Source organism: Trichosurus vulpecula, chromosome 5 (assembly GCF_011100635.1).
Source record: "Trichosurus vulpecula isolate mTriVul1 chromosome 5, mTriVul1.pri, whole genome shotgun sequence".
Lineage (NCBI taxonomy): Eukaryota > Metazoa > Chordata > Mammalia > Diprotodontia > Phalangeridae > Trichosurus > Trichosurus vulpecula.
The window spans coordinates 264,280,362-264,352,450 of record NC_050577.1 but is presented as its reverse complement, the minus strand read 5'-3'; the positions used below and the strand labels follow the sequence as shown (position 1 = coordinate 264,352,450).

At 40.6% G+C, this 72,089-nt stretch overlaps 1 protein-coding gene across 2 annotated transcripts; it reads left to right on the top strand.

The window, feature by feature from the left end:
- Positions 1-25,197: 25,197 nt before the first annotated feature.
- ATP23 (ATP23 metallopeptidase and ATP synthase assembly factor homolog) lies at positions 25,198-53,320 on the top strand. 2 transcript variants are annotated; one of them, XM_036761902.1, is made up of 6 exons: positions 25,198-25,447; positions 30,835-30,880; positions 31,639-31,720; positions 37,037-37,174; positions 41,772-41,855; positions 52,829-53,320. In XM_036761902.1, the coding sequence occupies exons 1-6, from the start codon at positions 25,255-25,257 to the stop codon at positions 53,030-53,032; spliced, it is 747 nt and encodes a 248-aa protein (XP_036617797.1). In that variant the 5' UTR covers positions 25,198-25,254; the 3' UTR covers positions 53,033-53,320. The 2 variants fall into 2 exon arrangements, with proteins under 2 accessions (XP_036617797.1, XP_036617798.1); XM_036761903.1 differs by lacking the exon at positions 25,198-25,447 and adding an exon at positions 30,272-30,524.
- Positions 53,321-72,089: the final 18,769 nt, after the last annotated feature.

Below are 72,089 nucleotides of genomic sequence, written 5' to 3'. Positions count from 1 at the left end.
AGGAACCTATTTTGATCCTGCCTGCTCTTGTTTACTGGTGTTCATTCTCCTGTCAATATCACTAGCCTCAAAGAACACAACTATTGGCTCCTTCCAAACCGATTCCATTAAAGAACAGAAAGGTGGGGCAATTTACTACATTCTCCTGGGGTCCGTTACCAGATTTCTTTTAGGAATGTATATGCACGCATTCTTATTTGCGTGACTAGGAATATCGTCCATTGTGAAGTACAGATAATAAGAGTAGTGACCAGAAAATCGTACAACTTGGAATCCTGAGAGCCTTTTAGTGAAAGATTGGCTTGCCTATGAATGGTGCTTTATGCGTGTCAAAGCACTTTCATCTATTAATTCATTCAATCCTTACAGAAATCTTGTGAAGTCAGGAGGAGAGACAAATGTGTTTTAAATGTATAGAGCGTGACCCCAGAATCTAAATGAATGTTTCATTGATGCTTTTAAAAAACATCCTTGTCACTTCCCAATGACTTTCCCCTGCCTTGCAATAGAACCTTCCCTTGGAAGAAAGAAGTACCAGTTAAGCACAAAAAATTGACACACTGGCCATGTCTGACAGGTCATGCCTCATTCTGCACCTGCAATCCACCACCTCTCTGCTGAGAGGTGAGAGATTAACTTCACTGTCAGTCCTCTGAAGCTCTGATTAGCAGGATAGATATTACTACATCCATTTTAAAGTTGAAGACAGTGATACATGGAGGGGTTCTATGCAAAGAATGCTGTTGATATGTCTCAAAACCACCTGGGAATGGGCATCATTCCCATCATCCCCCAGTTTAGAATGCTTAACTAGGGCATGAAAAAGCAAAGTAATTTCTTTCAAAAGATCAGCTAAAGACTTTTTCTATGCTGCCTACTCAAACCATCTGTCCCAGCATACAGCTCCCTTGGTCTTGCTATGGGCTCATTAAAAACTGTTGTGGCCAGAGGATGTTAGCTTATTTTAGGGAAATATCCAAAATAGGAATTTAGTTCTGGCCAGACTTGGACTGTCTTCCAGTATAGCCATTTCTGTACACTTATATCATACCTGTGATCACCTGTATCTTTGCCTATTCGCTTCTTTTTTCTTTTCTACTTGCAAAGTCCTTAAAAGCAGCAAACACATATAATAGAAACATTGCAATTCCCTTAGTTTGCATTTAATACTGTGCTGTGAAATGGATGCATGCCATGTTTTGGTTGTTGGTGACAACAGGCTCAGCACTACCTTGCCTCAGCTGGATTATTCGATGAATGAGACTAGCAAGACAAGGCACTTGGTTTGTTCGTTTGTTTTTCACCTACATGATTTTGACCAAGCGCAGAATCTTAAGGATGAATGATGGATGACGTTCTCTATGACTAATAAGGGCCAATCAGGTCAAGTTCAAATTGAACCAGATTTGCCACTGTTCTTTGTTTTCCTGTTTCCTATTTGAACATGTTTATGTTGCTTGTTGATTTTCACATTGCTCCTTGAGGTAAGGAAAAGTTAATTATCTGTTTGAAAATTAATTTTGTTGTTTTTCAGTTGTGTCTGACTTTTTGTGACCCGTTTGGGGTTTTCTTGGCAAAGATACTGCAGTGGTTTGCCATTTCCTTCTCCAACTCATTTTACAGATGAGGAAACTGAAGCAAATGGGATTAAGGGACTTGCCCAGGGTCATACAGCTAGCAAATGTGTGGGGCCAGGTTTGAACTCAGGTCTTCCTGACTCCAGGCCTGGCGCTCTATCTACTGTACTACCTAGCTGCCTGCAAAAATTGATTGGTAAATTGCTTTGCAAATAGTTCCTTATGTGATATTGCCATAATAAATACACCTGTTCCAATTGTGGTATATAATGCTTATCCATTTGCAAAACTCTGATTTCAAGATTTATCCCTTCCTTCTCTCTCCCTCTCCCCCTAGAATGTTATCAGTAGCTGCAATGAGACAAATATATTTTGATTCACTTGTGGTCACACTCATGTGGATATTCCTTCCACTGATACAGATTGTAATCCATCCATGCCTTCTCCGACCCTTTTGTTCTTCTTCTGTCCTTGTCCTCCCATGAATCCTCCGTATAGTGTCTGCCTAATTTCGTGGGGGGATTTCCTCTAATGGAGGATAATACCAGAACCTATCTCACAGGTTAGCTGTGAGGATCTGCTGAATATATGTGTGTGTGTGTATGTATGTATGTGTGTATGCATGTATATGTGTATATACATGCATACAAATACATATGTAGTTTGTAAAGTGATATATATGTCTATGCATCACTTTGCAAAACTTAAAGTGATATATACCTATTGCTATTACTCTATTACTGCACCCATGATGAGTATTGAAGCTAATATGGGCAGTATTGATTTTGCATTTCTAGAATATTGGTGCCTAGGCAGTTCACCTAGAATAGCAAGCTTTGGGAGCTCATCCATGTTCCTTTTTTTCTTTTAAACTTTTAAACCAATCTGCTTATCCTTCCATAATATTAGTCCAGACAGATTGTCTGAGATTCTAATGAACAGGTTCATAGGATGGAATTTACCTGATGACTTAGAAAACCAAGTGGTTAGTCCTTTTTGGGGAGTTCCAGCAGTTTTCTTTGGGGGCTTTTCTGAGTTTGTTTTGTTTTTAAGAATAATAGTTCTGCCCCACAAAGTTTGGGCAGTTCCTTGAAGTATAGCCCTGTGATGCTGTTCATAACCCCATAAACCTATACATTTAGGGAGACATGACTTCTGACTAGCTGAAAAACTTTTGAGCCCATGATATTGCCTATGGTGTATGTAAGAGAGATTTTGGAAAGAAAAGATTGAGAGACAAGTGGAGTTGAAGAAAGAGGTAGCAAGGGAGACAAAATGAAAATTTTGAAGGGTTAGCAGGAGTGTCCAGAGCCACCAATGTGGGAAGACTCAGTCCTTCAACATTATCCTCTGATTTTCCTGCAACCCCAGAGACTTCTAAGAGCAGACTTCTTTGTTGAAAGTTTTGTTGAGATTTTATCTTGCTCATGAGTCCAAGAACCCACTTTCTCTTGTGTATTGCATTGTCTATGCTAATCTGTATAACTTCCCAAATTTCTGTTTTACTGATTACTTATATTAGGAGTTGACAATCTATGGCTTATGGGCCAAATCTGGCCTGTCAATTATTTTTGTGTAATTTTGTATTTAAAAACGTGAACACCATTCTTAGTTCCTGGGCTGTACCAAAACAGGAGGAAGGCCAGATTTGTCTTGAGTGCCATGGTTTGCTAAATCTCGGCTTAGATAAAGATTTTCTCACTGTCTGTGATTATCTTTATTATTTGGTGGAAGGAACTCATTTGGCTGAGTGTAAACTGTTACCTTCCCTTAAATTTAGAGAGACCAGGGAAAGTGGATTTTGTTTTGAACTCTAAAAGAGAGCATCATAATGCACAAATCTGATGTGCAATAGATGTAATTACAACCCAATACTGTTCTTGGGGAATAGAAGAGCGAATGCCTGGCCACAGCCCTCCTCCTGCTCTACGCAAAGGTGGAAATTTCAACCTCCTCTGGAGTTTTGGAGTGGGGTATAACAGAACCCATTTTCTATCTAACCCAAGTACATCCATGCTACTTTGTCTTCTCTCAGTCACTATGGCTCACGTTTCAACTATTACACATGGAACATCACTCCATTATATGATTTACATACACTCCATTACATAAGTTAGCTTGCTTTCCTATTGAGGGGTCAGGATGGACATCTAGTTTATTCCCTATGTATAGCAGGGATTCCTGGAGAGATTTCATCCCCTCAAGATTAAACTCAGTCTGTACACATGGGCTCAGAGAAGAGGAGTCCATTAATGGGAGAGGGTGAGAGGGTGATCACCCAAGCATCCCCTGAGTTCAGCACTGTTTGTTATAGCATTTGGTATGTAACCGAATCCAGAGTAGAGGGGCCTCTCAGAGTGAGAAAGGGAGGAGTGGAGTGCCATACTCCTTTCCCCGACCAGTGTCAGTGGGTCTTGTTACATAAGCACCAAGACAAAGCAGTTTGATTTTTCATTTGAAATATGAGAGGGCGACTCCCAGTTAACCTTGGGTTCCTAATCCCTGTCAAGAGAGCCCCACATATTTTGGAAACTCTGTAGAGACAAGGCATTCCCATCGAGAGGGAAATTTGATTTTGTTTTCCTTTTTCCTCATTGTCTTTGGGTTGGAAAAGGCCCTTGCAAGCACTTGAGACAGGCCTGTTGAGAATTTTGTAAGGTAATTTTTTTGCTAAATTGTATTTGGAAGTCAGCGCAATCCTCAATTAGCTAGGGTATCTATCCTTGTGTAAGACTGTTAATTTCTAAAGGGAGCAACCTCTTTGGACAAGCAATATTATGTATGCTTTATTGAAAAAGAGTTAGATATACCCTAAGGGAGCAAAAGATAGACACAATACCAATAAATATTGATGTTCCAAAATATTCACAAAATACTGTTTCACTGGGTGCCCATCAATTGGGGAATGGCGAAACAAAACAAACCTATGCTATGCAAACGCACAGTGTCTGGCATATAGAAGGTACTTAATAAATGCTAGTTGATGAGTATAATCATTCTTAGTACAATAAGAAATTATGAATATGAGGAATTCAGAGAAACATGGGAAGATTAGCATTAATTTGGTACAGAGCAAACAACAATAAATATATAGGCTATTTCAGTGTAAATGGAAAGATCACTAAAAGGAAGCTGAATAATGGAAAAACCAATGAGGGTCCTGAAGAATATATCATGAAACATAATATACCTCTTCCCTCATGGCAGAAAGTAACTGTTGGGAGATGATTCTTAGTACAGGTTATTATATACATTGTTAATCATGTGGCCTCTGTACTATGTGGCTTTTTTGTTGCTGTTGCGGAATTGGTTTTCTCTCTCATAAGGGAAGGTTCAGGGGGTAAAATATGAGATAGACAAAAGGTATCAACAAAATGTAAAAATAAACTAAGGAGGATTTGGAATAAAAAAAAGATGACAAATCAAAGCCCTAGAAACATTGCCATTAAGTGTTCTATATGTGTATAGCAGATTTTTAAACAGAAAACCAGTTATTAGCCCTCCTCCCCTTTCTTTTCTTCCCCATGTGATGAGATTTTTAGAAAGTAATACATTTTCTCTTTAATCAGATGAACCTCTTTGGTATATATTTAGTCGCTAGTATTTACTTTTTGTTGACAAAATCTCCCCATATGATTCAGCCTAGCCTTCCTCTGGTAGGGGAGAAAATGAGCTCCAGTCCACATGAAATGATTTCCTTAGTGAGCCTGGATTCTAGATCTGGCTCTGCCAGTAATGTCATTTACCCCTCTGGGCCTGAATTTCCTCACCTATAAAATGAAAGGGTTGGTCTAGCTGATTCTAGCTTCTAATATTTTGTGATTGTAACCTTTTGTTCAGTTAACTCTGGCAGTAGTCCCCAGTCCAAGTGTCCTAATGACCTCTGTCCTTAAAGATGCCAAATCCCGTTAGTGTGGGCACATCAGTCATACTCACAATTAATACTTAGCATGGTATGTATGATTTCAGTAGAAAAAATATACAGGGCACTAACAAGGGTTCTTAATTTGGGGCCTATATGCTGATTTTACAAAATATTTCGGTAATTTTTTTCAGTATAATCCTCTGTAATCCTGCATATTTATGCAATTAAAAACATTATTCTGAGGAGGGGTCTATAGGCTTTGCCAGATTTCCAGCGGGGGCCATGACATAAAAAAGGCTAAGACCCTCTTCAAAGGTTTCAGCAGTGAGAGACAGTACTGGACTGAAATGTCAACCCTTGGAACCTACCGCTTAGTTGCCTAAGGCAAAGTAGGCTGGGAAAATTCCTAAGATGCAGAACTATTAGTTTATAGGAGTCATTTCTATTCCAGCTTACTCCCCCCGAAATGCAGGTCACTAGAGAAGGCCTGTGGGCAAATGATTACCCTCCAGATTACTCACAGTGGGCTGAGAATCTGTTTGTACTCAAAGTTTAAGTGTGAGACTAAACTCACACTAAGTTTCCGATTTCTTAGATTGTCTCTCCTGGTTCCTTTTTCTTATGGTGGTTACCAGTGGTTGTGGTGATGGGGTGTTCTCTCTTTCACAAATATCACCCTTTAGTTTTTCTTATTTTTCCTCCTATGCCATCATATCTTGGTTCAAATCTAGCGTGAGCCATGACTGCCTGGGAGTTCCACAGGCTTCTTCCTGAGGAGATCCGGGGATTTAGTAAAATATTTTGATGAAAGTGATTTTGGTCCTTTTCACACTAATGCTTCCCTTCCCTCCTTTCCTCAGGGTGTTAGGGATACTATTTATCCTCTCTCATGATCCCTTCTCTAATCCAGGTTGGATAAGAACAGAAGCAATCAGGTAATTGGCCAGAGTGGCTTTGTCTGAGTAACCCGTGCTTTTTCTAGAGAAAATGGGCAACAGAAAACTTCCTTGGGTAGTTCTGGGATGTTTGTGGAGCTGATAAAAACAAATTAGCATTCCAAGTGGTAGACTGATCCTTGCATTCACTGTTTGTACCTGTGGCCAGCTAGCCATTTTAGCAGGGTCTTGGTTCCCTCTGGTGGGCTGAGGGAATATGACAGCTTCAGTATTCTTTCCTTGCCATATGACATGACCCCATTTCTACTCTCTTGACTGCCATCAGGTGGCCTTTGAGGATATGACATCCTTTTGGCACTCTTCTCCCATCTGGTGGCTAAAGCGGGATATGATGACTTCTTGGTAAGAAATTTTTGGGGGAGAATTAAATATATAGAGTAGGAACAAAGTTTTAGTCGTCTGTGCCTACCATGTGGCAGTCACGCTGTAAGTTTTGATTAAACAACAAAATCCCAAATGGTAAGCAAAGACCATCAGCTGGTATCGTATAAATGTTAGAGCTGATAGCATCTCCCTTTCCAGACCCTCTGGAGTCACCTCATTATCAGGATGTGTGGAATAAGGTGGTCCATCCTCTCCCAGACAAATGTATAAGAAACTAGGATACCACAGAGTGACTGAAATCCGGTTCAGGACTATTCTGTGCTAGGCCTAACTCAGGTTAGTTCAGCGATTCAAGCAGAGAGCTAGAATTCAATGAGAAACTCATGGACTATAAAATGCTATAAAGATGACTTTACTAAACAAAGGATAAAAAGATAATTCCTAAGATTAAAAAGATAATAAAAACAAAATGGCTTACACTTCTTCATGTCTGCATTCATCCTGGTATCTAAATGGTCATGCTAAATCAAGAAAGGCATTTTCTGCCAAGTATTGCAAATTCTGCTAAAACCACCACCAACAAATCCTCACAGGCTGGGCCTTTTATGTTTCATGGGGCAAGGAAGCCAAACTAATGATGATCCAGAGAATGTCCTTTCCACTCCCTTAAGGAGAAATTAGCCCCGGCCTACATAAAACAAGTGTCCCTCCTACATATATCCTGCCTCTTAGTTGGCAAGGCCTCAACAATTTTCTAGGAGACCTTCTACCGCTAAAATATCATAAGCAGAGTTGGAGGAAGAGCTTATTACGAATAATAATAAGATGAATACATGAAGCAAAGCAATCTTCTTAAAAGTACAATTCATACAATGGGAGCAGTCATAGTAGGTCTCCTGGTATAAAAAAGCTATCATGATTGTCATGAGCAGTACGAGGAAAATTATCAGGTCCACAACATAGATGAAAATACCTTCAATGTCGTCCTAGTTATAAGTCTGGGTCATCTCTATGAAGGCAGTTAAGAGGTCATAGACTTCTTGCAAGCAACTTGTCCTAGGGCCTGAGTTGATACAGGGACTCCTCCATTACCATCACCCACTCAGTGTTCCTCAGTAGAAAAGTCAAAACCTCCCTCTTCCTCAGAGTCCCATCAAGGATTGGATGATACCAAATTTTGGTAATTTTAGAGACCTCTACTGAGGGGCTACCCCCTTTCTGTAGGGGTTGGATTGACATCCCCTCACCTGTATCCAGGGACTCAAGATTACCACCAAATCAGATAAAGGATCCCCTTTCTTCCAGGTGAATTCATTTTCAAAAGACAATTTCACTTCCCTTATAACATTCAAAAGCAAAGAGCCTTCTAGGATTATACCTCTTGGTCTCCCCAGGTCCTTTCTAGGAAGGAGTTGTCTGAAGCAAACTAGAGGAAAGGGAACCTGCCAATTAGGGAGGACCTGAATTGTCTCCTCAGATTGTAGAAAGCCTAAAAGCAGAAACCTAGAGGCCCCAGTGACCCTGCAGAGAGGATGTGATAAGGAGGGTTCACTGGGACTATGTCTAAAAGTAATCCATCCTTACTTAGGTGAGTCTTCCTGAAGGCTGGATCCAAGCTCTGGAGTAGCAATCTCACAACCTGTTTGTGAAGGGCACTAACACACAAAGGATTGGAGAAGGCTTCCAGTAAAAAGATGGGTTTTAGTCGGAATTTAAAGGAAGCCAGCAGGTGAAGTTGAGGGAGAGTGTTCCAGACATGGGAGACAGCCAGAGAAAATGCTTAGAGCTGAGAAATGGAGTGTCTTGTTTGTGGAACAGCTAGGAGGCCAGTGTCACTAAACCGAAGAGAATACATAGGGGTTAAGTCAGAAGATCTTATATTTGATCCTGGAGGTAATAGGAAGCCACTGGAGTTTACTGAGTGGGGTGAGGGGTGGTCATGACATGATCAGACCTGTACTCCAGGGAAACCATTTTGTGGTTGAATTGGGGATGGTTTGGAGTGAGGAGAGAGGAGAGAGCCACCAGCAGGCTATCATAATAGTCCAGGCACGAGATGATAAAGGCCTGTAGCAGAATGGTGGCAGTGTCAGAGAGAAGGGGGTGTTGTCAAGAGATGTTGCAAAAGTGAAATTGATAGGCCTTGGCAACCAATTGGATATGGCGAGTTAGAGATGGTGAGGAGGGGAGGGTGACTTCTTGGTTGTGAGTGTCAGGGACTAGAAGAATGGTGTTGAGGAAGTAGAAGTAGGGGAGGATTCAGGGGGAAACATAATGAAGTCTGTTTTAGACATATTTAGTTTAAGATGTCTATTGGACATCCAGTATGTCCCATCCAACTCTCTGAATGGTAGTTAAAGATATGAGGTTGGACATCAGCTGAAAGTTTGGGGCAGGATAGGGAGATCTGAGAATTGTCACCCAGAGGTGGTAATTAAATGCATGGGAGCTGATGAGACTACCAAGGGAAATAGCATAGAGGGAGAAGAGAAGGGGCCTCAGGATAGAAAAACCCTGAGGGACACCTATGGTTTCCTATCACTCACTGCCCAAAGATACTGCAGTCTTATTTTTGACCTCGTCACTCAACTGAAACTGCTTTCTGCAAAGTTCCCAGTGATCTCTTAATCTCCAGATCTTACAGATTTTTCTCAGTCTTCTTCCTTGTCAACCTATCTGCTCTTGGGCATCCTCTCCTCCTCTCTGGGCTGTCATGGACCCTCACTGCTCTTCCCTGGTTCTCCTTCTACCTGTCTGGCTTACTCCTCAGATTCCTCTTCTCTTTAATGATCCAGTTTATCCCTAACTCTTGTTGTTCTCCAAGGTTCTCTCCTAGGTCCCCAGTTCTTCTATCTAAACATTCTTTCTTGGCAATCACCATAGCTCCCATGGGTTTAACCAGCATCTCTGTGCCAATGACTCCCAAACCTATATATCCAGCCCTAGTCTCTCCCCATATCTTTAATCCCTTATCACAAGTTGCTTACTGGACATTTAAAACTAAATGTCCTGGAGATATCTGAAAGTCAACATATCCAAACAGAACCTGCCCCCTTTACTCCCCTATTTCTTTTGAAGACACCATCATTCTTCCATTTTCCCAGGTTTGTAATCTTGGCATTATTCTTGACTCCTTATTCTTCCTCACCCCCACATATCCACTTAATTGCCAAATCTTGACATTCCTATATTCACATCTCTTGCATCTGACTCCTCTTCTCTGCTTAGACAGCTATCACCTTAATTCAGGTCCTCATCACCTCTAGCTTGGTTTACTCTAATGGCCTTGAGATGGGCTTTGACCCTCTCCTGCTACAACCTCCCCTGAGATATGTACTCTAAGGGCAGTGGGTATAGTAAAAATTTAACTAGGTGGGAAGAAAAAAAAACAAGGTTGTAAAAGAGAGAAAGGGGAGAGAAGGGAGCAGAAAACAACTGTAAAAGGTAATACAGATATGCCTCAAGTCACGTACACCCTGTCTTAACTATTGCTCAAGCAGCTCATAGGCTGACACAACATCCAGCATTTGGGAATAAAAACAGTCATAGAGAGAGAGGAATCATTGCTCCTCTGAGGGAAACTCTCACTTTGTGCTATCTACTACAGGATCAAAATGAGTGTAACTGTGGGGCAACAGGGGGAAACACAGAGGGTCAGTCCACTGACTGCAACTGTTATTGGATCCAATCTTGGCTCAATTCAGGGATTCTTAAAAAAAATCAAACTTGTGATTTCATTGAAGTTCCCCCTACCAATACAGATCCATGCATTTTCTGTAATTTATCATCTTAGGGAGTTGCCTTACTCGGAGTGACTCATACTCAGAGTGACTTATTCGGAGTAACGCAGCCAGTATGTGTTAGAGACAGGGTACAAGTCCAGCTCTATCCACTATCCCACACTACCTTTTCCAGAGACTGTTTAAACAATAATGATTCCAGGTATTGCATCGCCTCTCCCATCTCTCAATCACCTGGGGAAAGACACACTGGGAGGAATATCAGAAAGGACTTAATAGACTCAATAATGAATCTCGTGTCCAGATTCAATCATTTAGATTAAAAGGACTTTTCTGGGATATCTTTACCCAAACTCAGCTTAACAAAAAAGGTGGCAGTCACCTGGGAAGCTCCTCCCAGATCTCCAAATCTAAGTATTGCAGAGGCTACTAGAAGACCTCTGCACTGGGTGAGAGCAAGGGGAAAAAAAAAACTAATTTACTTATTTCTTCCAGTGATATACTCTTACCTCAACCCACTGTATCTGAGCTCTTGTAAAGAGCTGCCCCTGAACATTATGCAGCATCTTTAATCCTCTTCTTTTGGAAAGCATTGTTGTATGGTACAAAGAGTCAAAAGAGGTGAGGATTCAGAAGACATGAGCTCTCACCTCCACCACTCACCTTCAGCATTTAATAATCTCTCCGAGCCTCAGTTTCCTCATTTGTTAAATGGGGGTAATATCTATTGTGTTTACTCATAGTGTTGACATACGAGAATAATAGTAAGATAAGGCATGTAAAAATGTAAAATGTTATAAAGATAGTTTATTGTTATTGCTATTTTTAAAAATATGATTACGCAGTTAATGCATAGATGTTTAGAGTTGTTAAGGGAACTCAGAGATCACTTAATCTCACTCCTTTGTGGTAGGAACACTACCTAACAGAGTCTGTAGGCTGTGCTGGTTTTTTCCTCCCTCTAAAAGGTAAGGAAACTATTACCTAATGGCATAAAATTGGGCCCTGGAGGAGTCAGTCCCCTGATGACTTCACCACAGTCACCACAGTCACCACACTGTGCCCTGCTGACCCATTTCTGGAGACATGAGGGCCTCATCTGCCAGAGCCAAGTGTAGTATCCTTTACCTGGTGTAGCTAAGACTCTCCTTTACATGCTGTAGTCAAGTCATCTTTTGTTAACTGTTAAAATGTTCCACGTGAATCTCATCCAATTTCAATTTCAAGCTTGAACTACCAGACGGGTCTGCATCAGTCCTGGACTAGAATGCTCTTGTGTTTCACAAATGAGTAAACAGAATCCCAGGGAAGTTAAATGATTTGCCCAAGCTGACCTATCTAGTACCAGCTGCAGAGCCAGAGACTAGATTAGATTTATAATGTAAATCAATAAGAAATTATGATTCAAATTTATTCATTTTGCATAGACTTTTTCAGGAACATGTGTATTATGTAACATGAAATATATCAGTTATGGCCTAGATTTCTAAGACTCAGTGTGCAGTTAGACTGTGAGCTGCATTTTGTTCAAATCTACCTTATATGGCAGTTATACATCTAACCCCCATGGACCAGGGATCCCCCCCTCTGCTTCTCCCCCACTTTCCTCCCTAACCCTGTCTTCCACCCCCTAAGACTCTAGCCTTACACAGACTGATTTGATCCTGGGGTTTGATGTCAAGAGGGTCGTTTTCTCTCTTTTGGCTTTCTTCCTGGGGCTTATACTGTCCTGCTTAACGAGTGTGGTGAGAGCTGTCCCCTATATATAACATAGAGGTGCTGTTTTGTGGCCCAAAGGGAGGCAGAATAGGCATCTTTAGATTCTTCTCCCCTAATCCTTCTCCAAGGGAGACTTTAATTCATGCTAGGGGAATCAGGAGGTTAGGGTCAGATGCTAGGTCACTCTGTTCTCCTCAGTGAGTTGGGATATTGGGCTAGAATTTTATCTATCTGCTCCCTTAAATATTGTTAGTCTAGGGCAAGGGTAGGGAACCTGCAGTCTTGAGGCTATATGAGGCCTTCTAGGTTCTTGGGTGTAGCCTTTTGACTGAGTCAGAACAAATCCTTTTATTAAGTGGATTTTCTCTGTGAAGTTTGGATTTAGTCAAAGGACTGAATTTGAGAACCCAGAGGGCCACATGTGGCCTCGAGGGCGCAGATTTCCCACCCCTAGTAGGGGATGTAGTCTTCAGGTTCAAGAAAACTTCTGGCCACTGTTCATTAATGGGAGAAGTAGAACCCCAAGCTTTATATCCAAACCTTTGCTCCCTTTCCACGAAACACCACAATGAACACATATAGCAATTAGCCAAGAAACCTATTCATCTAAATAAGGAGACGGAAATCAGAGAGCAAATACATAGGAGAATACATGTCAGACAATAGAGTGAAGGAGCTCTCTCATTGGGAGTGAGGTGACAGCTCACTCGAGAGGAAGAGTTCTAGACATCATCCAAGAGGAAGTGTCCTGAAGTCTTTAGTGTAGCAAGCTGGTAATAGGATCACGATGGAGAGACTGCCAGCTCCTTTCATGTCTTCTAGAGTCTTTTCCTTCAGCACCCTGGAGTGGGGTTCGCCTCTTCCATCTTCCCCCTTGAAGCTGGAGGCCAGGAGTGCCTGAAGTGACTGCAAGCTTGAAGACAGCTTGAAGAAATCTGAAAATAATGAATCATGTTGTTACAATACTAAAACATCTCTGGGTTATTACAGTGGGATGCAGGTAGAAAGGAATTTTGGTCAACTTCCTAACCTAGGTAACTAGGTAAATGAATTCTTAGGCTTGCCATCCATCCCCTTGTTAATGATTATGCATTCATATGTAGCACTAGGTCTGCACAGTACCACTTCCTTTCTAGATAATGTGATGATAAAAACACACACACATATATGTATATATACATATATTTATATATCTATCAAACTATATACATATTTATCTATATCCCAAAGGGGAGTAGGACAAAAACATGATGTAAAAGATACAAGTTTTAAGATGCAAAGATGACAAAATGTAAATGTTTTAAGTTTTAAATTTTATGTGAAAGTTTGGAATTTGAATGGAGTTGTAAACTTCACTCTGAGAAAAATAAGATCATACTGTTTTCACACACACCCACACACACGCAACTGGCTTTCAAATGTTTGTATTAAGAAAAATGACAAAAGGACAAGTAAACAAGATGTTCCTGGATGATATAGTTAAAAAACATTTTTTCTTTTCATCCTGAAAGTAATTAAGAGCAAGACTGAAAATGTAGAGCAAAGTATTCGATATCTTTCGGGTTCAATTGAATATATACAGATGAATTTTTTTGTGTAAAAATTTTTTTCTTCTTTCTATTTTCCTAGTAAATACAGACTTTGATTATGTTTTAGTAATAAATTCTCAAAACTGGATTAAGGATTTTATGTATAAAATTGCATGAATAATTATAAATTTTTAATCATTTATTTTTCCTGTTTTGAAGTCTCTGACAATATTAAGAGACAGAAGGACTAATTTTATAAATTAGCCCCTCATGGATTGCTTGTAAGATTTTTCCCTTCAGTCTGTAGATATCATTATCCATATGTATAGAGTTCAGGTAAAGATAGAAAGAACAAATGCTATATAAAAACTGAAATTCTCTGAACTTTCAGGTGAATTATGGGTTCCTAATTTGATGTTCTTTTTATAGCTCTATTGTTTATAAGGATAAGCTCTATAAGGTTTGAACATAGTTACTGGAAGATCAAATTTAAGAGATTGTGTTAGGCCTTACTAAATTGTATTGTCCTATCGTTAGCAGGTTTTAGCAGCATTAGCAGAGATGCTCTAGAATCTCTGTAAAAGATTTGGGACCAGGGAAGGTGGATCTACTTGGAAGAACATCTCTGAGAACCACCCTGGAAGGTCTATTCCAGAACTGCCCTGGGAATGAGGCTTATTCCAGAATTTTCAAGGGAAAATGTTTCTCAGGATTACATAGCTACATGAGAAAGCTAAGACACAAGAAAGAAACAAACTCACCAAATGAACACATTTGAAGTAGGTTACCAGGAACAAGCTGGATCAAGGAGGCCTCATATTATTTAATACTGGTGATCATTATTGTATTACTCTTGCTTTAATGGTTTTGGTGTTTATGTTTGTCTGCAAAGACATATGCTAAAATTCTAATGTGTACACACCTGGTTGTCGCTTCTCTGGCTGATACAGTCAGAGGGTCCCCTGGAGTTGTCCTGGCTCTGGGGGCCTGTTGGCTTGTGGGGGGCTTTGATGAGCTGTAGTGATTGTGTTGCTTCTAAATATGGTGCCTTGGTATAGTGAGGTAGAGTGCTGGAGGGTGGTCTTTCCTCTTGTCCTAATTTGGGGCTTGGTGAGTGGGCCTTGTTTGGGACCCTGGTGACACACCATCCCTCAGAGGTCTGCCTGTTTTCCTTGATCCTCCCACCCAAGTGGACAAGGAATTGTTCCCATCCCCTGCAAAATACAGCGTGCTTTTCCTAGTTCTTGGCTTGTCCCTTGATTACCACCAACATGTGCCTCTGGCTTTCTATGGGTGCTTGCAGGGTCTGCAGCATGTGGTTGTCAAGAATCTCCACTCCTCTTTCCCCTTTGTGGTGTTTCTTCCCCATTATCACTTTGGGACCCTTATGCTGTCCTGCTCTGGGTGCTTAGAGATTTGGCCCAAGAGAAGACCCTGGCAGTGGTATTTGTGGCCCTTTGGATGAGAGAGAGCAAAAAAGAAAGGCAGGAAAAACCAAAAGGCGGTTTTCAGTGGCCCATATGCTTCCTCCTTCTTCTTTTTCTCCTCTGTGCCTGGTGCATAGAGTGTCCAAGTTAGACTAGCACCTCTGGTGTGAGGGCTTGCCCAGCCATTTTTAGGGGTGCTCATATACCTTTGGTGTCCACCTGACACTCAGCTCTCACCTATGGCTCTAAGAAGATGTAGGATGTGCGGTGGCCATACATGGTAAACCATTTTAGCAGATGGGCTAACTCAGACTGAGGGTAATCGATGAATCTCACATATATTAGTGAGTTGGGGGAAGGCATCTACCCCAAGTATGTGAAGACCCCATAGGTGGATGAGAACAATTTCTTCCAGCAACCATGAAGGCAAGCCAAAGTGGGCACTCTGGAGTGCTTAGTGCTTGTTCACACATCAAAGAGGCCAAGATTATCCACTGCATCCTAGGCTATCTCCAGTCATCCTGACTTTTGTCTTGCCACTGGACTTAAATGACTCTGGAAGAGTGAGGCTGACAACTTTGTACAACTCTGCCTCACTTAAATCCAATTCACTCAGAAGTCAAGACATTACCCTATGATGTCATTGGTCCTCCTTGAAAATGAAGGACAAACAACAACAACAAACGTGGACACACCATTTTATATGTATGTGACCCAAGTCTATATCGTAGACCACTCTATGATCAAAATGGAGGAAACTGTGATGGGAATCTTTCGTTTTCCTTTTATTACATTTTATTATGCTGTTTCCCATAGATATTTGGTGAACTTTTTCCTGTTAATATTAACCTCACTTGGCTAAAAATCTGACTCATAGAAGGGTCCATCTCCAGTTGTCCTGATCTATATCTTGCTGTTGGACCCAGATGGCTCTGGAGGAGGTGAGGCTGGTGACGGCATTGCCCTCCCTTACTTAAATCCAAATTCACTTGTAAGTCATGGCATCACTTTCCTGATTATCTTCTTCTTCCAGAACAAAAGACAAACAACAACTCATAGAGTGATAGAATCAAGGGAAGAGTTTTTGACATTCCTCAGGTAAGAAGCCAAAGTGGAGTCTGAGCCTCCCAAAGTAATTTATTTCTTTGTGGAAAGATTCACCTGACATTGATTTTGTAGGCATTTAAATTTTCCTTCTCAACCAGCCAATTGTGAACCCTTTAAATGTAGCTTAATCTAGAACCTGACTTAGTTAACTTAAAGAGATTGGTTGACTAGGTTAGTTTTCTTAGGGGATATATGAGATTATGATTCTGTTTTAGTTTGTTCAATTTTTATGACATTGAAGGAAGCATGGGATTATGAATCTATCTTTTAAAATTTTATATCCTAAAAAAATGTACAAGACTGATATATGTAAAGGAATTTATTTCTCTGTCTCTCTGACGTAATTTTGTCTATAAAAACCTTCTTAGAATCCTAATTTTGGTTCAAAGTTATTTTTTCTGAATCTTGAATCTGTATTTAAACACGATTTAAAAAAACCCTAGGTTTTTACTTTTATAATTTTTATGTTGTGAAAGATTTATTTGGTAGCAGTGATCTACCACATGAGCTTAAAGAGGAGATAGTTCTCCCATAACAAACACATTTATTAAGGACTTACTATGTGTCAGGAGCTGTGTTCAGGGGATATAAATACAAAAGTGAGATAGTCCTGGCCATCAAGGAACATGTGTGTGTGTGTGTATGTGTATGTGTGTGTGTGTGTGTGTGTGTGTGTGTGTACAAATATATTTATTTCTTTATTTTTGGTGGTTTTTTTTTTAGAGGGGGAAGGCAAGGTGATGGGGGTTAAGTGACTTGCCCAAAGTCACACAGCTAGTAAGTGTCAAGTGTCTGGGGCTGGATTTGAACTCAGGTCCTCCTGCCTCCAGGGCCAGTGCTCTAATTACTGTGCCACCTAGCTGCCCCAGAATTTATATTTGTATATGTCTTGTATGTACATAGTTGTTTGCATTTTTTCTCCGCATCAGAATGTGAGCTCCTTGAATTCAAGGACTGTTTTTGTCTTTGTATCCTCAGTACTTAGCACAGAGCCTGGCACGTAGTAGCTGTTTCATAATGTTTGTTGACTTTACTTGTTGATTTGGGGAGTCACAGGAATTATTACTGAAGTTATAGGACAAATCCATTATCACACCCTTTCCAGTAGCAATGATAGCAATTATTTGATTACTGTTCCCAAAGCAAAGGCAAGAGGTGGAAAGCGGGGAATGAGTGTGTGGGGAGGAAGGTGTGTAATAACAGAGAAGATGGCAAGATGTCCTCATTGGATAGGCCTTGGTTTTCTGGTGGGTGGATGGATGGGACGTGAAGTATGGTCTTGAAGGAGCTGCTACAACCTCCTTCCTTTTACTTTCTTGATCCCCTCAGCTGAAAGTCATCTCTCCTGCCTTAACTTTTCTTAAAACATGTTGGTTCTTCTCTCTTTTGCTCCAAGAACTTTTCACCTTTTATCACATTTATTTATTTACATATTGTATGTTGTCTAATTGCAAGTGCTTTGAGAGTATGGACCATATCAGGCTTTGGGGGGAATCTGTTTTTATGTACTCAGGCCCTTAGCAAATGTTGTTGAATGAAATTCTATCTTTATTGATCCTAAACTCTTATCTACAGGGTTATAGTTTTAGATTCATTCAATAAATATTTACTGAGTGATTACTTTGTGCAAAGTACTACTGGTGGAAAAATCACTAGTCTTATGAACTCTTAAGACCTCAGTCTTCACATTGTAGCCACTTCTCTCACCCTCAGTCTCCTCTTCTGTAAAATGAGGGGATTGGAATAGATGACCTCTAAGGTCTCTTCCAAATCTCAGACCCTGTGATGTTAAGGTTATACATTTATACACATTAAACAAACATTTATTGATGATGGCTTTGTGCAAAGCACTGTGTCAGGTGGGGGCATGGAAGGAGAATAGCTTTCAACTATGAAGACCCACTGGCTATCTGCATGAGTTGGGCAGCTGCTTAATGTCTCTGAGCTTTTCTTCATTTGTAAAACAAGGCCTTTGGACTAGATATTTTCCAAGATCCATATAAGTTTTAAGTCCAATGAGCCAAGCTGTATACAGTGATGAATAAAATATGAGACATCCTCAGGAAATTACTTGAAAGAGCAATATTGATTTTTAAAAAGATCTATAATACAATATAGTATGTAATTAAGTGGCAGGAGAGAACCATGGAGTAGGGAAAGATTACATCCTGTTAGGATCAGGGAAAGATTTATGGAGAAGTTGTGATTTGAGGTGGGATTTAGGGAGTGGTTAATATTTTTGCTGGTAGAGATGGGGAAATGAGACCAAATAGAGGTGGGTAAAAGCAAGGTGTGTTCAGCAAAGACAGAAGTGGTCTAGTTTGGGTAGAATATGGAACAAGTGGTGTAGAAGGAAGGGTATGAGAAATGTTATTGAGGTAGACTTGTCAAGGTATGGAAACCAGTTGGATGTGTGTAGGGAGGGGCAATGATGATTTGATAACACAGATAGTATAAACTTCAGCAATTAGGACGATGGTTGTTCCTTTCAACGGCAATAGCGAAATCCAGAAGGTGGTGAGATCTGGGGGAAAGATAATGAATTCGGTTTTGGACATGTTGAGTTTGAGATATTTTTGGGACATCTGGTTTGATATATCCAATAGGCAGTTGGTGATATGGAACTGGAGCTCAGGAGAGTCTGGGGCTGGATTTATAAATCTGGGTGCCATAACTTTACAGAGCTTCCTTCAACTCAAAAGGAGTCAGCATCTAAGGGTCTGGCATTTCTTCACTTCCTTTTCTGTGACAACCCATCCAGAAAAAACTAAACGGATGAAAAAGGCTTATTGTACTATTTCATGTAATTCAATCCATCAATTAATAAAACAAACAAACAAACTGCCTATTGTGTACCAGGCACTGGGGACAGGTTAGGGATAGGGATAGGATCCCATGAGTCATTGCCACTTCTGCCAACTGAACCTGAATCTCTCACCAGAGACTCTGGTTCATTGACAGCCGACCCTTCCCACCCCCCAGTCATGGTCTTTAATCTGTTGAGCAAAATCCCAGTTTCTTTTTCCACCCGCAGAATTTCAACTCTGGTCAGCCACTTCTCTCTGTCCCTGAGGTGCTAGACTTACAAATCTAATCAGTGTAACTAGGTATACTGTGACATTGTCCTTGCTCTCTCTAACAAGGAGGGTATTTCTCTCCCTTAAACTTGATATGGTTAACACTGAAAGCACCTTGTTTTTAAAATAGTGTAACTAAAACGTTTCAATAACTATGCTCTTTATTGTGGTGTGGAAAATTGCAGTTTAATGAAAATTTTTACATAATTAATTTATTTTTAGTTTTTAGCATGCATTTCCATAAGATTTTGAGTTTCAAATTTTCTCCCCCTCCTTTTCTTCCCCTGTCCCCAAGAAGGCTTGCAATCTGATGTAAGTTCTACTTATACATTCATATTAAACATATTTTCACATTTGTCATGATGTAAAGAAGAATTAGAACCAATGGGAGGAACCATGAGAAAGAAACAAAACAAAAAAACAGAAGAAAAGGAGAGCAAATAGTATATTCCCATCTTCATTCAGACTCCAGAGTTCTTTCTCCGGATATGGATAACATTTTCCATTGTGAGTCTTTTGGAGCTGTCTTAGGTTCTTGCATTGCTGAGAAGGGCTAAGTCTATCAAAGTTAGTCATTGCACAATGTGGCTGTTACTGTGTACAATGTTTTCTTGGTTCTGCTCAGTTTACTCAGCATCAGTTCATGTAAGTCTTTCCAGGTTTTTCTGAAGTCTGCCTGCTCATCATTTCTTATAGCACAATAGTATTCCATTACATTCATGTACCACAACATGTTCAGCCGTTCCCCAATTGACGGACATCCCCTCAATTTACATTTCTTTGCTACCACAAAAAGAGCTGCTGTAAATATTTTTGTGCATGTGGGTCCTTTTTCCATTTTTATGATCTCTTTGGAATACAGATCTAGAAGTGGCATTGCTGGGTTAAAAGCTATGAACAGTTTTTATAGCCCTTTGGGCATAGTTCCAAATTGCTTTCCAGAATGGATGGGTCAGTTCACAACTCCACCAATAATGCATTAGTGTCCCAATTTTCCCACATCCTTCCCAACATTTATCATTTTCCTTTTCTATCATATTAGCCAATCTGATGGGTGTGAGGGGGGTACCTCAGAGTCTTGATTTGCATTTCTCTAATCAATAGTGATTTAGAGCATTTTTTCACATGACTATAGACAGCTTTAATTTCTCCCTCTGAAAACTGCCTTTTCATATCCTTTGACCATTTATCAATTGGAGAATGACTTGTATTCTTCTAAATTTGACTCAGTTCTCTATATATTTTAGAAATGAGGGAGCCAAGATGGCAGCCGGAAAGCAGGAACTTGTGTGAGCTCCCTACCACGTCCCTCCAAAAACCTATAAAAATGGCTCTGAACAAATTTTAGAACTGCAGAACCCACAAAATAGCAGAGGGAGGCAGAGCTTCAGCCCAAGACAACCTGGATGGTCGCTGGGTGAGGTCTAGCACACACAGAATGGAGGGGAGCGAGCTCAGCGTGGGCGGAGGTGGGATCGAGCAGGGCAGCACTGACCAGACTGGGTGGAGCAGGCCCTAGCGCCCTGAATCAGTGAGCTGTGACAGTTACCAGACTTCTCAACCCACAAACACCAAAGACAACAGAGAAGGTTAGTGGGAAAAGCTGCAGGGACAGAGTGGAAGGAGTTCACGATTTGGCCACTGCCCCAGGGGCAGTGGAGGTGGTGCATCTACAGAACTACAACCGCAGTTGCTTGTGGCCCCAGGTCCACCTGGTGGGAGGAATTAAGTGGCGGATCAGAGCAGGACTGCAGAGCCTGCTTCAGATTTTCATCAGGTCTGGGTTGGGGGTTCTTGGGGAAGGAGGAGTGCTGGTGTGGCAGAGCTGGCTGTATAGAAATAGCTCTGAAATCAACGGTGCATCCCCTCAAGCTGGGAACAAAGGACTCTCTACTCTTCAAGCAGTCATACCCTGCTGAAAAACTCAGACTTTAGAATCTTTCTTTGGTGACAAAGGAGACCAAAACATACAGCCAGAAGAAATCAACAAAGTCAAAGAGCCTACATCAAAAGCCTCCAAGAAAAACATGAACTGGTCTCAGGCCATGGAAGACCTCAAAAAGGATTTGGAAAAGCAAGTTAGAGAAGTAGAGGAAAAATTGAGACGAGAAATGAGAAGGATGTGAGAAAACCATGAAAAACAAGTCAATGACTTGCTCAAGGAGAACCAAAAAAATACTGAAAAAAATACTGAAGAAGACAAGAACTTAAAAAATAGACTAACTCAAATGGCAAAAGAGCTCCAAAAAGCCAATGAGGAGAAGAATGCCTTGAAAGGCAGAATTACCCAAATGGAAAAGGAGGTCCAAAAGACCACTGAAGAAAATACTACCTTAAAAATTAGATTGGAGCAAGTGGAAGCTAGTGACTTTAGGAGAAATCAAAATATTATAAAACAGAACCAAAGGAATGAAAAAGTGGAAGACAATGTGAAATATCTCATTGGAAAAACCACTGACCTGGAAAATAGATCCAGGAGAGACAATTTAAAAATTATTGGACTACCTGAAAGCCATGATCAAAAAAAGAGCCTAGATATCATCTTTCCAGAAATTATCAAGGAGAACTGCCCTGATATTCTAGAGCCAGAGGGTAAAATAGAAATTGAAAGAATCCACCAATCACCTCCTCAAAAAGATCCCCCAAAAAAAACTCCAAGGAATATTGTTGCCAAATTCCAGAGCTCTCAGATCAAGGAGTAAATACTGCAAGCAGCCAGAAAGAAACAATTTGAGTATTGTGGAAACACAATCAGAATAATGCAGGATCTAGCAGCTTCTACCTTAAGGGATCAAAGGGCTTGGAATACGATATTCCGGAGGTCAGTGGAGCTAGGATTAAAACCAAGAATCACCTACCCAGCAAAGCTGAATATCATGCTCCAAGGCAAAATATGGATTTTCAACAAAACAGAGGACTTTCAAGCTTTCTCAGTGAAAAGACAAGAGCTAAACAGAAAATTTGACTTTCAAACACAAGAATCAAGAGAAGCATGAAAATGTAAACAAGAAAGAGAGATACCAAGGGACTTACTAAAATTGAACTGTTTTGTTTACATTCCTACTTGGAAAGATGATGTGTATGATTCATGAGACCTCAGTATTAGGGTAGCTGAAGGGAATATGCCTATGTGTGTATGTATGTATGTATGTGTATATATATATATATATATATATGTATACGGGTATGTACATATATATGTGTGTATGCATGTACATATGTATGTGTATTATGTGTATGTATATATATGCATATATGTGTGTATATATGTATATATATGTATAGACAGAGGGCACAGGGTGTGTTGAATATGAAGGGATGATATCTAAAAAAAATAAAATCAAATTAAGGGATGAGAGAGGAATATACTGAGAGAGGGAGAAAGGGAGAGATAGAATGGGGTAAATTATCTCTCATAAAAGTGGCAAGAAAAAGCAGTTCTGTAGGAAGAGAAGAGGGGGCAGGTGAGGAAGAATGAGTGAATCTTGCTCTCATCAGATTTGACCTGAGGAGGGAATACCATACACACTCAAATGGGTATCTTATCCCACAGGAAAGAAGGAGGAAGGAGACACAAAAGGGGGGACGATAGAAGGGAGGGCAGATAGGTGGAGGAGATAATCAAAAACAAACACTTTTGAAAAGGGACAGGGTCAAGGGAGAAAATTCAATAAAGGGGGATAGGTTAGGAAGGAGCGATGTATAGTTTCACAACATGAGTATTGTGGAAGGGTTTTACATAATGATATGCATGTGGCCTATGTTGAATTGCTTGCCTTCTTAGGGAGGGTGGGTGGGGAGGGAAGAAGGGAGAGAATTTGGAACTCAAAGTTTTAAAAACAGATGTTCAAAAACAAACAAAAAAAAGTTTTTGCATGCAACCAGGAAATAAGATACACAGGCAATGGGGTGCAGAAATTTATCTTGTCTTACAAGAAAGGAAGGGAAAAGGGGACTTAAGGGGAGTGGGGTGACAGAAGGGAGGACTGACTGGGGAATGGGGCAACCAGAATATACGCCATCTTGGAGTGGGCAGGAGGGTAGAAATGGTGAGAAAATTTGTAATTCAAACTCTTGTGAAAATCAATGCTGAAAACTAAATATATTAAATAAATAAATTAAAAAAAAGAAATGAGGCCTTTATCAGAGACACTGGCTATAAAAATTGTTTCCCAGCTTTCTGCTTCCCTTCTAATCTTGGTTGCATTGGCTTTTTTTGTGCAAAAACTTTTCAATTTAATGTAATCAAAATCATCCATTTTGCATTTTATAATGTTCTCTATCTCTTGTTTGGGCATAAATTCTTCCCTTCTCCATAGATCTGACAGGTAAACTATTTCTTGTTCTCCTATTTTGCTTGTAGTATCAGTCTTTATATCTAAATCATGTACCCATTTTGACTTTATCTTGGTATAGGGTGTAAGATGTTGGCCTGTGCCTAGTTTCTGCCATACTATTTTCCAGTTTTCCCAGCAGTTTTTGTTAAGTAGTGAGTTCTTATCCCAGAAGCTGGAGTCTTTGGATTTATCAAATAGTAGATTACTATAGTCATTGACTGTTGTGTTTAATGACAATGTTTAAGAGTTTGACCCTACTTGTACAAAATGATACAAATACATAAGGCATTGCAAACGGAATGTCTTGAAAGGACCCAGGAGGAATGATTCTCTTATGTCTTACTCCTCCGAAATACTCTGAGATATGGTGAGGTTCCTCAAACACTACTCCATCTGGGGAGTCCAGGGCGTTTTCCCTGGCTGTCCTCCATGCCTGGAATGGTCTCCCCCCTCACCTCTGCCTCCTGGTATCCCTGAAGTCCCAATATAAGTCTCACTTTCTGCAAGAAGACTTTCCTAGTTCTCCTTAATCTTAGTGCTACCCACTCTGAGACGATCTCCAATGTACCCCTTGTCTGTACACAGTTGTTTGCATGTCATCATTAGAATTCAAACTCCTAGACAGTAGGGACTTTTTGCCTTTTTTTGTGTGTGTGGGGAGTATTCTCAGTGCTTAGGTCAGTGCCTGGTACATAGGAGGCTCTTAAATCATTTCTGTTGCCTCTACTTGATTTGACGTGTGTTGACTTTGGGAGCCGGAAGGGACCTTAGGAGGAATGAGACCAAGGCCCTCATTTTATAGGTGAGGGAACTGAGAATGTGCTAGTAGTTAACAACTGGCTCTGGTAGTGTTGGTGTTGGTGTTGGGAATGTACCCACGATACACTTTCCTGTTTAATCCGCATTATTAACATTTCCTCCATCCATTTCTTAAGTATAGACAATCTATAAAACACCAAATCAAACTCTGACTTCGTAGTTTTTGCCTATATTTGAGGTGTAAATGGCTCACCCTGAAAATGGTCCCTTTAACTTCAAATTCAGGGCTATATCAACTGCTCCCCATAGGCCACCTCTGAAAACCAGTGGGGTGGGTGCAGCCCCAAAAGGCCCGTGCATTTTAAACCCCGCAGGGCTGGAAGGACTAAATGTATTTCAGGAAGAAGGAAAAACCAGTAACTTTATTTTATATATCAAAATTATATTCTAGTTAAGATATCGGATATATATATGTATGCATCAAATATGTGTGTATACACATGCACACGTATATTTTATATTACATCCCCAAACCAAAACCCAATTCATTCTGTTCTAACAAGTACAGGGCAGCTCCTCAGGCTCGGCTCCACGGTACGTGTGAGAGCAGTGCAGGTCCCGGCCTCTGGCGGATGGCCCCTCCCCGGGCGGGGCTTCATTAGCCACGTGAGCGACGGGGGCGGGGCGCGGGCTCAGGGCAGTCCCGCCAGAGCAGGGCCACGTTGATTGGCTGGCGGTAACCTTCTCCCCCCCGCCCCTTTGCCGGTCTCGGTCACGTGCTCGGCGGCTGGGCGCCGCTTCTGCAGCCTGTGCGGCGGCCGCCGGGCGGGGGTGCGGATGGAGGGCGCGGGCGCGGAGCCGCTGCGGGAGCAGGAGCAGGAACGGGAGCGGGAGCAGCAGCAGCAGTTCACCTACCAGGTCTTCCCCGAGCGGCTGCCGGATGGCAAACCCAAGCGGAGCTTCCTGGCCACCAGCTTCTTCACCCACAACCAGAAGTGCCAGCTGATGCTCCTCAAGGCGGTGGATCGAAGTAGGCGGCCCGGCGGGGGGCGGGCCCTGGAGATCAAAGGCCACCGACTGGGGGGGCCGTCCGGACCCGGGCAGGGACGCGGTGGCCAGCCAGGCCGGGCCGCAGCGGGGGGTGGGGAGGACGGGGACGTCCTTGGCTTCCTTCTGCGGCAGCCCCGGCTTCACTCCAACCCGTCCCGAACTTATGCCCTTGGGCCCAAGTCCGGGTCTCTCCAGGCCAGGCCTAGCGTCTGCCACGTGGGGAGGCCGAGGCCCAGACGTGGGAAATGACTGGCCCAAGGTCGCCCAGGGAGCAAGACTAATAGTATATGATAATAATAGTTAACGTTTGTATAGCGCTTACAACGCGCTACATGCCTTACAGTCATCTCATTTAATCTTCACACCAGCAGTATTGTCCTCATTTTACAGATTGAGGAAACTGAGGCAGGAAGAAGTTAAGTGACTTGCCCAAGGTCACGCAGCTAGTGTGTCAGATCCAAGACTGGAAACCACTTCTCACGAATGCACTTCACTGCAGCCAACTGCATCTAGTTACTGAGGTCTAAGATTAGTTAGGGATTGGGAAAGGGAGTAATTGATTTTTAAAAATTATCGGTATCTTTCGTGTTATGACACCTATAATTCCCAGCATATTCCTCTGCAGTCTTCCCTCCCAAAGAACCATCCCTTATAACGGAATAAAAAAAGAGGAGGGGAAAACAGTTCAGCAAAATGAATCAACACATCAACGGTATTGGACACATGAAATTTTCTCCTTTGTCCTTCCCCCTTAAAAAGGACAAAAGAAGGGAAGGAGAGCTTTCTCTTGTTTTCTTTGTGGCCCAGTTTGGTGCAATTTCACAGCCCTTAGTTCCATTTTTTTTTTTTTTTGCTGTTCCATTTACGTGATTATTAAAGTCATCATATATACTATTTACTGGGTTCTGCTTACTTCACTTTGCCCCACTTCATATGACTTTTCATGCTTCATCATATTCATCATCTTTCACAGTACTGTACTGTTCCGTTACATTCATGTACTATAATTTGTTTAGTCATAAATTGGGCCCCATCGGGGCATCTACTTTGTTTCCTGTTCTTTTTTTTTTTTAACCACAAAAAAGTAGTACTGTGAATGTTCTAGCATGTATATTTTGCCCTCCTTGCGGTGGCACAGTGAATAAAGCAGTGGTTGGACCCAGGAAGACTTATTTTCCTGAATTCAAGTCCAGCCTCAGACACGTACTAGTTGTGTGACCCTGAGCAAGTCACTTAACCCTGTGTGCCTCAGTTTCCTCATCTGTAAAATGGGCTGGAGAAGGAAATGGCAAACCATTCTAGTATCTTTGGCAAGAAAACCCCAAATGCAGTCACAAGGAGTTGGACACAACTGAAATGAGTCAACAATAACAAGGGACATTTTAGTCAGTTTCTTTGTACGATTCCCTAGAAGGGGCCTCAAAAGTCATACGCTCCAGCCCCCCCCCCCCCCCCCAGAAAAAAAGCATTGTAGAAGGAATGACTAGAATGTCCTGGTTATAGTCATTTATCCTCTGCTGGAACATTTCCTGGTGATGGAGCCTGTTCCGTTTTTGGATAGCTGTCAGTATTAGGAACTTCTTCCCCACGTTGAACCTGTAATGTGTACCAGCAGCACAGAGTATTAAAGTTGGAAGGGACCTTAGTGGCCATCTAGTTTAATTCATACCCACAAAGGAATCCCCACTATCACATGCTCATCATGTGGTCATCCAGCCTCTGCCCGAAGACATCTAATGAGGGGAGCCCAGACCTCCTGATGTATTGGATTATAGATTTAAAGCTGGAAAGGACCTCAGAGTTCAAAGTTGATGTCCTCATTTCACAGACTCAAAAAGAGAGGTTAAGAGATTTGTCCAAGGTCACATAGGTAGTGAGAGGCAGAGCAAGGATTTAAACCTGGGTCCCTTCATACTGACTCTCAATACTGTGCTGTGCGGTGCCTTTCAATTGTGGATAGCTCTCATTGTCAGAAAGTTTTTTTCTTACATTGGACCCAAATTTGCTTCAGTCTCTGCTTATTGCTGCTGGTTCTGTCAAATGGGACAAGTCAGAGCCCTCTTCTGTGGGCTTGCCCTTCACATACTTGAAGGCAGCTGACGTGTCTCCCTGAGTTTCTTCTAGGCTAACCATCCTCACTTTCTCCCACTGATCCTCATATGGCACAGCTTCTCTCGGTTGTGCCCTCCTCTGGATGGTCTCCAGTTTATTAAGGCACTCAGCACATGTGATCTGCCCAGGGCAGAGTCCCAAGGTCCTGCCACCTATTTTCCTGGTAGCTAGGCCTCTCACATTAGAGTTTTTTGGCTACCACATCACCCTGCCAATTTGTATTGAGCTGTTGTTTGTCCTTCCTTCTCAAAGAGGGCCATGACATCAGGGAGGTGATGCTATGACTTTTAAGTGAATTGGATTAAATGAGAGAGGGCTGTGCAAAGTCACCAGCCTCGCTTTCTTCTCTGGAGCCATCTGGGTCCAGTGGCCAGATACTGATCAGGACAACTGAAGATGGCTCAGGATGCAATGGGAGACCTTGGCCTTTTCAAGCTAAGGTCTCTAACAGGTCTCAGATTGATTGAAACAATGCCCATTCAGCACTGCCATTAAGGCTTAATAAGAATTGAGGCAGAGGAAGGCCTCTTTACCTAGTCAAAAACTGAAAAGAAAAATAAAAAATAAAATTAAAAATCAATCTGGGAGGGAAAGACCCTCATGGTTTCTCTGCATTGAGCTAGGATCCACCAGACCCCAGATCATTTTCAGACAAACTGCAGCCTAAGCCTGTTTTCTCTGTCTTATAAAGGTGATTTTTTTTGAACCAGAGTCTAAGACTTTGCATTTCTCCCTGCTGAATTTCTTCTTAGGGTTTCAGCCCAGTGTTCTAGCCTCTCAAGATCTTTGTGGATCCTGACTGGCATCCACTGTGTTAGCTTTCCCTTGGAGCTGTATATCTTCTGCAAATTTGATGGACATGCCATAGATCCCCTCATTCAAGTCATTGGTAAAAATGTTAAACAGCACAGGGACAGATAGATGTACTGGAGACGTCCTTCCAGGTTGACATTATACCATTGATTCCAGTTTCAGATCTGTTTATTGTACTATTGTCTAGTCCAAGGGCAGGGAACCTGTGGCCTCAAAGCCACATGTGGCCCTTTAGGTCCTCAAGTGTGGCCCTTTGACTGAATCCAAACTTCACAGAACAAATCCCCTTAATAAAAGGATTTGTTCTGTAACACTTGGACTCAGTCGAAAGGCCCTACCCAAGGACCTAGAAGGCCATGTGTGGCCTCAAGGTTGCAGGTTCTCTACCCCTGGTCTAGTCCAGTGGTCTCCAAACTTTTGATTATATACTAAAACTTTTTTTTATCTGTACCTTCAATAAATGTATACTTATTCATAAATTATAAAAATTTGCTACTAAACTACTGATAACTTACATTATAAGACTTCACAGAAATGGAAATTGAAAAGGATGAGATAAAAATGAAATAATAACATTTGATCTTAGAATCACTTGGGAGCCACTAGAGTTTATTGAATAGGGGAGTAACAAGGTCAGTTCTGTGCATTAGGAAGGTCGCTTTAGTAGCTGCACAGTGGATGTGTTGTAACAGAGTTGAGATGGCAGTTAGACTAATTAGGAGGCTAAAGCAATAGTCTGGGCTATAGGTGATGAGGGCCTCAATTAGGGTAGGGGATATGTGAGTGCAAGGGAGAAAAGATGTGAGGTATGTTATGGAAGTAGGTATAAGCAGAGTGAGCAACCACTGAGATATGTGGGGTTTGGGAGAGTGAGGAGTCAAGATTGTGAACCTGGGAGACTGGAAGGATGTTGGTGACCTTAATAGAAATAGGGAAATTTAGAAGAGGAATATATTTAAGAGGAAAGATAATATAATCACAACCCATCCATGCCTGCTCGTGAAAAGTATATTTGGCGGTGTTAGTCACTGACCAATGCCCTGGAGCATAGGGCTTACCACCAAGGGGTACCTGATGCCCTTATGAGGTGAATGACAAGAAGGTTCAGGGCATGAGCAGGCTGCGGCCTGAGGATTGGGGGAGCTTGGGGAATTGTGTGTGTGCATGTGGCTGCTTTGAGTGTAAGGATCTGAGGGCCCCAAATGGGAGAGAGGGGAATAATTGTGTGCCGATGAGTCCATGATTGGTCATGGGGAGGAGGGTGGTATGCATCCCATCTTTTCACCTTTTCATCGGGTGATCACATACAACTTGGGGATCACATCCCTACTTGGGGAGACAAATGGCCTCTTCATCTTTTTCTGCAAGAATGGTGTGAGATAGCTCCTACTCCTGGTTTAACCCCCTGGAGCAACACAGACCATCCACTTAATCTTCTGCACGACAGCTCATCAAATATTTGACATTGACATGAATGGGGCAGCTGTCACAAGATAGCGGTTCTGTACCTTCTTGGTTTTCTTTAGAAAGATTAAAATCCCCACTTCCCTCAACTGTTTTTAATAGGAAGTGGGTCCCAAGCCCCTTGTGTCTTGGCTGTCCTTTGGACGCTCTCTAGTTTGTCACTATGCTGCCCCAGGTTGGACGCAAAATTACTCATGTGGTCTGACCATTATAGGGCACAGTGGGACTATTCCTTGATTTGGATCCTGATTTATGAACTTGTATTCCTGCAGGCATTAGCTTTTTAGCAGCCATATCACATGCTTGGCCTTTTCTTGCCAGCCACGTGAATCATGTCAAAGGTCTTAGGACCTTTGATTATTTTGACTGCAAACCAATGTAAAAAGTACACCTGGTTCTGCTTAGGATTCTTGCTGGAGATAAGTTTGGTATTGCTATCAATGTTTTACCTAAATAATGCTTGTGTTGATGAGTTGGTATTCTCAAATCTTCATTCCTCACTTATTCTGAGGCAGCACTGTACATACTTGGGGCACATGAGAGCTGTGTTTGAATTCTAGGTGGGCTGTCATGTGGAAGAAGCAGCATTAACTCTGTCCTGATGACCCCCCGGGGCAGAACTAGGCTGAAGTGGGTGAAAGTAGCTAAGAGGCAAATATAGGCCTGAGGTAAGGAGAAACTTCCAAACATTTACAGTGATCCAACAGTGCAGTGGGGAGGAGGTGGACTCTCATTTATTGGAGGGCTGCCTGCAAAGTGAGGTGACCGTTTGGACATTATTCTATCCAGGGGATTCATATCCGTAAAAATAGATTGGACTACTAGGTCCTTTCCCAGTCTGAAATTCTGTACAGTCTCTGAAGTTAGTAATTATGGGTAATTTAGTTTGCGATAACATCATATGCTGTTTTTTTTTTTTTTGATCATCCTACTTGTTGCATTTTTTAACCTAGTATAATTGGCTCCATATCATTCTAGGTCCTTATGTCAAGCTTCTGTTGGATGCTATGAAGCGTTCTGGTTGGTAAGCAGATCTTTTCTAAGTCCAGTTTTATATCCTGGCTCCAAAACACAGATCACTTAAGATTTCTCATTATATGCCGTATAATTGCCTGTTGATGCCACTGTATGCCCCTTTAAACATGACAGGTGTGATCTGCCTACAGCCACAGAATGGCAGAGTTGGAAAAGGCATCTGGCTCTCTGCCCATTTCTCCTGCTTTATTTAGGAACTCCTGACCTGCCTACCCATCATATCGAACAAAGAAAACATTCAGAATCCCCTTCTAGATAATTTTCAGCTATAACCTTGCTGGCCTTGGGGGAAAAAAATTTAGGAAGATCAGGGGTTCTTCACCTGGGGTCCACGAACTTTTTTTTTTAAAAAAAATTTTATGACTCCATTTTAGTATAATTGGCTTCCTTTGTAATCCTGTGTATTTTATTTTATACATTAAAATCCTTAGTCTGAGGGAAGGTCTGTAGGCCTCACCAGCCTGCCAAGGGCATCCATAACACAGAAAACTGAAGAATCACTGAACTAGAGCTTTGGCTGGCTTCACTATGGGGCCATCTAGTGGTGGCTAGTGAGATGAACCTCAGAATCACACCTCTGAATCCATCGCTTCTGCTCTGTCCAGTGCCTCTTCCCATTTCAGCTTTAATCACGGGCCAGATTGTGCGCGCGCGCGCGCACACACACACACACACACACACACACACACACACTCTCACTATTGCTATGTAGCCTTTTTCTTTAATACATATACTCTTTCCTTTTAGCACCGTGTACAGAGAGAGACACTTTTCTTGTGAAGATTGTAATGGAAATGTCAGCGGAGGTTTTGATGCTTCCTCATCCCAGGTAGGAGTTAAGTGCTGGATTGTTTTTGGTCAGCAAACTCTTAATGAACACCTACTATATGTGTGTGTGGTGCTGTGGGTCATTTAAGGTGAACAAGACCCATCATGGTCTTTGAGGATCTTACAGTCTGCTAAGGCAGATATAAATACAGCATAGAGTGTGATATGTGTCCCAAGGTTGACGCACAGTGCTGAGGCGGTTTAGGGGAAAGATCTGGCACTTGTAGGTTGGGCAGGCTTCCTGGAGGAGGCTGTGTTTCCACTGGGCCTTATAGGATGGGTAGGATTTTAAGAGATGAAGTTGGGGGTGCAGAGCCTCAAGCAGAGGGAATCATGTGAGTTAAAGGGTGGAGGTGGAAGAGCATGGGGTGTTAGGGGTGTAGTGAATGTCCAATTTGACCACAGTATAAGGAAGTCGTAAGAAAGGAGGGTGGGACTAGATCTTAGATTGCTTGGAATGTTGGGCTAAGGAGCACATTTCTTTCATCATGTTACTTATTTAAATGTTTGTTGACTGGCTCTGAGTAAATGACTTTTGCCCAGTGATGGGAACCATTGAAGGTCTTTGAGGTGGCAAGTGAAATGATTTGGGTTATTCTTTAGGACAGATAAATTAGAGGGGGGAGAGCGTGGAGATAGGAGAATCCATAATAAGAGCAGTTCGCATTCACATACCTCATTTGATCTTCATGATGACCCTGGGAGGTGCATATTATTACTTTTCCCACTTTACAGAATAAGAAACAGAGTCAGAAAGCATAAATGACGTAGGGTCATAAGGGTAATAAGTGAGGGAGGATTTGAGCTCAGGTCTTCTACCTCTGGATCTGGACTCTACCAGATCATCAGGCTTCCTTAGGACGTTATTGATCTAGTTTAGACCAGAAGAAAAGGGAGCCTGCACTAGCATGGATAACGAGTCATTGAGTGTTGGAGCTGGAAGGGACCTTAGAGGTCATCTAGGCCCAGATTGATTAGTGACTTGTCGTTTTAGCCAAAGTTACACAGAAGGTCACTGGAAGAATCAGGACTAGAAGTCATGTCTCCTTATTTCCACTGTATCTTATTCCTCTGGTGGGGTTAGAAATAGGGAGACCAGCAGTGAGGTGCTGTGAAGAATTGAACTTGGAGTCAGGAAAAACTCTGATTCAGTTACATCTGCCTCTGAAAATTCTTAGCTACCTTAGGCTTGGGTAGATTACTCGGTTACCTTGTCTGTAAAATGGGATTAAATATCTCTGGTAGGCAATGTGGTAGTGCAGTGGATAGAGTGCTGGGCCTAGAGTCAGGAGGCCTGAGTTCATATCTAGCCTTAGATGGTTACTAGCTGTGTGACCCTGGGCAAGTCACTTAACTTCTGTCTGCCTCAGGTTCTTTGTCTGTATAGTGGGGCAAAGTGAGGAATGTGGGATTGGAACGTGGAAATGGGTTGCTGTTTCAGATGAGTTAAAGATGTAGAGGGATGGATTTTTGACTCAACTTAAGGGAATACTCTTTAACAATTAGAGTTGTCCCAGAATAGAATGAGCTATCTCAGGAGGGAACCAGTTCCACATCACTGGATCTCGTCAGATAGGTGCTATATGAGTGCTTGTTGGGGGTGTTAATAGAGCACATTCCTGTTAGGATGTGAATTAAAGCAGAGAATACCCAACCTCATTTGCATAGCTGAGGCTGTGCTTCTGAGGTGGACAGGTCAGATCTGGAGATGGAATTTGGTGGGGAGAGTGAAGGAGTATCCACAGGATGATAGTTGAAGGTCTGGAAATGAATGAGAAAAATGAATAGAGGGTAGAAAGAGAAGAAAGCAAAGTCAGAATCTTGGGGAGCACCTGTATTTTTAGCGGGGAGGAGGAAGGGCCACCTCTGTAGAAAGCAGAGAAAGAGTAATTGGAAAGGAAAGGAGTAGAGTCAGCTGAGGGCAGTGTTGTCACTGAAGCCGGGCAGGAGAGAGTAGAAAGAAAGCACCAGTGTTGAGTATTTAAATGTTTTATAATCTGTAAAGTATTCCTCTATGAAGATTTGTTTTTAATCGTTAGATCTTATAGAGAGGTCAAAGAGCGTGGGGACTGTATAAAGGCCATTGGACTTGGCAATTCAAAGTCAGCAGTAAACTTCAAGATAATAGTTTCAGCAGAACGGGTAAGGAGGTAACGATTTTAATAGAGGTAATAGAACTTAAGCTTTCCAGAAGTTTGCTATTGAAGAGATGAGAGATGGGAGCAGAGTCAAGGGGAAGGTTTCTTGAGGATCGGGGAGATGAGGACACATTTGTACATGGTGGGGAAGCAGCTGGTGGATGGGGAGAGATCGCAGATGCAACAGGAAGAAGGGCTGATTGGTGGAACAAAGTTTTGGAGGGTTGAGAGGTTAGTTTTGGGAAGGACACTTTCCCTTAAGACTGGAGAAAAGATGGAAGAGGTTCATGAGGATAGAAATTTTGAGGTGGAGGGGAGGGAAATTGGTCAAATGACCTCAGTCTTTTTCTCAGAAAAGTAGGAGACAAGGCTGTGACTGGGGAGGGTGAGTGGAGTTGGGAACTTGAGGGGCATAAACAGATTTAGAGCAGCCACCGAGGGAAGTAGGGTGGTAAATAGGAGAGGTTAGCTGAGCCGCTGAGGCTTCAACTGATGGGGGCTTATGTGTGTAGTGGATGCAGTGAGAGTTATTTTGTGACTTTCTCCCTCAATACTTGGTTGCCTGGCACCAGGAACAGAGGGGCTTAGTTATTTAGGGGTGGAGATTTGCCAGGTGAAGATGGCAGAAAGGTGTTCTAGGGTGCTGGTGAGTGGCTGGGACAGTGAATGAAGGCAGCAGGGGAGAATGGAATGGGAGAATAGGGAAGGTTGAGGGCCTGGATGTCATGACGAAGGTGAAGCCCAAGTTCGGTATACGTGAAGGAGTGGCAGAAGTGGGAGGTGAAGATGTTGGGTTCAGTGTGGGCGGTTTCAGAGTTGGACATCTTGGAGGTGGAACGGTTCTGAAGCATGAAGAGGTATGAAGATGTGTCAATGGCAGGTATGTCCCTGGAGGTGGTGGCAGTGGCTGCTGATAGAGGAGAAGTGTCTGAGATGGGAGTGGAATGCCATTCCAGGAGGATGGCAGCACCTTCCGGGCAGGGAGGGGGCCCTCAGGTCACCTCTGGAGGGTGGGGGAGGGCTGCTATTTGTGAACTCTAGAAAGGTCCTTGGAGCTCAGCTAAGAGCTAGAACGGGGGGAACATCAGGAGGGCTCTGGAAAGGGAGAAAAGAACTCCCTTGGCCAGGACTTTCGAGATATGTCCCTTTCTCTGTACCTTTTGTTCTGGTCATCCCCCACACCTGGAATGTCCTTCCTCCTTACCTCTACCTCCTAGAATCCTTCCCCAAGATGCAGCTCAGGCACCTATTAGTACGCTCCTTCCCTAACTGCCTTCTACTTATTTATTCTTACTCTTTTCATTCTGTGCATACTTATATATACTTACTGACTCCCCTGTTAGAATGTACGCTGAGGGGAGGGATTTTTTCATTTTTTGTATTTGTATCCCCAGTACTTGTCAGGGTGCCTGGCAAAGAGTAGGGGTTTAATAAATGCTTTCTGAATGCATATATGAATGGCTATGGTCACTTTTGTGGGTGGCTGAGGAAAAACAATCAATCTATAAACCTTTATTAAACACTTACTGTTTACCAGGCATGGTGCTAAGTCCTGGAGATACAAAAGAGGCAAAAGACAGTCCTTGCCTTCAGGAGCTGCGGGGAGACAGCGCACAAACAGACAAATACAAAGCAAGCCATGTGCAGGATAAATAGGAAGTGATTAAATGGGGGAAGGCACTGTAATTAAGAGGGACTGGTGAAGGCTTCCTGTAGAAGGTGGGAGATCAGGAGTCAGAGTGGAGGAGGGGGAGCATTCCACACATGGGGGACAGAGAAAATGCCCAGAGCTGAGGTCCTTAGGAGGCTTAGCAACATGGTGCTGATGATGGCAGGGAATGAGGCAGAGAGGGAAACTGAGGCAGGTGCTGAAGCCCCTTAGGATACTGTGAAAGCGTTTTAGACACGAATAGACAGTGAAGATGAGGCTGGGAGATGATATTGTAAGTGGGTAAGAAGGAATGTTGTCTCTTGTGGCATTTCCAAATTACAGTGTCTCCTCTTCTCTAGTGATGTAGAAGGGTCTGTTTTCACCAAGGTGTTTGGTTTTACTTCACTTTATAGATAACTGTATACCGTCATCACTAGGCAGCTCCACCTGCTGCCCTGTGTTCTTGACCATGGTGGGAGCACAGTTGTTTCAGAATTATTCCTACTTTCTAAGGCCCTGAAGCCCCAGTGACCTTGGCATCAGGAACTCATCTCTTGGAGTCATCACCTTCTCCTTTAACTCCTTATACTATCATGGACTTCCTGTCCCTTGAAATAGGCAGGCCGGAAAGTGGATGAAATAGAGCCTTAAAGTTGACCAGTTGGTCAGGAATATGTTGATTGTGTTGTTGTATGTACCCCAGCACTGTGCTTAATGTTGGGGAGGAGGCAAAAAATAGTGAGACAAGCATGGTCCCTGTTTTTGAGTGCTCTGTACACAGTAGACGCTTAATCAGTGTTTGCTCTATTAGAGAAGACAAAGTGAGCTTGCACAAAGCAATTGAGACTCCTCTTAGATGGTACACGTGCTGAATCGAGTGCTGAGTTGTGGGGTTCAGGCTCTAGGTTCTCTGAGAAAGGAGAAGGCAGAGCTCAAAGTGGACTGAAGCCATGTTGGGGAGCACTGTGGAAGAGGCAAGACTCAGGATGGGTCTTGAAAAATGGACAGGAGCCTTTAAAAAAAGCAGCAAATAACAGAACTGTGCATGATAGACACAATAACAGAACTGTTCATGTGCATAATCTGTTCAAAATTCTTGTTTGTATTTTATTGATGAAAATACATTTAAAAATGAATCACATTCAATTTTTTAAAAAATGTGGGTAGTTGGTATGTATGTTAGATGGTAGAGGGAAGCAGCATAAATAGTGTGAATGTAGGGTGGCACAGGTGGGGGGTTATTGGGTTTCCCTAAAGCAAAGTATACTTTGTGGGTGAGGAAATCTGACTGCTTTCCTTGCAAGACAAATTGAATTTGTTTTTATGTCCAAGTTAATTCATGAGCAGCTCGAAAGCGATGTGTGATTTCACTCACGTGAATAAGAAAGTTGATACAGCCGTAACTCTGAAGGCATGGTCTGTGTGCCACAGGTATGGAAGGAATTGTGATCTGGGAAAGAAGAATAGTACAGGCAGGTAAGATGAAATAAAAATTAACTTCTTGTTCTTTTTGTCTTGTGTTCCATAGATAGTGTTGTGTCAGAATAATATCCATAATCAGGCTCACATGAACCGGGTGGTCACTCATGAACTAATCCATGCATTTGATCATTGTCGTGCTCACGTCGACTGGTTTACTAACGTCAAACACTTAGCCTGTTCAGAGGTAAGGTGTACTCTTTCTGCTGGGTCATTTTAATTCCTGATTTTAGTGTTCTTAAGTATGAGGCCTTTCATAATACTCATATGCATTATTCAAGTATAGCATAGATCACTAATTTTCTCTCATTTATTTTATTTTTAATTAACAAGCATCTATTTCCTCTTCCTCCCCTCCCATCTCTTTTGGTCTTTGGGCTAATTATGTTATAAATATCATTTAAACAGATTTGGAATTTCAGCACATACCTCAGAGTAGCTTGTAACACTATTTCAAGCATAACCAGGGATTCACATAGTGACAATGATTAAATCTTGGTGCAGCAAATTGTTGGTTCATTAAATGGGGAAAACAGGGCATTCTGGTTATTCCAGAAATAAACATTTAGTCACCTTTATTTGTGTCTCAGATAGGGTCAGTAAAAGTAGCATTTATTAAGCACTTTGATTTGTAGCTAAACCCGTGCACATATTCATACTCAGGAATAGATAATCTCAATAACATTGTTCTGACCACACATTCACAAAAATTTCTTTAGTACATTATATATAACCCCTCTGTATTGGTATGAAAACTAGCTGTAATACTTTTGGACTGATTATTTGATGATGATAATCTGAACCAGTTATGTGAATGCAACTAGTGTTAATGCCTGAGTTGGTCTGCTTAGCTTCCCATTCACGATGTTGATCTTCTGGCCCTAACTGCCCCTTATAACTCTGTTTTATCCAACGTGGTGTGGAGCTTATGTAGGTTATTCATGTTATAGGCACATGTATACTTTACATATGCACCTCAAGGGTACAGTTAAATGAGAGTGCTAGTCTTAATTAATATTAAAATGATTTCAGGATCTCACAAATTTACATATACCCATGGATCTTGCTTTCTGTATTTCAGTTAAAATTAATATGCAGTCCCAAATACATTTAATTTTAAGCCATGTTATTTGGAGAGGAGACTGAAACCTTGGTGAAAACTTGTTAAATATTTGCCTCCCTTGGGTGTTGTGAGAATTAATGCCTGTTTAGCAAGTTAAAATATGTTAAATGCCTTGAACTCCTCTGAGTAATGAGGCTGTGTTGCTGTAAAAATAACAAGGAGTAGGCCATTCTGCTTGTGCTGAGCAGATGTCATGAGGTCTAGTGGTTCCTGCATCTGTGTGAATAATTTAAAACTTTGTCATATATTTGCTGGAATTTTGGGGGGGTTACTTTGCATCCCTGCAAAGACAAACATGGGACAGATGTGCCTGAACTGTCCAACCAGGCACATATTTAGTAAAGTCAGTTGGGGAGTGTCCTTTATTCCTTATGCTGGAAGAACTGGTTTGTTTTATTTATCTATTATTTAGCTTGGGACAGTAATTCTGAGATGGGAATATGGAAGAAGAATGTCACATCTTCCGTAGGGATTTGAGATACCACTTTATGTTTATATTTGGACAGTAATAGCAACACTGTAAAAACAAATAAAAATTTGAAAACTGTAAGAACTCTGATCAATGCATTGACCATCCATGATTCCAGGATCAATAATGAAGCCTGCCTCCTACTTCCAGACCAAGAGGTGAGGAATTCAGGGTGCAGAATGAGAAATATATTTTTTGGATACTGCCAATAAGGGAATTTGTTTTGCTTGACTGTACATGTTCGTTATAAAGATTTTGGTCCTCCCCCCACTCCCCACCAGTGGAGTTGGGAGGTAGGAGAGAAATTAGATTTCTGTTAATTAAAAAAAAAAGATTTGTGACATAGAAACTGAGTGCTTTAAAAAAAAATAGCAAAAGCCAAGGGCTTTTCTTGGTTATTTGGAGGTGTTTGACCCAAAGATGTGGTTTATATTGAGTTGCAACCTCAAGCAGTTAAGACACTGATGTATGAACAACATTCATCACTTAGAGATCCCCAGAATGATTTCTTGGTAGTTTCTAGGAGTGTTTGGGTTTATACTTCAGCAATTTGAGGCCTCTCTTCTGGCTTTAGCAGATAATTGGATCTATCAAGAAGACCCCAGTGTGAAATTTAGAAATAGCACTTTCTGATAGATAGAGAGAACTTTGTTTGATATCAAGTGTTTTATAGAACATAAAATAGGGAAAAGTATCCTTCCTAAAGGTGTTTTCCACCATCAGGGAGGAAGTCTAATACAGATCAGAGAGGAAGTTTTCCTGATATTCTGTGTTTGTGGGTGATCCTTCAGATTACATCAGTTCCTGGAATGTGGCCAGATCTCAAGCCAGAACCATAATCACTCAGAAGAGTGTGTCCTAATTACTCACATACAAATAATATGTGTAAACAAACAAATAAATTTAAATAAACAAAACTAAATAAAATAAACAGAAACAAGTGAATGAAGCATGCCTACTGGCCATACTTTGTTGTAATGTGAAGTTTGAGTAACAGAGCCTATGCATCTATCTATCTATCTATCTATCTATCTATCTATCTATCTATCTATCTATCTATCTATCTGTATATACATACATATATACATAAACATCTATGTATATATGTATACACATATAAAACTTGGGCAAGTGATCTGGGCCCAGAATTGGCAAGAAGAAGAAACGATTGGATTGCCTTTGGGAAATTGTGTAGATCTTTTATTGACCCAAAACTTCTTCCTGAAAGAAAAAAAAAACATCTTTTAAATACCAAACAAACAAGAAATAACATAATGGACAAGGTGACTGCATGATTGGAAGATTGTTTTAAAAAATCATATTGATGTTTTCATTTTAGGCATTATTGCCATTTCCCAATACTTTTTTCTTTGTAACAAACAGATTCAGGTAAGCAAAACAAATCGACAGTATTGCTTTCAGTCCTCACTGTAGTCTACCACCTTCTGATAGAAGTCATGTTTGAGTGAATTTTCTACTTCATCTGGTCTATAGTTACAGATATTTTTTCTTTTTTTTTCATTCTTTTTCTTTAAGAGTAAAAAAGGTTTGTAACGGGTTTTTGAGTCAACCATACTCATGTATAGTAATAGCTTATTCTTATCCTAGGTTCTAAATTAAGGGATATTTTCTGATATTTCCACATTCATTACAAAAAACTACATCTTTGTGATTAAACAGTTAGCTCTGAGCCCCCAACCAGGTTGATTAGATACTAAATATTTTTATTTCATAAATTGGAGAAACCACTTTTCCCGTAACCACTTGCTCACCTTTCTTTATGTATCAAACCCTCTAATATCTTAGGTTTAAATACACATCAGTGTTGCTAGCTGTACTATTTATTAGTAGTATACCAAACAATTAAACAAAGACATAAGTGATTACAGTAGATCAGCTGTGGGAAAGATCACAGTCAAAGTCACTTACATCCATCACTTCACTTGCTGACTTCTCCTCAATTCTGGAAACACAGTCCTACATTAAATTCTTTCTGGATGCCAGTTAATGTCTCTCCTTAAGAATTCTCTTTATGCTTGTTGCAGGATAAGGGCTAAATCCAGTTCTCTCAGGAAGTAGGTCCTCTGGGGCTTTAGGAAATAAGTTCTTTTAGGCTTCTTTATCTTCTCTTCATCCATTACAGTTAGTAGTCCCTCCAGGATGGGGTAGCTTGATGGCTCAGCTGATACAATGCTGGGCCTGGATTCAGGAAGACTCTTCTTCCTGAGTTCAAATCTGGCTTCAGACACTGACTAGCTGTGTGACCTTGGGCAAGTCACTTAACCTCACCTGCTTCAGTTTCCTCTTCTGTAAAATGAGCTGGAGAAGGAAATGGCAAACCACTCCAAGAAAACCCCAAATGGGGTCATGAAGAATCAGACATGACTGAACAACAGCAAACAGATTGACAGTTAAACTCGTAGTCTCTTCATAGGCAACCCTGTTTCATAGGAGAAGTGGGGAGCAACCCACACTATAATTCAAGATGAGCTGCTGCTTGTAGCTCAAGCTTACATATGTATGTGACAAAATCAGTGCCATAGTGCTTCACACTCCTAACTGGACCAACTCCAGCCCCAGCCGTGTGTGGTCACTCTGGCCATCTTCTGTCCTTCTGCTTTGTCCTCACAGAATGACAGTTAAATTGTCCTTTCAGGATTCCGTTGCCTCTAAGGACATCTAGAGTCTCTAGTGAGAGTGTCTGTGGCCTCTGTTGGAGGAGCCATCAAAGCTGGGGTTACATCTCACTGATGATTGTTGTGTTTCATTAGCTGCCACCGTAACAGAACCCTCTACTGTAACCAAGAAGAAATACTAAGTAAAACCAACTATCACAGAGACCACATTTGACCATGTATGCAGTACTCGGCACTGGTAGTCCACCACCTTTCTATTCAGAATATCTCTTGATTTTTTTCTCAAGAACTTCCTTATTATGCAGACATGCTTTATCTTTAATTCTTCTTTAAAGTCTTACATATATAGTATCCCCAAAGTCTTAGTGCAGAGTCAATCTTTAATATATTAAAACTACTCCTAAGACTTTTGAGACACCCTGTATTTCTCTTAGAAAAATAGAATGATTTTATACAGTTCCCCAATTAATTTTTTAAACAGATGGTATATTACAGATATAAGAGAGGCAGCATAAGCATCGCCCTCCCTTTTAATTATCTTGTGTCTTTGTGGTAGGTTCGAGCGGCTAACCTCAGTGGAGACTGCTCACTTCCCAATGAAATGATCCGATTTAATTTCGGATTAAAACAGCACCATCAGGTAAGAAACAAAACAAATTTCTTCTGCAGTGTTGCCAATGGGAAGAATAGGATTAAAAAAGTGGTGATATCTAGTGAATGAGGTTTGAGAGCCTTGACAGAAAGGTAACAGAAGTAGGTATGTATATTGGTAGAAGAATAGTAAATAGATGATGCTTAATGGCTGTTGGGAGGTGCTTAAAAATTTATGGACTGGGAGAAAATGTATTTCCCTTGTAGATGTCTAGGCTGTTAATGAAAGGATGGTCTAATTGAATAGAAATTTTATGTGCCTTCTCTAGGCCTGAGAGCCAGGGAGTCACAATTACATAACTATGATCCTGTTTTCTAAGATAAACTCAAACTCAACACGATGGAACCAATAGCCAGCTTGCTAGTTAAATGAGAGCCATACTGTCTTTAGTGTTTTGAAGTCACTAGTGCAATAAATTTGGAAGGTGGAATGGATCCAATCTTGTAATGACCAAATGGATCCTTAGAACATTGTGCATTCTATGTCTGGGTTGGTTTCCAAAGTTAGTCAGGTTTTACCTAGAATACTTAGACCCAGAAGATTTGAAACAGCCTTAGACACTAGGATCTGGGAAGTAGGCGATGTTGTTTCAGAGGAGAAACAGGGAGAAGCTCATACTATAATCCAAAATCAGGTTCCTGTTTCTAGCTCGAACTTGTGTGTTATATGACCCTTGATATGTTGCTGTATCCTGCTAACTGGACTAGTCTCAGACGTGCTTCTTCACCCTGGCCATCTTCCACCTGCTTCTCCTTCCCCTCTCCCTCCCTTCCCTTGTCACCACTCCCTAGTACTGGAATAGAAGCACCTCAGACACTGGGGCTGTCTTCCTTTTGAACTTATCTCTCCCTTGCTCAGCCCAGTGCCTGGCATATAGTATGTACAAGCTCGTCAGAGAGAGTTGGAAAGGGCCTAGATTGGGAGTCCAGAGACCTCGAGGCTCTGGCATTTATTACTCTGTGATCCTGGGCCAGTCAAAACTTGCAGGGGTAGACTAGAGGGAGAGACAGTGCTGGATTTGGCATCAGGAAGAGCAAGTTCAGAGCCTGCCTTTGAAACTTCAGCTGTGTGACCATGTCAAGTTATATAATCTCTGTGAGCCTTACTTTCCTCATCTGAAAAATGGGGATAATCGTTACAGGGTTCACTTCATGGGGTTACTATGAATTTCCGTTGTAATAAGGTACACAAAATATTTTGCAAACTTTAAAGAACTATGTAAATGTCAGTTACTATAAGCAGCAGCTTTAAGGTACCTTTCTGCTCTGGACCCTGTGATCCTAGAAGGTAAGATGGACCAGAAGTTTCATAGAAAAATTGCAAAAGAGAAGGGAAGGGATACCTTCTCACTTGGTCAGAATTGTCTGGAGAGGAGCAACATGGAAGGGGTGTGAATGGAAGGCAGTGCATAAGGCCAACTCACTGGTCTGCTGGTGACCTTGCTAATTAGTACTAAGTAATTGAGACTTTCCCAGGAGGTAGAATATTTCTTTTTCCTTACATCCATGTATGCTGCCCTGCTACCTCCTTAGCAAAATTTTTATTTAGAATTCTAGATACTACAGGATTATTTTCACGCCCTGTTGCTTTTCCTAACAAATCCTTTTTGGAGTATTTTGTGAAAAAATGGTTTAGTACTCAGTAATGAGAGACCAGAAAACTCTTTGCAGACACCAGTGAATAGAAAGCTATCAAAGAAGGCATTCCCAGAGGATCATTTTTATCACTGTAGGATCAGGTCCGATTGGATCAAATTAAGAAATGAAGTTAGTGTTGAAAAGTTTGAAAACCTAGTAATATTTTTTCATGAGAAATTTGTTTTTCAAATAGAGGTTATAGGAAAACTTATTGGCTAATACTAATACAAATAATAATAATAGTATTACAGCCACATTGAATAGACTATACACATACATGTGAACTTAGAAGAATTCTATTTAAATTCTTGAGGAAGAGATCTTACGTTAGAGGAGGAAAGAAGCTGACAACTTTGGAGTAGGCAATGAATGTTTCAATGGATGAAGCAAAGATCTCATTTTTTCTTTAAGCCCTTGAATATCCATTAGCTAAGGTTATATACTCTTAGCTCTAGGCAGATAGCTATATAGCAGTGTCAGAGATAAGTGGATATGCAGTATTGTATGCTGTGAAGATTAGTGCTGACATTGCCTGTGTAGAATGGATGTGATTGTAGTTTATATCGTGATTTTCAGCTTATAAAGTGCCTTCCCCACAATAGCCTTTTGAGGTAGATAGGGCAATGTTACCATTCCCATTTTGTACAGGAAGGGGAGGATCTGTGCCTTGGCCATGGTGACAAATGACTAATAAAGAATAGAGCTGGGATTGGAGCCGTAGCGTTCTGACTCTGGGTCAGCGAGGTGGCGCAGTGGATGCTCTGCTGGATTCTAAATCAGGAAGACCTGAGTTCATATCCTGGCTCTGGTACTTTGAACCCCAAATCTAGTCTAGCTGTGTACCACAGAGCAAATCACTTCCTCACAGCCTCAGTTCCCTCATCTGCAAACTGAGTATAATGATAGCACCTGTCCTCCTGGTGTGTTCTGGGGATTGCAAACCTTAAAAGCGTTATACAAAGGCTGCTATTATTATATATGCTTCATCAGCATATATGTTTTTAATAGAAAATGCAACCAGGAAAATTGTTCCTAGAAATAAATAGGAGGCCTGGCTGTGGCTTTCAGGAAAATACTAAGAGGGAACATTAATGACCGTAAATTTTCCCCCAGCGATAAAGACACGTTTGCTAAGAAACAAAGACAAGACTATTCTACTGTTGCTGGCGTATGGCTGTGGATTAAAAATTAGCATTACTCAGAACAGTGGGCACGTGCATGGTCATGTTCTATAAATGTTGACTGTACTCACCATCATCATCTTTATTATCATTAGTGTCTTGAGGGTGTGTTTTTGCATTTCTTCGTCTCCCCAGTGCTTAGCACGGTGTCTGGCATGGAGTGAGCATTTAAACTGGCTTTTCACTATACCATACTAAATGTTGGAGATTTGTAATCCTTTTTTATTTTCACTGCTGTATAGTTTAGTGCTATAGGACTCTGCTGGTGGTAATAAAGTTCTGAGGGTGTGGAAGGATTTGTTGATTTTCAGAATATCTAAAGAGAGAGAAAAATCACAAAGTAACTGGTAACTGAGAGAACTTCAATAATTGCTGATCCTTGTGCCTTCTTTCCCATCTACATTACCTTTTAGAAGGGTAATTTGCGTATCTAGTTTGGGCATCCTTGATGAGGGTATTAGAAGGTTGGCCTTTGCCAATGATAGTCCACAGGAGACCACATCTTCCTCATCTTACAGTGGACCGAAAGATGTAACTAGCATACAATTCCACTGCTTGGGGTTTGTTGACTGTATAAAAGCATTTGATTCAGTGAACCAAAATGCCATCATCCAACAAAGTGTATCCCGTCTGTGTATCAAACTTAAACTTGAACTATACAACAGGGGTAGTAACCTTCGGTGACACTGATCCTGATATCGGGTGAGTAATAAAAGAGGAAGATAAATGCTCACCAACGTTGAAGAGGTCACTTAGTTATGGCGAAGGCTTCCAAATGCTCCTTTTCGCAAATGACATTCTGCTGTTTGCATCAGTCTCAGCAGCCTTCAGAACCTCCTGGAATACATCTAAGAGTTCGGCTGAATGACCCACACACGAAAAACCAAGTGGATGAAGAACGTCTCCTGTCTACATTATGACATTCATAAAGATGGACAGTCTTTCGAGCTTAGCAGCTGATAGTTTATTGTGCTTGGGGTCAAGAAGACCTGAATTTGAATCCTGATTCAGACACTAGCTGTGTGACCTTGGGGATAATAATAGCACCTACCGCATGAGGTTATTGTGAAGATCACATGAAATAATATGTAAAGTGTTTTGCAAATCTTAAAGTGTTACATAAATACCATTATTATTGTTGTTCATCAGTATATATATTTTTGATGGAAAATGTAAATAGGAAATTGTTCCCAGGAATAAATAAAAGGTCTGGTTGAATTGCTTTCAGGAAAATACTAAGAGGGAACTTTAGTGACACTAAATTTCTCCCAGGAACAAAGACATTTATTTAAAAATAAAAAACAAAAACCAGATATTTTTACTGGTGCTGGTGTATGGCTGTGAGTTAAAAATTGGTATTACTCGGAGCAGTGGACAGGGGCATGGTGGATGTGAGCAGGCTGGCAGTTGTAGGAAATGAGGAATTAAGTGACTTCTCTGTACTAGGTACTGGGGATACAAACACAAAGAATGAAATAATCCAACTTTTAGGAACTTTACATTTTAAATACATCTGTTAGTATACACAGCATAAATACCAGGTAGTTAGGGAGGACACTGGCAGCTGGAAGGATCAGTCAAGCCAACAACAAGGCAAGTCAGTAACTATCTATTAAGGCAGCTAGGTGGCTCAGTGGATAGAATGCTGGGCCTGGAGTCAGAAGACCTGAATTCAAATCCAGCCTCAGACACTTACTAGCTGTGTGACCTTGGGCAAGTCACTTAATCCTGTTTGCCTCAGTTCCTCATATGTAAAATGAGCTGGAGAAGGAAGTAGCAAACTGCTGTAGTATCTTTGTCAAGAAAACCCCAAATGGGGTCATGGAGAGTTGGACGTGACTGAAACAACTGACCAACAACAACAAAGTGCACACCAAGTGCCAGGCACCGTGCTAAGATTGAAGATAGAAAGGTCCAAATAGAACTTACCCTCAAGGAAGTCACATTCTAATGGGCGGAGACAACACATACAAGAAAAAGGAGAGAGGGAAGGAAAGACAGAGAAGAAGGTAGAGATGGACTCTGAAAAAAAAAAGGATATCATGGTGGGATACATGATTGAAACGAAGTGGGCTGGTTGCATGTCAAGAGCAAGAGGTGGTGAGTGGACAGCCTGTGTGTACCTCTGGTTTCCTTGAGGTGTCAGAAGAAAGTGAGGCAGGGAAGGGAACAAGTATTTATGAAGCATCTACTATATTATCTCATTTGATCCTCACAACAGTGCTGCAAGGTAGGTGTGAATATTTTTATTTTACGCTGAGGCAGACAGAATGGTGTGTGTGTGTGTGTGTGTGTGTGTGTGTGTGTGTGTGTGTGTGTGTGTGTGAGAGAGAGAGAGAGAGAGATTGCCTCATTTGAAAATAGCATTTTAACTGATGGCGAAGTTGTGAACTGGGTCCAACCATTCTGGAGAACACTTGGGAACCATGCCCAAAGGATTATAAAACTGTGCATACCCTTTGACCTAGTAATCTGTATCCCAAAGAGATCAAAGAAAAGGGAAAGGGACCTATATGTACAAAAATATTTATAGCAGCTCTTTCTGTTATGGCAAAAAATTGGAAATTGAAGGAATGCCCATTAATTGGGGAATGGCTGAATAAGTTTGGCTTATGATTGTGATGGAATACTATTGTGCTATAAGAAATGAGAAGAAGGATGGTTTCAGAAAAACCTGGGAAGATTTAAATGAACTGATGCACAGCGAAGGGAGCAGAACCAAGAGACAGCTGTATACAGTAACAGAAATGATGATCAACTGTGAAAGACTTAATCTGAGCAAGATAATCTAAGACAATTCCAAAGGACTCATATCATGAAAAATGCTGTCCACCTCCAGAGAGACAGAACTGATGGAGTCTGAATGTAGATCGAAGCATAACTTTTTACTTTCTCTGTGTTTCTTGCTTCTTTTCTTTTTTTTTCACAGCATTGGAATAATATGGAAGTATGTTTTATGACTTCACATGTATAACTGATATACTGCTTGCCTTCTAAGCAGGTGAGGGAGGAGTGAGAGGAAGAGAATTTGGAACCCAATTTTTAAAAAAATGCGTGTTAAAAATAAAATTTTAAAATAAATTCTTTAAAAAGATAATAGCATTTTATACGACTTTAAGATTTTCAGAGTGCTTTACAAATATTATTCATCTGATCCTCAAAACAACCCTAGGAGTTAGGTGCTATTATTATCAAGCCCATTCTACTGATGAGAAAACTAAGGCACAGGGACATTAAGTGACTTGAGTAAGAATCTGAGGCAAGATTCAAACTCAGGATTTCTTGTCTCCAAGTCTAGCACTCTACCCACACCACCTAGCTTGCCCTGTTGCTCACAATCCTCACCCTGTGAGAGGATGTAAACATTACCGTACCCATTTTACAGATCAGCATTAGCGATCATCTTTGATCCATACCAGCTGGGTGTGTACCTGGTACCATGAGGTATACTCCAGTGCTCCCGGTGGATCTACGATCTCACTGATGCAGGTGTTCATTCCCTCTAACAGTGGATGTCACCAAACACCCACACCTACTAATCCTCTTAAGAGATTCTGGTCCAACAAGGTGCTCACTCAGTGTCCATATCCAGAGGAAGAACTGTGGAGCCTGAATGCAGATCGAAGCATACCATTTTCACTTTCTTTGTTTTTTGTTTTTGTGGTTTTTTTTTCCTTTTGTTCTCTTTCTTCGTTCACAACATGACTAATGCGGAAATATGTTTAACATGATTGCACACCTATAACCTATATCAGATTGCATGCGGGGGGGGGGGTGGAGGAGAGGGAGGGAGAAAAATTTGGAACTCAAAATCTTAAAAAAACGTTGAAAATTCTTTACATGTAATTGGAAAAAGTAAAATACTATTTACATGAAAAAATAGTAGTGACAGCTGACATTTAGAAAGGGCTTTAAGATTTTTAGTATGCTTTATGTATATCACCCCATTTAGTCCTCACAACAGCTTTGTGAGATAGGTGGTATTATTCCCATTTTCCACATGAGGACATGGTCTCATAAAAGTTTCAGAAAACTTTCCCTGGGTCATTTGATTTGTCATAAATTGTGGATGTAGGCTCTTAATATTTAAAATTTGTCATGATCATAGGATTTATAGCTCAAAGAGACCTTAGGAATCATCTGAGCTGACCCTTTCATTTTACATGAGGAAACTGAGACCCAAAGAAGTGATATGTGATATCTGGACTCAGGGAAGCCCAGGGTTGCTTGGGCAGGAGTAAGTAGAAGTTCTCTGACTCTAAATCCAATACTATATCACCTGGCTCAGGGAAGACAGTGGAAGACTTTTCAAGGCTAAATGATGATTATTTTGACCATGCTGTTGTGTATTCTGAATCCCGGAAAGGGAGGGAAATAGGGACTCATACTGCAAAGAGGGAACATCCTGCCTGGCCATGACAGGTTGATGATGGATAATAGCAAAGAGAGTGAAGCCGAGCCCCAGACAGAGAAGAATCTTTGTCTTCCAGAGACCAAGAGAATTGTAAAGGAAATAATTGTGTCCTTGGGCTGGGAGGTGGAAAGAAAAGGTGGATTCTGGAGAATGGTTGTGACCCTCTGACGGGGCACGAATGAATGAACCTCTAGCTCGCTGCACATGAAAGTATACTCTCCTGCAGCAGACGTGGTGGGAAAATGAGGACTACTGGAGAGGAAGGAAGATGGGGGAAAGCTGGCGGTAACCTAGGGAGGGGAAAAGTCCCCACTTTTATGCTTCGGGGAGGAGAATACTCCAGTTTGGGAAGCTGGTGGGGAGAGCCTTTTATTTGGTGAGTGGTCTGTGTGCCGTGGGGTGGGGGGTGGACCCCCATGTTTTGTTGCAGGCGTAGTGGACTGAGCATTGGGCGCGGAGTTAGAAGATTGAGGTTGGAACCCTAGATTTGTCTGTCGGTCACGATGTGCCCTAGGGCAAGTCTCTTTTCCTCTCAGATTCTCAGTCTCCTCATTTGTAAAAGGGAGATAATTATACCAGCTCCACCGTGTGGTTCTTTTTGGTGAGGATCAAATGAGAAGGCGTGTAAAACTTTTTGGAATTGTAAAGCTCTCTACTTGTGTCAGCTATTTTCATTTTCAAAAATACATTTTTATTTGCGTCTTTTGTTTTTACATTGCTCAGATTTCCCCAGCATCTCTCCCCTTCCACTTCCCAGAGAGTCATCACTTATTAAAAAGAAAAATTTTTTTTAAAGAGAAAAAAATTCAGCAAAACCTGTTTAGCAAAACACATTGGAAAATATCTGACTTTACACGCATTGTTCCATATCTCTGGATCATTGTATCTTCAGAAGAATTGTTGGGGGTGGGGTGTCTTCTAATATCTCTTCTTCGGGGCCAAGTTTGTTCTTTATAATTAAACAGCATCCAGTTTTGGTTCTTTTGTGGTGGTGGTTCTTTGTGTTTTCATTGTGAATGTTGTTTTCCTGGTTCCACTTACTTTTCTTTTATCGTTTTGTGTAAGTCTTCCCAGGCTTCTCTGTATTCATCTTGTTTCTTACAGGACAGTGATATTCTGTTAGACTCATACTACAGTTTATTTAGTTATTCTTCAGTCAATGGGTCTTTACTTTGTTTTCAGTTCTTTGTCAGTAATTGTTATTAATAATATTAAAATCAAGTAATATACACACAATTTGAAGTCTGCACAGACATGTTTGTTTCAATGGGGAGCTGTCTGTAGGTAAATCCCTGGAATTATGATTTAAATTGTTTGTCATTATGGGGAAGATACAACTTGTGTCATCAGTGTGGCAATTGGATTGGAACTGAGACTACTCAGATAAATAGTAGATGTCAAACTGTGTATTAACCTAATGTTGGGAAACACAGGGCAGAGTGTTGTCAATCTCCCATGTTGTGAATACAATAATGATAGCAATAATAAAAAACCAATGAAAAAAGGTGAGGTGTGTTGGTGTGTCTGCACTCGCTGCTGCCCAGGGGGCCAAGGTTAGTGATGGCTGAGCTTGGGAGTTCTGAGCAGCTGTAGGTAAGCCTATCAGGGGTCCATACTACATTTAAAACCAATTTGGGGGGCTCCAGGGAGCTTGGTGTATACTAGCCTTCAGGGGATGTGGGAAGGAGGGTACCGTTGGAAAACAAGAAAGTTTGGGGAAAAGCTGTGGGTTCCTTCACTGGGGAGTGGTGGGACTTCAGGCTGCTTGATTAGGGGTGAACCGACCCAAGTTGGAAATGGAACAGGGCAAAGCTTCCATGCGAATGAGCGGTGGGATCAAGGCCATGAGTGGCTGCTGCCCTTCCAGCCTGAGTAAGATAGTCCTTCACCTTCATCTATATGAGAAGGATGGGATAATGTAATACAGTCTAGGTCCTTGCCATTGGGAATTAGGACAAGGTTGTCTCTCAGGATCCCATACTATGTTAATGCAGAATCTAGTGAGCACAGTGCCTGGCACATGGCAGTGCTTGATTAATTGATCATACAGGGGAATGGTAGAAACGGTAGAGACGGGAAACTGAAGGTTGCCAAAATGAGCCCCTATCAATTCCTAGAAAGATAAGATTCAGAGGACTGAAGCTTCCTATCCTTCATAAACAAACAAGTTGATAGTCCAACCGATCAACCATACTGGAACCTCCCCCAGAGCATTATCCCACACAGAGCTGTTGTTGGGTAACAGTTGCCCGTGGATCCATCCATTTTTAGTGGTTGTCGCACGACTGAATTCTCACAATCTCCGCACTGTGGAAGGAAAATCTTTCAAAATAGAAAAACCTGGCAGAAGAAATTAAACTGTATGGGAACAGGATAAGAGTGTGCAGGACCTCCCAAAAGTTTAAGCTGTCAAAGCTGAAAACTGCACCAAGACTTTTTGTGTATTTCATCCCTGTCATCCAGGCAGCTACTGAACTTGCTCCAAAAATGATTTCAAGTAAGCTTGCCAGAGATGGGCCCATCTTACAGTTTGATACTTTGATGTATTTACAAAAACGTCTTTGTGCTGACCTGTTCAGCAGTCCACAGAATACTAAATATGTACATAAGAGAATGACAGAATAACGACTTGTGCTTATCTTTTTCTACCTGAACTTATCAAATAAGATGAGGAGAAACAAGATCGAAGTCAAGAAACTCAGATCAAGGTCAAATGGTAGCTTTCTGAAGGACCTGTTGGATGAGGGAAAAAAAAATGTTACTCTCTGAAATGGGTTAGAAATCTTTAAAAACTCACCAAGAATTGGAGTGGTAGAACTGTGCACAAGGTTCAAAATTGATGAGGCCTGAAAGCTTTTTGTCTACTTTTTAATAAAGGTTTGCTATTAGATGGATAGTTTGAATAGAAACGCAAGAGTTTTTATGCTTAGACAAAGAATATTCTGTTTTTTTTAAAGGCCATGTAGTAATGGGTTTTTTTTGGATTCTTGCTTTTGAAAAGAATATGAAAATTTTGTGATCTTTTCTGTGTGTATGGGCATGATTTCCTGTCGACTCTAAGCACATAAGATGTTGTAGGAAAAAGCCATTTAGCCAATAGTTGGTCAGAAAAAGAATCAAGGAAGAGAGTCCTAGGAACAGAAGTTGCTTCATATGATGTTCACCTGATTATTTTGTGAAAAATGCTAAAAGTTTACCCTAGCTTTTCTGTGGATTGTTTGCAAATTGAACATTTTAGCTGAAAATTTGTAGCAGTGTGCCTGTTGGTGCCTGTGATTAGAAATGTTTTGGTTGGGACTGAACCTGTGATGTCTTTGAGATTGGAACTTTAGGGTGAGGAAAGTCACTCCTCCAGTGCACATCAGCACCTTCTCTGCTCTGCAGTTGATGGTCTTACCAGAGTTGCCCAGGGGCTAAGTTGACTTGTCTAGGGCCCCACAGCCATCAGAGCAGGATTTGACTCCTCCTGGATTACAAGAGATGTTCTCTGTCCACTCTCTCATGCTGCCTCTCTCTGTAATTAGAAAATGAGCTCTAAATGAAGGAGTTTTTATTGGTTCTTTAATAATTTGGTGATGGCCTCAAAATGCCCTGGAAATTTTTTTCAAAAGGGTCTATTTTTGTTTTCTCACCCTCCTTTATGTCAATCTCTCAGGAGGATATTTCTTTTAACCTGCTTTGTGTAAAATGCTGCTTTGTTTTCTGAGTAAGCTTTCTCATTCTCTTTAGACTTGTGTCCGAGACAGAGCCCTTCGCTCCATTTTGGCTGTTAGAAAAGTTAGCAAAGAAGATGCGCAGAAGGCTGTCGATGAAGTTTTTGAATCCTGTTTTAATGACCATGAGCCTTTTGGAAGGATACCACACAGTAAGAGTGATGCAAAGCATGCCCATCGAGACTTTCAGAACCGAGACCGCTATAACTCAAATGTATGAAGACCGTGGGTATCGTCTTGTGTGCAGTAACTACAGTGTTCATGGAGAAAATATGGTTCATAGACTGACATGTTTAAATAAAAATTAACATGTAAGTATGGATCCACGTACAAGAGAGGTAAATTCTGTTTGTTGGTCAGAGAAATGAATAGATAGGCAGAAATGAAACTGTCTTGGATTTTTGGATATTTTTAAGCCTCAAGGCAGAGACTTTTTGCCTTTTCAGAGGTTAGTATTTGTGATATCACCTTCTAATGGCAAATAAATGAGATTTGAATATTTTCTACAGCCGTGGTGCTGGTGGTGTTTTTTAATACATGAGATTATTGAAAAATTTGTTTCAGAACCTCCTGTGAGGTACATTCACTTCTCTGTGGTATGGGTGGGTGGCCAGTGGTAGAATTTCCATTTTATACGTGAAAGAGTAATTCTGTTATTGGACTGATTCCCTCTTACTCCCCACAGCAGCTATTCCAGACCTCTCCTCAAGCTTCGCACACCTCTCTACCTTCACCCTCTTAGCTGAGACCTCACATCTTATATTACTGAGAAGAGAGAGACCAGTCTTGTGAGCTCCTTCTTTTAATCTCAAAACTTGGCGTCACCCATAGGTGGTGTTTTCTCATAGGCGATTTATTCTCTCCATGTGACTCCTGTTCATGGCCTCCCATAAATCCTACCCGAGAGGGTTAAAGAGAAGAGATGAAGTGAGGGAAGCCCCTTCAGCATGCTGGGATATATTGGTGACTTTGTTGGACTTTGTTGAAATTTGGACTCTAAAAGTACAAATCTATGCACCTAAATGTCAGTAATTCAGGGTTTACAAACCCATGGGTGATCTATTCTATTTAAAGCCTCATCATGCAGAGTAAAGTGGGTTTTCAGTATAATCAACTTGACGTATATGTTTTCCTCTTCTTTCTTAGCAAATTAGCAGATGTTTCTTAATTTTAGGGCTAAAAAATAATGACATCCCTTAAAAAACTAAAAACCAGTGAATATCATAACAAAATAATTTCAGTGAAATGACCAGGGAGAGTTGGGTCCATTTAGAAATTGTCTTCATCTCCCTCATGTAGTTGTTGAATGAAGCAATCACTGGCGTACCTTAATGTTTGATAGGTCACAGAATTAGAACTGGGAAGGATCTCGAAGGCCACATTGTCCAACTTCCTCTTTTTACAAATGAGGGAAATGAGGCAGAGAATTGAATGCCTTGCCTTTCTTAACTGTTTTTCTTTCTGCTTGTGTTTATGTTCTCAGTGCTTGGCATGGTGCCTGGCATAGAGTGGATGTTTAATAAATGCTCGTTGACTTGACTTGCCCAAGGTCATGTAGCTAGTAAGTAGCAGAGTTGGGATGCAGACCCCTGTCCTTTGGCTACGTATCCACTGTTTTCCCCATTGTATCTCATTGCCCAATGCCTAATGTAATGCGGGTGGGATCTCTGGTCTTCAGTCAGTCAGCTCTTGGATTCTGTCCATGGCCTGTAAGTGTCTGAGGTAATTGAGGGTTTCTTTAAATCACACACTTTGGGCAACTTCCAATATATTGCAATTCAAGTACAGGCAATGCAATGAATTTTCCAAAGTTTTACCTTGGAAGTTTCCTATACAGACAGCCTGGACCACACCTTGTTGTGCTGTACAGCTTATCTTTGGTTCTTCTCTATATCCTATATGCTTAGAAGTGTTTTGTGTTTCTTTATACAGGGAAAGGAGGATATATTCATTTGAGTAACAACTTTAACCATTAAGAACTAGTAGTTACCATTTTGGAGACAGCTGGGTGGCACAGTGGGTAGAGCGCTGAGCCTGGAGTCAGGAAGATCTGAGTTCAAATGTGGTCCCAGAGATCTACTAGCTGTGTGACCCTGGGCAAGTCACTCAACCTTGTTTGCCTCAGTTTCCTCATCTGTAAAATGAGCTGGAGAAGGCAGTGGCAAACTACTCCAGTATCTCTGCCAAGAAAACCCCAAATGGGGTCACAAAGGGTCAGACCTTACTGAAATGACTGAACAACAACAAGTTACCATTTTACTTAATGGAAGAAAAGAGAGTGTCAGTAAAAGAGAGTTCCATGAGGCATGAGAGCCCTGGAGTATTTTTTGACACGAGGGTCCCTGAGTACTTGACATGACCCCTTGTCAGTAGCAGGAGATTGCGTCCATTCCTCATCTGTGCAGCTGCTATGTCGATGACCACAAGAGTAACAAGAAAATGGGAGAGAATAGACTGGGAGGTGGAGGGCCCAGCTCAGAACCTAGCGTGGTGACTTTGTAGAAGTCATTGGGTCCCTTTCAGGTCTAACAGTCTATGATTCACCTTCCTGGTTTTGCCCTGACCTTCTATGCAACTTGCTCAGAAATTGTGAAATCACTTGTTGAGCCGAGGGGCATCCCCCAACTCCCATGACAGGTCGCTCCCTCAGAGACTGCTCTTCCAGGATCAGGGTACTCTGTGGTTCCACATTCACTCAATGCATCAGTTCTCCCCCCTCCCCACCCTGTTGTGTTTGCCTTTATTAGAAAGACTTACTTCAGAGCAAAAGCATTAGTGAAATGATGTAGTAAGAGCAGTAACAATAAAACATTCTTCATAAATCTCACTCTCCCACAAACACAGATCCGGTGGGAAAGAGTGGACACACTTAGGGACTCAGTGTGGAGAAGCACATTCATAGGGAACCTATGGCCAGGGTGCACATATAGAGAGCACATGACCAGAGCACGTGTGAAAGGGCATGTATTATGTAGGAGGACAAATGACTAGGGTGCATGGGTATAGGCCAGCTAGGGGGTGCCATGGTGCACAAGTGCCAGGCCTGGAGTCAGGAAGGCTCATATTCCTGAGTTCAAATCTGCCCCCAGACACTTACTAGCTATGTGACCCCAGGCAAGTCACTTCACCCTGTTTGCCTCAGTTTCCTCATTTGCAAAAAGTGGAGAAGGCAATGGCAAACCACTCCAGTATTTCTGCTAAGAAAACGCCAAATGGGGTCATGAAGAGTCAGACATGACTGAACCAATGGAACGGCAATGACAGCAACGCATAGGGCTACACATGTAGGGAAAAGATACGGCCAAGACACACATCTCTAAAAAGACAACCTAAACTTCTAATAATGAAGGGCTCCTCCTAATCGTGTCTTCTGATGATGCCGTGTGCTCCTGCTGGACTCCACGGGGCACTACTCTGCTAGATCTGTAGTGTTTGTTGCACGTGTGGTCTTCCCAAGACAACGCTCCAAATGTATGCTCTCTGCTGGATATGCAGTCTCTGCTAGGGGCCTAGCTGTTCTGCTGGAGGCTGCTCTTCCCAACTCCTGACTTGAGAGGGAGTGTTTGGCTCGAGGACTCCACCTGTCATGCCCTTTTAGTTCAAAGCTAGAGGCTTTTAAGAAATACGCCTTTCAAATAAGTTCTACCTTAGCCATGGACCAACAAAAAGCCTTTTCTAAGCGGGAAAAAAACCTCAGCTCTTTCCCCTTCTGCAGTGAACTGCCTTTTCCCCTATTCAGAGATCTTTTATCTCCCCAGCAAGAAATTCTCAGCCCCAGCTACTTAGCTCTTTAAAGCAGAAATGCTTTTGGCTAAGTATCTAGTAAACTTAGCCTGGTCTATCTTTTCTGTGGCCTAAACTTCTTGGTAACTGGGTTTTGCAGTCCATTGGCATTCTCTGTTGCCTCCTGATGATTTTTATTATCTCCACTGGTCCAGCCACATTTCTGGCTTTTCATATGCTTCTACGTCCACCCAAAAGGGCGTTGGACTCCCTCTTACACATTTTCTACTAGAATTATTTCCATTCATCTAAATGAGAGTATTTAGATTTTGAGTTGCTAGAGAGGAAGTTCTGCATGTATTTCTCTTTGGATAAAATCTAGCAGAATTCGTAGCACCTCTCCATTTATCCTACATATATCTAGTTATCTATCTACATATATCATAGTTGTTTGCCTCTTATCTCCCACATAAAGCTGTGAGTTCCTTGAGGGCAGGGACTTGGTTTGCCTTTCATTGTATCTCCAGCACTGAGCCAGACACATAGTTAACATTTAATAAATGCTTATTGACAATTTGAATGATAATGCTACTTCTGTTTGAAAGAGACCAGGGACTATTGCATACTCTTATGTCTTAAGCATTTTGTATCTTATCCTGGAGGCAACAGGAAGATACAAAATGGTTTTTGACACCCCCACAGAAGCTGCTAGATATGGTTATCTAGTCCAACTCTTGATCTGATACCAAAACACTAACCTATCAACTCACCAGTATGATGGTATATTTAGAGAACCCTAGAGAATTGACCTAAATTAATTGGAATAATTAACTGGAGCAAAGTTTCAGGGTGTAAAATAAATCCACATCAATCATCAGCATTCATATATATAACATATGCGTATATATGTATGTATACATATATACATATACAGACACATATACATACATATATATCTCAAACAAAACTCAGGAAAGAATAGACAGACATTTGATTCAAAATACTTCGAGTATTACCTTCCAAGATTCACCCAGCGACTATATGAATATAATTCTTTGCAGAAATAGATCTAGATAAACTGGAGAAACGCTGCTTGTTCATAGGTAGGTCAATAAAATAAAATAAAATGGAAATACTACCTGAAATAATTTACTTATTCATCACTGTGCCAATCAAACTCTCAAAAGAATTGTCTATAGAGCTAAAAAAATATGACCAAATTCATGTGGAGGAAAAAAGGTGAAGAATCTTAAAGGTTAAAAAAAGTGGAAAGGAAAGGAGTCTATTGGTGTCAGATGTCAAACTGTACAACAAAGTAATGTGTTGGTAAGCAAAATGGGCTCCTTAGCACTTAGTTCAACCAAGTGCCCTTGAATAGTTTGGCTTTTGCCCTGTTTGAGTAATTCAGTGTATTTCATCGAGCCTTACTAGGTGCTAAGCCCCAGGCCCAAACCTCTATTAGGTGTAAAACCTATGTGGGTGTGGATTGGCAACTAAGGTAGGGCCCAAGGTAGGGCTAACTCCAGGGAGGGCCTAGTTTACATGTCTGGGACAGCAGAGGTTCTTAGACCACGTGGGTTTAAGTCGCCTCTTTTGTGATGATTTTAGGTCACGTGGGTGAGTCGCATGTGTGACTCACCCCTGACGCTGAAAAAGATATAAAACCAGGGGTTGGCCTTCTCTTCCTTGGAGCTCCTACCTACAGCAGTGGTGGTGCGTGACTCTGGGCCAGCCCTTGTTCTGAGCTCCTGGGCTGAACCTGGATGTTGGTAACTATGAATCTATATTTGGTCTGTCTGTTGATGTTTGTAATTTGCTCTGAAGTTCAGTGTGCTGGTCTCTTGCCCTGAGCTAAGTGAATGATGTTTGTGTACTGAATTAAGGTAAGCTTGTCAACCCCTTCACCTTGCTTTCCTTAGTTAAGCAGATCAAAAGAACCTGTGCTGTTGGCAGCTTTCTGGGTGCTGGCTGTGGGTGGATCTTACACCCCCACAGAAGCTGCTAACCAGATTGTTGAAACAAGTAGTAATTACTAAAATTTTTTGATACTAGTTAAAAAAAAAGAGGTCAGTCAGTGGGACAGATTAGGTAAATGGCATAGAGAATAAAATGAACACAGTAGCATAACATTTAATAAACTCACAGACCCTGATTACTAGGGGCAAGAACTGACTACGTGATAAAAATCTGTGGGAACTTAGATAGCAGTCTGACAGAAATTAGGTTTGGACCAACACTTCCCATCAAATGCCAAGCTGAGCTCTAAATGGATACTTGACCTAGATATAAAAGGCCACATAACGAACAGAAGAGCAAGGAAGAAATTACCTTTTGGATCTAAGAATAGGGGGAAGAATTAATGGCTAAAGAGGTGATAGGATCACACAAGACAAAATGAATAATTATATAAAATTAAAAAGTTTTCACACAAATCTAATGTAAAAATTAAAAGGGGAACAAATAACTGGGAAAGAATCTTTGTATCAAGTTTCTCTAATTTCCAAAATATATAAGGAACTGATTCAAGTTTAAAAGAGTAAAAACTATTCCCCAAAAGAAAAGTGGTCAAAGGATAGGCATAGGGAGTTTTCAAAGGAAGAAATCCAAGCTATCAACAACCATGTGAATAAAAGCTATACATCATTAATAATTATACAAATGCAAATTAAAATAACTTTGAGGTTAGACCTCCCACCTATTTGATTGACAAAGACGACAAAGAGGAAAATAACAAATGGTTGTGGTACTGTGGGAAAAATAGGTAATGTTTGTGAATAGATTCAGCCATTTTTTCCCATTATATTTGAATTTATTCTAAAATTACATACAAAATAAGAAAAAAAACCCATTGCCATGTACTCAACAGACCATAAGAGAGGATTTATACAAAGCAATAAATTTCCATTTTAAGAAAACCTGTATAATAAGTACTACACGTTATTTTCAAAGCTTCCTAGTTTTTCTTTGCTTCCTTGTATGTTTCTTTTGTCCTCTGCTGTGCACTTTTTACTTTATTTTCCTTTCTTCTTCCCTCCCCCAGAAGGCTACAATTAAGCATGGATATATGTATGGGTGTGTATACACACCTACACATATATGCACACACATATACACATATGTACACACACATATATACATAGCTATCCATAAACATACACATATATACATATACACTCAAACGCATATATGTAAGACCACATTATGCTTATTTATTGCTTATTTCTACTTGTCACCTGTTTCTTTGTAGGTAGATAGCATCTTCCTTTATAAGTCTAAGTCTTGCCATATTTTTCTAAATCCACCGTATTCTGACCCAATAACATTCTATCTGGGAGATTGTCTATGAGAATTTTCCCCCCAATTTTTCTGCATTCCCTCTATTCTTGTCTACATAGGTTTTATTTATTCAGGAAAATTTTAATTTAAAATGATCAAAATTATCCATTTTATTCTTCAGCACTGCTCTCACCTTATAGTATGGTTTAAGGTCTGATACTACTGAATATATTTCCTTCACATCTTTTTCTCCTGGTTTCCTTGAACTTTCTGGCCCTCTGCTCTTCCAAAATGAACCCTGTTACTATTTTATATATATCCTCACTAAGATAATTTTTTAGTAATTTAATTGAGATGGTATTACATATATGGATCAGTTAGGTAAAATTGTCACTTTAAAAATTATGTTAGCCTTACCTACCCATGCACAATAAATATTACTTTATTTAGATCTAACTTTGTATAAAAGGTGTTTTGTGTTTAGTTCATCTATTCTTGAAAGCAGTTTCAGACTAGGATCAGAAAGTTACCAAACTGCATGTTACTTGATGTGGATATATTATTCCAAGGCCTATACTAAAAAAAATCAAAGAGAAAAAGGATCTATATGTCCAAAAATATTTATAGCAGTTCTTTTCATGGTAGCCCCAAACTGGAAACTAAGGGCATATCTTCCTGTTGAGTAATTGTTTAACAAACTTGTCACATGGCTGTAATGGAATGTTTATTGTGCCACAGGAAGTGATGAAATGGACAGTTTTAGAGAGAACTGGGAAGATGAATTGATGCAGAGCAAAGTAAGTTGTTATTGTTTAGTTGTTCAGGCACGTCTGATTCTTTGTGCCCTCAGGGACTAACTGTCCATGGGGTTTTCTTGGTTTGCTGTTTCCCTTTCCAGGGGATCACTGTTTGTCAGACCTCTTTACTATGACGAGTCCATCTTGGGTAACCTTACACGGCATAACTTATAGTTTCGTTGTGCTATGCAAGTTCCTCTACTGCAAGGCAGTGATCCAGGAGGGGATAGACAGTTTATATATTGATAACATTGTAGAGAAAAACATCTTTGAAAAGCTTTAGAATTCAGATCAACAAAATGATAAACCGCCAGTCCAAAAAAAAAATGAATTTGAAACGTCATCCATCCCCTGAAAGGTGAGGAACTTAAAATGCAGAAATTTACATTTTCAACATGGCCAATATGGGAATTTGTCTTGCTGGACTGTGGAGATATATGTGTTAAGGCATTTGGTTTTCAGGTTTTTTTTTTTAAACTTAAATTTTGAAAATTCATTCAATGAGTAAGAGTAGCAGAAGGGATAGATTAGTTAACAAAAACTTGTTGCCTGAAAAAATAAAAATGTTATTACAAAAAAACACTCATCAAACAGTCCTCCAGTCTCTGCTTGGAGACCTCCAAGGAGGGGGACCTATTAGCTCTTGAGGCAGCCTGTTCCACTGCGGAGCAGCTCTAACTGCTAGGAAGTTTTTCCTTATATCAAGCCTAAATTATCTCAGTTTTCTGAGGCTAAATGGCACAAGTCTAATTCTTCCTTCCAATGTCAGCCTTTCAAATTCTTGAAGACAGATCTCATCCCCATCCCCAGACTTCCTTTCTCCAGGTTAAACTGTCCAGTTCTTTCATGGACTCCAGGCCCTTCACCATGCTGATTGCTTTCCTCTGAACACTACGGTGTATTGATGTCAAGGGACTCTGCAGTGGTTATAGACAACAGGAATGTGATGGACACTGTCTACACAAAGCTTTTCTTGATCCTCCCAGCTGCTCATTAGCAGCTTTTCTTCAAAATGATTTTTGTTTTGTACGTGGAGGTATGGCTGTCTTCCGGCTAGATTATAAATTCCTTGAGAGCAGGGGCTATTTATTTCACTTTTATCTTCGTATACTTAACACCTAGCAAAGTGCCTGGCACAAAGGAGGTGACCAAGAAATGCTCTTAATTTGATAACATCCAAGGAGCCATTTTGGGTTAATAATTGCTCACATTTCTTTAATGTCTGAGGGCTTAAAAAGCACTTTTCCTCTAAATAACCTTGTGAAGGAGGTGGAAGAAATGGTAATATGCCACTTGGCACATGAAGGAATGAGACTTAGAGGTGAAATGAAGCTGAGGGTCACATCATCGGTCAGTGCTGGAGCTGGGATTTGAACTCAAGTCTTTTACCCTTGTGGTTTTCCCCTTAGAACCTGCTACTGCAATGCTAGCAAACCTTGAAGCTTTATACATGAAACCAAATTGAGATGTCAGCATGTTGCTCTCTGAGAACTCCTTAAAATTCCATCGTTGGGGAAGACAGACCCTGTGTTAGTGAAATTTCTTTGTTGTGGTTTGGCCTTTCTTTTTTTGGCCAAAAAACTTATTCTGGTCTTATTCTGGTGCCATGTTTTGCTGTTATTGAAATGAGGCAGTAGATGCAGGGAGCATTCATAAAAGATGCCATTGTGTTTCAGATACATATATGTTTTCCCTCTTTGACCAAATGCTCATACCTTTGGAAGTATTAAAAACTGCCCTTGAAAAATTCAAGACACTCTCAGAATCCATGTCTACAAAACCAAGTCCTGTCCTCTGAGACTCATAATGAAGTCAGAAATAGAAAGAAGCAGGAAAGAGAAAGGGAGAAAAAGGAAGTTCGTCAGCAGCATGCAGTATGCTTGGACCTGGCCTTACAGAAATTCTTTATATTTGACAAAGTAAACTGAAAGTCTACATCCAGAGCTTAAAGCAGGTCACATAGGCCTATTAATGGATGGAGAAGATCTTATTCCATTAACATTACACCAGTGTATTCAGGAGTTCTGCCCAGAGTCAGGAGACCTGGGTTTGAATCCTGGCTTTGTCTTAACAGCTTTTGGGTTCTGGGCACATCACTTCACCTCTCTGCCTTTCAGTTTCCCCATCTGGGAAGTGGGGGCAATAATATTTACCGGAATCTGCCTTGCAGGGTTGTTTGGTGGAATGCGCATCGTCAACCTTAACATGCTGTAAGAATGAGTTATTCTTGTTATCAGTATCAGTAAATATTTGTTTAATTTCCATGGGGTGCCCTGCCCTGTAGTGTGTGCAGTGAATAAATAGATAGATTTAGTTAATTTTTGGTTGTAAGTCTCAACCTCCTTAGGTATAAAGCTCCCCCTGGTCCTACTTAGGGGTGGGCCAGGCTGCTCTGCTCTGTCTGTGGGGGCTAGGTACTGGTGTCTCAGTGAGGTCTCTGAAAGAAAAGGTGGACATTATCTGAGCAGCTAGTAGGGGCTAACTGTTAAGCAGGGCCCCCGAGCTATACCCAGGTTCTGGGGATAGGTCAGCAGCATGTTGGTTTTCTGGACATGAGGAGTAAAACAAGAAAATATATCTAAGGTACGTCCTCCCCCCAAAAAACAAACAAAGAAACCAAAAAAAACAACCTTGAGTTTTCAAACTAGTTTGAGTTTCTATATACAGGGATCTATTTCTAGATTAACTTACTGAATGTGATCAGTGCCTATCTTCCTTTCAGCCCTAGCATTTGGGGGTCTCATTCTTCTGAATGAACCTCAGCCTGGAAAGCTCCTACCCTCCAGCAATGTCTCCTATTTGGAAAACAGCTGTTTGTTTGGTTGTGGACAATGAGAAAGGGGAACAGAACCACAGACCCTTTCTAGGACCTAAAGTTTGATGACTTGGCAGTAATATTTTGTTTCAGTTTCTTCCCAGAGGTCCTCTCCTCACTCCCTGCCCCAGGTCGAAGTGATCAACATTTTTAGGCTTGCTTAATGCGAAATCCTTTCTTCCACACAACCAAAACACAGTCTGGTTATACTTGATAGACTCCATTATTACCCATAACTGTCTTTACATGAATCATAGTCATGAATAAAGAATATAGCATATATAATTTAGTACATATCAATGTCAATTCAGTTCTTCCTTTTTTTGAATGCAAATTCAAGTCTGCAGGACTTTGTGGAACAAAAGTATTGTAAAAACATGTAAATGCTTTATTTTCACTTCACTCTTGGCCTGCGTTCCCTCTTGTACCTATATTTTTACAAGTGAAGGAAGGGAAGAAGGAATAGTAAAGAAGGAAGTGGTAGACTGAGGATGCTTTTGTAAGGCTGTAGGATGGTAAATTAGGGAGAATGATTTTTAAGGCAGACTGTAATCCGTTGGTTATAACAGCTACCCCTACTTAGAGCTTGTGATCCTGTCCTTCAGGGTGTATACCTGAAGTGGAAAGAACATTGGAGTTGGAGTCAGAAGACCTGGGTTTGAATTTTGGTTTTTCTACTTATTCTCTGGGTAGCTAGGTGGTGCAGTGGGTAGAAGATCTGAGTTCAAATCCAGCCTCAGATGCTTAAAAGCTGTGTGACCCCGGGCAAGTCACTTAACCTTGTTTGCCTCAGTTTCCTCCTCTGTAATATGAGCTGGAGAAGGAAATGGTGAACCACTCCAGTATCTTTGCCAAAACCCCCAAAGGGTATCATGAAGAGTTGGACGTGATTGAAGTGACTAAACACCACCAACAACAGCACCTCTTCTCTAACTGGGTTCTAGAGCAATCAAAAAGTATGTTCTGATATTTCCTTGCAAAATAATGGAAATACACAGCCTTATGTACTAATTTAATTAGCTCTGAACCCCTATTCTATTTGCAAACAAACCAGAAGAAAACCCTCTTTTCCTATAAGCTTTTGCTCATCCACGTCTCAGTATCAAACCTTTTGGCCTCATGGCCTTAAAGCAACATCAGTGTTACTGCTTATACAATTATAACAATAGCAAATAATAAAAGAAAAACATAATTATTTACAGTATGTTATAGGGAATAAAATTCCCAGCCATAGTAATTTCCGTACCCTTCAAAAATAAGGGAAAGAGGCTTGGAAAAGAATACTCTTACCAGCGCTTACATAGACTCTTCCTTAACTATAGAAATTCAATTTCTCAAGAATTCTTTTCAGGCTATCTTCTCTACAGTGTATGATTTACACAGGATACAAATTAAACTCAGTTATCTCATGACATCCCTCCAATCGTTCTCAAAGGTGTTGGTTAACTCAGTCTCTGAGGAAAAGTTCTCTTAGTCCAGGGGTGGGAACCTGAGATTCAGTCAAAGGGCCACACTTGAGGACCTAGAGGGCCACATGTGGCCTTGAGGCCCAGGTTTCTCATCCCTGTAGTCCCTTCTCCCTGTGCCTCCCTCATGCAGTCTTTGCCATGGTAGTTAACTCTCTTCAGAATGACAGCTAAGCTTTAACTCCCTAAGGTTCTGGTTCTTCTTTCTTTTAAAGATCCAATAACAGTGTCCAGTCCCTGTGAGAGAGACTGTTTAAACTGTGGTTACATTACTATTTCATAATCACAGAATTTAAAATTGGAACCATTTACGCTAACTAGTACCTGAGAGGAGTGCCTACTATAACAAACCTGACAGGTGGTTAGCCAACCTCCGTATAATGGCCTTCAATAAAAGGGAACCCATTAGCTCTCAAGACAGCTCATTCTACCTTCACATGGTTCTAATTATTGGAAACTGTCCCTTCTCATCAAACCTAAATTTGCCTAATTAGAGCTTCCACCATTCTCTCTGCGGCCAAACAGAACAAGTGTAATCTCTTTTGCACATGACAAATACTTCAAGATGGCTATTGGCCCCAGTTTGACTCCCTGAGTCACTCCTAGTTCCTTCACCTGAGTCTGATGTGGTGGGGGCTGAAGCCCCTTCACCATCCAAGTTGATCTCCTCTAGGTGTACTCTAGTTTGTCAGTGTCCTTTTGAATCACCTAGAACCAAACACAATGCACTAAACATGGTCTGATCGAGGCAGAATATACAAGAATTATCCTCTCCCTGTTACTGGAAATTATGCCCCTCTTTGTGCAGCCCAGGAATGTGTTAGTTTTTTGCCACCGTGTCATATTCATATTGATTCATATTGAACTTGTATTCCACTAAATTCCTCAAATATTTCTCGGCCAAACTATTGTCTAACTAAATGAGAGAATATTTGTGAAGTGCTTATTATGGTGCCTGGGACACAGTAGGTGTTTAATAAATTTTTAATTCCTCCCCCTCCCCACATTCTGTACTTACAAAGTTGATTTTTTTTAACCCAAGTGTAAAATTTTACATTTTTCCCCCTACTGAATTTAATTCCATAGGATCATAGCTCCTGAGCTAAAAGGACATCTAGTTCAACAACCTCATCTTACAGGTGAAGAAACTGAGGCCTGGGGGTAGTATTTGACTTGTGGTCTTAGGCAAGTTACTTAACCTAGACTCTGGTAGTAATTTTCCTTATCTGTAAAGTGAGGGCACTGGACCACTATGTATGTGGTCTCTAAAGGTCCTTCTAGGTCACAGCTCACAGACTGTTGAGAGGGCATATAAAAACCACTAATTAATTTTGCAGCAGTTTCTAAGCGTTTAAGGTACTTCAGTGTTGATGACAAAAATATTTATATAACTGTAAATGGATTTTAAAAGATCATTTCTGGGCTTCTATCAATACATTTCATTAAATGAGGAAATTCTTGCTATTTATTGTACATGATGATATATACTTGAGGGCATTTTAAGAAAATGAGGGATGTTCCCCTATTAATAAAGTCGGGATATGAGTTCAATTAAAGATCGTGAACCTTAAAGATCAAATAGTTTGATTTAATTGCATTAGCCAAATTAATTTGAACCAGCAGAACTGTTTGCAAGACTCAAAAAGAGGTTATTATTCTTCATTAGAGCAAGATAAATGGGCCACCTTGGGACTTAGAATTGGGCTTCCCTTTATGACAACACATTGGAAGTTGAATCCTCTGTGGTGAAGGAAATCTTTCAGCCAAGGTTCACCAAACCCGTCTTGATTAATTTTTTTTCCAAAGCTCACGATGAGCTTTACTAATTATGTTTTCATGGAGTGATGATTAGTTTCACATTGTCGAGCAACCTGCATATTGCCACTTCAAGCTCCAGTGGACTGAAGTGGTTTAAAAAGGCCTGATGGAAATGAACTATGAACAAAACTCTAAATATGAACGAAAGTTGTCATCTCAGCCTCCATCTTTGTATGCTTTTAATGGTGGGCTTTCAGGTATTGCGCGTGAAATGTCTCAGTGATAATTCTCACAATAACCTTGAAAAGTAAGGTACTTGACAAGTATTAAGTCCATTTTACCAATAAAGGAGACCAAAACAGAGCAATCATGTAATTCTTTGCGGGTCACGCAGCAAAATCGGTATCAGACTAGCGAGACCGAGTAGCTGTTTTCTGCCTTCTTTTCCTATCTCTACACATAGTATTTTAGAATCAAAGGGTCACAGAGTTTTGAAACAGAAAGTTTCATAAATAACCTAGTCTATGTCCAGCATTTTTTGTTATTCTGAACTTGACAAACACAAACGGGAACATTTCCATATATAAAGAAGAAAAGAAAGGATTGTTTATGTAATCACAAATTTCTGTTGTGTACAGTTTGTATTTTTGAAAAACTGTATTATAAATTGAATGTTAGTTTCAGTTCTGTCCTCCTTGTCTGTGACTCCCTCTGAACTTCTTTCTGTTCTCTTCTGGTCAATTTAAAAGTGTGTTAATGACACTCTTTTATTTTCTTTTTTCCTTCGAAATCATTGTAACTAATCTCCTCTGTGTCCCTAATTCATTTTCTCAGCACCCCCCCCTAAAAAAACCCCAAACCCTTACGATGCTTCCCTGAAAATAAACAGTCAAGCAAAACAAATCCATACTCTGATCATGTCTGAAAGTGTTTGTCTCCTTCTGTACTTCTTGTCCATCACTTCTCTGTCAGGATATTGGTAGTATGCTTTATTATTAGTCCCCTGGGGTTGTGGTTAGTTATTACATTGATCATAGTTCTTGCCTTTCTAAATTGTTTTTTCTTTACAACGCTATAGTCTTTGTTTAAATTGTCTTCTGGTTCTGTTTACTCCACATTGCATTAGCTCATGAAAGTTACCCAAAGTTTTTCTTAATGCATCCTTTTTGGCCATCTCTTATGGCACAATAATATTCCATTACATTCATATACCATGATTTATTTGTTCAGCTACCTAGACAGGTCCTCCTTATCTTTGCTACAACAAAAAGTGCTGCTTTTATTTTTGAACCTATTGAGCTTTCCCTCTTTGATCTCCTTGGTATTTGGGCTTAGTAGTGGTATCACTGGGTTAAAAGATTGTGACTTTTTGAATATAGTTACAAATTGCCTTCCAGAATGGCTGGGCCAATCCATAGCTATACCAATAATGCATTAATGCACTTGTCTTTCAACATCTCCTCCAATAATTGTAATTTCCTTTTTTGTCATCATCACTAATCAAGAAATCTTTCCCTGTATATAGTTGTGATAGATTTGTTTCTAGGCTCCTCTAATTTGTTTATGGAATGACTTTTATGTCTAGATCGCTCACTCTTTTAAATTTCTTTTGAGATTCTTCACCTTTTGTTTCTCCAGATGAATTTTGTTATAATATTTTCTAGCTCTATAAAGTAACTTCTTAGTAGTCTATTGGTATAGTACTGAATAAGTATTTAGGTAGTATTCTTTTTTATTATATAGATACAGTCTGCTCTTGAACAATTTATAGCTCTCCAATTATCCAGGTTTTTATTTCTCTAAAGAGTATTTTGTAGTGATAATAATAATAGTTAACATTTATATAGCTCTTTAAGCTGGTGTACATGTGGAATTGTTTGGTTTCCTTGTGACTTTTCACACTGTCATCTTAACCAGAAGTCCCTAGTCCCCTCATTTTATTTGAAATTAAGTGACTTGCCAACAGTCACAAAATAGGTAGTAGCCAGAGACAGGATCAGAACTTATCTTCCAATATCTAGTTTACTCGTGAAAGGCAGCATGGTATGGATTTTCGATTTGGAATCAAAGTACCCGAGTCTGAATCTTTGTCTGCTTACTACAGATGTGACCTTGCCCAAGTTCCTTGACCTTTCTGTGCCTCCACTTCATCATTTACAGAATGAGGGAGGTGGATTAGATGACTTTCAAGTCTCTTCCAGCTCTAAATCTACGATCTTAGAACTCTTTCCATTGCATTTAAGTTCTCTAACTACTAGAATAATTTCTATTTCTTTTCTTTTTAGTGAGAGTTGCTCTTCCTGATCTCTCTGCCTTTCCTCTGTTGATTACTTCCAACAATTACTTCTGGGTTAGACTTATGAGGTCCTTGAGGGCAGAGACTACCTTTTGCCTTTCTTTTGTATTCCCAGTGCTTAGCATAGTGCCTGGCACGTAGTAGGTGCTTAATAAATGTTTATTGACTGACCATTCTTCCTTGTGGTTCCCCTCTCCTGTGGATACCTTTGGATAATATTCAGTGTAGCACTTTGTATTTTTACTGTAGTTTGAAAATCCCCATATTTATGAACAGTGCCATCTGTTGCTTCCCAAAAAGGAACTAATCCAAAGAGTCTGTCATTAAATAATCCATTAATTATGTAACTTTTCTTTTAAGAATATGTCAAGTCTCTTATCTAACCAACCAACTTTGTTCATCCAAAGTTTTACTGCATAGAATAAGGTTTAGCATTTTGCAGTGTCTTTTTTGCAGGCACAAAGTGTGAGACAAAGTGTAAAAAACACAAAAAGACCGAAATATGGTTTTCTTTTATTTATTACTTTGGCTGGATGAACACCAAGGAACCACCAGACAAAGTACTTCAATTATGAAACTCGAAGGTACTTGTGGAAATAAATGCTATGTGAAATGAGGAGTAGATTATATCTATAATTAATAAAACGAAAATCTACACAGCTGGTTAATATGTACATAAATTCCCTTTTGAGAATATTTTAGCGTTTCAAGGCCAAAAATATGTGGCCTCTTTGATGGAACAGCAATAAGACATATTAGAAATCAGTAAACATTATTCAGCACCTACTATGTGCCAGATTCTGTGACTTACCTCTTGGCAAGCTTAAAGGAGGGGCTGGGAGCTGTGAAACAAAGATATAATCACAATCGTACATTCTTTTTACCAATCTAAGGAATCATATAATTGAATAAGCTAGAATTTTAATCTATAGAATTTCATTCATCAAACCGGATTTTTAAAAAAGATAATATACTGTGATGCAAAGGTAGTGAACAAATTATTAGTCAAGAGGCAATGGCAATATATTCAATAGGTTATATTATGACCATGTTGTCTCCCTAATAAAACATAAAATCCTTGAAGGCATATGCCTATAGATAGCTTTAATTTCTTCCTCTGAAAACTGCCTGTTCATATCCTTTGAGCATTTCTCAATTGGGGAATGGCTTGTGTTCCTATATATTTGGCTCAGTTCCCTGTATATTTTAGAAATGAGGCCTTTATCAGAGAAACTAGTTGCAAAGATTTTCTCCCAATTTTCTGCTTCCCTCCTAATTCTTGTTGAATTGGCTTTTTTTGTACAAAAACCTTTCAATTTAACATAATCAAAATTATCTATTTTGCATTTTGTAATGCTCTCTATCTCTTGTTGGGTCATGAATTCTTTACTTTTCCATAAATCTGATAAGTAAACTATTCCTTGCTTTCCCAAATTACTTATAGTATCAGATTTTACTCCTAGATCATGAACCCATTTTGACTTTATTTTGGTGTATGGTGTGAGATATTGGTCTATGCCCAGTTTCTGCCCTAGCATTTTCCAAATCAAAACAACTCTTAGATACCACATCTCTCCTGTCAGATTGGCTAAAATAACAAAACAAGAGGATAACAAATGCTGGAGAGGATATGGGAAAATTGGAACATTGCTACATTGCTGGTGGAGTTGTGAGCTGATCCAGCCATTTTGGAGGGCAGTTTGGAACTATGCCCAAAGAGCTGTAGATATGTTCATACCCTTTGAGCCAGCAATACCACTTCTAGGGTTGTATCCCAAAGAAATCACACAAGCGGGAAAAGGACCCATATGTACAAGGATATTTATAGCAGCTCTTTTTGTGATAGCCAAGAAATGGAAATCAAAGGGATGCCCATCAATTGGGGAATGGCTGAACAAGCTGTGGTATATGAAAGTAATGGAATACTATTGTGCCATAAGAAATGGGGATGATACGGACTTCGTAACAATCTGGAAAAACCTACACGATATAATGCTGAGTGAGCGGAGCAGAGCCAGGAGAACATTGTACACAACCACAGATATATGGATTCTGTGAGGACCAACCCTGACATACTTCGCTCTTCTCAGCAACGTAAGGTGCAAGGACAACTCCAGGGGACTCACGATGGAGAATGCTATCTTCATCCAGAGAAAGAACTGTGAAGTTTGAATGCAGATTGAGGCACACTTCATGCTTGCCTTTTTTCTTCTCTTTTGTTTTTGTTTTTGGGTTTTTTTTTTGGTTCTGTCTCTTCTTTCTCATGATTCACCCCATTGGTCATAATTCTTTTCCACAACTTGACTAGTGTATAAATTAATTCAATGCGAAGTTATACATGGTAGTTATATGAGATTCCATGCCGTCTTGGGGAGGGAGGGGGGAGGGAGGGGAGAAAATCTGGATCTCAAAATTATGTAGAACCGTGTGTTGTAAACTAAAAATAAAAAAAAAATTAATAAAAAAAAATCCTTGAAGGCATGGACTATTTCATTTTTACTTTCCTATTTCCAGTGCCTAGTATAGTGCCTATCACATTGTAAGTACTTAATAAATGCTTGTGGATTGATTGACAAATTAATTGACCATGTTAAGTTTATAACAGAAATGCAGGGGTGCGTCAACTTATAGTTTGAGGACCATAACTATAATTGACCATATCAATATCGATAATAAAAACTAATGATTATATCAATAAAGGTAAAACTTTGGACAAAATGTACTGATCTATGTTAAAACGCTAAAAAACACATGAATAAATGGTCTTTTCTTTACCCTTTTAAAGGGTTTCTATCAAAAACCAAGAGCTAGAATTATTTGTAATGGATAAACACCATAAACACATGCGGCCTCGAGGCCTCAGGTTCCCCACCTGCAAAACTTTTCCAGTAAGATCAGTGGTAAAGCAATAGACAGATGTTATTTTTTTAAAATGTAGTTTTGATGTGCTAGCTATAGAAATAGAATAGGCACAGACAAAGAGGAGACAAAATCATCCATATTTGCAGATGATATAGTAGTTTACTTAGAAGACCCCAGAGAGTCAACTAAAAAATAATTGAAATGTAACACTCTCTTTGGGGTGCTCCCCTAAGTTGCACTCACACTCATGGGTTGGGTGTCCAGAGAGTGGCTGCAAACTTGGG

Bases quoted from the DNA above. Each gene is read 5' to 3' on its own strand.
- ATP23 (XM_036761902.1), top strand. From the start codon at position 25,255: ATGGAGGGCGCGGGCGCGGAGCCGCTGCGGGAGCAGGAGCAGGAACGG. The intron at 30,881-31,638 runs GTAAGCAGATCT...CTTTCCTTTTAG, and splicing joins GCTATGAAGCGTTCTGGTTG to CACCGTGTACAGAGAGAGAC. The intron at 37,175-41,771 runs GTAAGGTGTACT...TCTTTGTGGTAG, and splicing joins AACACTTAGCCTGTTCAGAG to GTTCGAGCGGCTAACCTCAG.